At 44.8% G+C, this 72,089-nt stretch overlaps 1 protein-coding gene across 1 annotated transcript; it reads left to right on the top strand.

Moving 5' to 3' along the window:
- Window positions 1–25,171: 25,171 nt before the first annotated feature.
- LOC144782909 (uncharacterized) lies at window positions 25,172–64,676 on the top strand. The gene is made up of 6 exons (XM_078662158.1): window positions 25,172–25,263; window positions 33,600–33,719; window positions 34,745–34,843; window positions 61,653–61,736; window positions 62,406–62,477; window positions 64,151–64,676. Exons 1-5 carry the CDS (start codon window positions 25,210–25,212, stop codon window positions 62,469–62,471), a joined length of 423 nt encoding a protein of 140 aa, XP_078518284.1. The 5' UTR covers window positions 25,172–25,209; the 3' UTR covers window positions 62,472–62,477; window positions 64,151–64,676.
- The last annotated feature ends 7,413 nt before the right edge of the window (window positions 64,677–72,089 follow it).

Genomic DNA, 72,089 nt, shown 5'->3' with positions numbered 1-72,089 from the left:
TTGGTTTGCTGAAATTTGGTTAGTGACAAAGCTTCTGCAATGAAGTGCTTCAGCTGTCAGACGCAAGCTTGATCACATAAAGAAGCGGTATCTTGAATCCATGTTTTAAAGTGCACATTTGCTCAAAGATTCCATGAACATAGAAAAAATACTTCTTCAATATATCCAAGGCCATCATTATTATTACACTTCTCAGATCTGCAACAGGTCTTATATTTCAATTGTGACTTATTTTAACAATGTAATATCACCACTTCTTCGAAATTTTTGAGCTTGAAAAAAGATCACAGGTGGCTTCAATACAAAACACATTTATTAACACCATACGTTGTCTCTACTTTTATATTAGAAGCAGGTATTAGACAGGGTACATGGGAGGGTAGATTAGCCTACTTGAGCATAACATTGTTTGTATGAAGAGTAAGGCTGAACAGGGTATTTCACTGCAAGTAATATGTAGGAAAATGTTATTTATTATTTTTATTTATTTATTGCATTTCTAGAACGCACTATCACCTGTCAGGCATCCTGGTGCTAAATGTGAATTGACCTGGCCTACCTCCTTCAGAAACCTACTGAGATCCTAGATCTTAGGAAATAACCATGTTTTCAACTTCCTTCTAAATGGCAAGAGCTCATTAATTTGTCTCAGCTCAAAAGGAAGGATGTTCCAGAGCTTAGCAGCTGCTACCTCAAAGGATATACCACCAGCTCTAACTTTTTTAAATCTAGGGATTTTTATCAGTTTTGCCCCAGAGGAGTGTAATGTTCTAGCAGGAACATACCACTCAAATTTGCGTTGCAAGGAGATAGAACCCATTCCATGCAAGGCCTTAAATACCAGGCAGAGTGATTTAAACTGGATTCTTTGTTTCACTGGCAGCCAGTGCAACTCTGCCAAGGCCAAAGAGGCAGAGGACCGTCGAGACCAGCCTAGTGCTAGTATAGCTGCAGTTGACTGTAACCTCTGCATCCTAGCAAGTAAACACTTTGGTGACTCAAGGAGGAGGGCATTGCAGTAATCAACTCTGTTAAGTACCGTGCTCCGAACTATCAAAGAGCGCGCCAGAGGTGGCAGCAGAGGTAGGATCTTCCAAAGAGAGCGGATAATAGCCAGACAGCAACCTACTACTTTCGTCACATGCGCCTCCAGGGTGAGATTACAGTCAAATCTCACCCCTAAGTTGCGGACTGACTTCACAGGCTGAACCAGGAAACTGGTTCAACCATTAGTTGCAGTTAAAATAAATGTTTTAAATGTTGCATAACTGAATTCTACTATGTGAGAATTTCAAAGTGAGGGACATTAAGAAGAGTTGGTGATATTACGTTGGTAGTAATGAATTGATATATATTACTGTTAGGTTGCACACCCTTGTTTTCTGGTAGAAACATCTGCCAGTGGATTCCTCACCTTGTGAATATCCCCCTGCATCAGCAATGTTCGGAAAACTCTGTTGTAGCACGCCGGCGTGGACGACGTCACAGGAGCACGGTATCGCGCGCGACTCCGGCTGACGTCACCGACCCCTTATTAGGCTTACGTCGGCGTGATGACATCAGTTCCCTTTTTTCCACGTCGTCGACGCTAACGGTTTCTTGGGATCTCTTGTGTTGCGGATAGTAACTTTGTTGCTATTTGTGTGTTTCTGTATCTTTGTCGAGCTGTTGTCTTTCGTCGAAGAAGACAGGGTTTAAGCAGTGCGGATCGTGTGCCAGGATGATGTCCATTACCGATCCACATAATGATTGCTTGTGGTGTCTGGGCTCGGACCACGATGTCGGAGGCTGTCGTTCCTGTTCTAAGATGAACCCGAAGGCTCTGCGTGAACGAGAGGCTAAACTCCTTCTAGCCAAGGTAAAAGGGAAGGATGCCAAGTGGTCTTCGAGGTCAAGATCCAGACGCTCGAGGTCGAAGCCGAAATCGAAGTCGAGGTCGAAGACGAGATCAAGGGCGAGGTCGAGATCGAGGTCGAGGTCGAGGTCTCGATCTGAGTCGGCGTCAAAGTCGGCTTCGGGACATGCTTCGAGTTCCTCGAAGAAAAAACATAAGAGGAAGAAGCATAGCTTGAGGCACCATTCCGGCAGGGAGTCGGACTCGAAGAAGAGGTCTTCGTCTCGTAAGCATCATAAAGATGGGGGCCTTAGCACTTTGGGGGCATACCTTGACTGAAATCGTCTGTCATCCACTGCCTTCCCTGATTCCTGCATTTGCCGCAGTTGCTGTCTGTCTCCCTACATGTCTCCCTCCCGCCACCGCAGCCCACATCTAACAGGGGCTGCAGTGCGGAGGGGGGCTCACGGACACACGGACATCCGGACTGCAAGTCCCAGACGCCTCCAGGGCGGAAGCCGCCGACACCCACATTTCTCGCGCCAGGAGGCGCATAAAAAGGAGCACATCCCCGCGTCGCGGGACCGCGCGCGGGTCTGCGCCGGGTTAAGCCTGGGCAAAGGGTGGGCCGTCTGTGGCCGTCCGAGGATGTAAGAGGACGGGCCGGGCCACACCACCAGCATTTCCATCCTTCTACTAAACCATTTGGTGATTCCAAGCTTTTGGGTGAGACTGAGACCGCAGGGGAACACAGGGGTTTTGAAGAAGTTCACTTCCATTCCTCGTAATTGAATGGGGAGGGTAGTGGTCTTGTCCATCTAGACCATGCTTAAATCCTGATGAATATAACATTACGGACGTACTTGCTTTTTATACTAAACTAAATTCTGTTAATATCAATCTTTCAATTCAGTTTCAGTGAAATCTAAGTGTTTTTAAAAGTTGGTTGAGACATGGGTAAGCGGAAATCAACGGAAGGAGGGAAGGGGGTGAATATATTGGCGAAGTCATCAAAACTGAGCAAAAGAAAGAAATTGAAGGGGGGACCAAAACATGCAGCCATGAATTGTGTTATTGACAGGATCGATTCTGTCGTTGACGAATGCCACGCAATTTTGACCAATGAAATGGGGGCCTCTGGGATGACGGGCTCTGCCCCTGTGGTGGGAGGGGTGAAGGCTGTAGTGCAAGAGCCAGCAGGTCCATCTATTATGATCCCCGACATGTTTCGAGCAAAGAATAAATCTGTTGTGGTAAACCTATCGGGTCAAAGAGAGAAAGGGCTTCCCGGGCCGGGAAGGATGGAGGGTCACCCCATTGATGAAAGCCATGGTCAAGATAGAGAAGCCCCTGCCCAAATTGTAATTAATAACGACCTAATACCATGTTCCAACAGATTTACCGTATTGGCGGATATACAGCATGAGGAGTCTAATGCTATCCCTAGTCGCGTAGCCATCCCGCCCCAAAGTATAGAAGTAGGAAAGGATTTCGACCTTACAAACTCCAAAGATAGTTTAGGAACTGTCAGTGACTTTGTTAAACTAGTATTATTACTGAGAGATGAGATTGAGGTCATGAAAACATTAATCATTAACTTTACTTCAACTATAAAACCTATTCCTGGAGATTCATGGTGTCAATCTGGGGTCGCACAAAAGAAACCTATGGTGTATCCAACCAAACCTATCGAAAGAAACCATTCATCTTTGGGGAAAAGCGACCCTATAGGTAATAAACTATCTTCGACTCGTCCTGTTGAAGGAGGGGCGAAAAGTTTGTCAAGTATAACTAGGGCTACCACAAGCAGGGTACAATGTTCGGCGAAGGAAAATAGAATAGAAAATCAGATTACGGCTAGAGAACAGAGGACCCTAAGGAGCCATAGTGGGGGCAGTGGATTAGTGGGGGTGGCTCAACGAAAGGCAATAAGTTCGACCGTAGGGGCATGGCAAAGTAGAACCTCTAACTATCAAAATAAGGGGACGTCAAATTGTAGTGCAGAACCCACTGGGGGGGGGGGGTACATATGGAGGGTAATTTAGCCACAAACAAAATATACATGACTAACCTTCCAAAATTAGATAGGAGGGGCAACTGCCCTAGAGAAGTGGTGGACTCCCTGACTAACAAAGCCATTCATTGGCTGCGTTATGTCAGAGGCTGTCGTTCTGTTATAAGAGACGACATATTAAAAACGACAAGATTGAGTCACCCTCGGGAAAGCCATGATGGTATTGAATTAACACTGTGTTCCGAAGAACTAGCTGAGAATTTATTTCAACTAGAGTTTAGATCTAGCCCGCCAACTTATTCTGACATACAGTTGAGGAAGGTGCCCCCTCCCCTCCATTTTCACGTGTTTCCCCTTCGTTTTTAAATAGAAACAGGCTTAGGAAAAGTAGCTCTGAGCTGGAAGCAATAGATTGACTGTCAAATACTGGGAGGGAAAACTTGTTCAATGAAATACGGGGGATGAGAGAGGGGGATCCTGAGGACGCTCCCACAGTGGGTGAGGGGACTGAAAATGAGGGTCAGGCAAGGGACTACCCCGCAAATGGTGATGAGCCTAGCACTACTGTTGGAGTGGTGTCCTCTCCCCAAAAGTTAGCTCTAAATACAGGAACCGATTTTTTAAGTCTGAAAGATTTAAGTACATCTAATTTAGCCACTTTTCGTCTATTGCACAAATTTAGAGGGGATGGGGGGGAAGATAATCTCCTGGAATATTGCGGGGTTGGGTTCGAGATTGCAATCCCCTGAATGGCTTACTTTTATAAATGGTTTTGATATCTGCCTCTTTCAAGAGACCTGGGCGTGTGAGCCCCAGTTTCTCCAGGGTTTCTTGAATTTTTTTTGTGCCAGCCATCAAGGGCCCCAAAGGTCGGCCAAAAGGGGGGCTAACTGTTTGGTTACGACAAGAACTCTTTGATAGAGTTATAGAGCTCCCTACTAAGAATAGAGATATCCAGTTGGTTAGGCTAACAATGGGTTCTTTGGGTACTTTGGACATCTATAACCTTTACGTTAGAGGGTCAGGGGAAGGGAAATCTCAGATTTTGGTAGCCCTGGACTCCCTGATTGGACTACAGCCGAGCGAGAATAACATGATAATCGCCGGCGACCTAAACATGACCTTTGAGCCTCTTACAATAGGTGACTGGTACACAGGAGAAGAAGAGGACTCCCAGTGGGGGATTCCTACACTGGAATTAAAACCGATAGATAGATGGACAGATAGTATAATCCAGATTAATGCGATATGCTGTGAAAGAGGGCTCAGAGCACTGAACGGCAGAACTACGAGTGACGGACAAGGTGAAAACACTATTGACAATGGCTGCTCAAAAAGCAGGATTGACTATGTTATTTGCAATATGGCAATTTGGCACTTTATGAAGGATATGAAGGTAGTTTCTAGGCAAGAGAGTGATCATAAGCCCCTATGTATAAGCCATTATTTGTGGGGGGGTGGAGGAAGGGGGGCCGAACAGGGTCGAGCAGGCTTTATCCGAGATTGTTCCAACTAAAGACATGAGGCGGGTGAGGTGGGCGCAAGTCATGATGAATAAAAGGGTGTTGCACCTTATTAATGAGGAGCTGGACAAAACCATTTCCGCTATGGACACCATAGCTGGGGCAGAGAATGTTTGCGGGAAATTACCAAACTCCATTACAGTCTTTTTGAAAACATAAGAGGTCATTTCATTAAGGTAGTAACGAAGCCAACGGGCAGGAAAACATGCCAGAAAAGAGTCGGTGGTATAACGAAGCTTGTAGATCTGCAAGAACATCCCTAGGAAGTGCCATTAAAAGAAGAGACCCTAATGCTGTCAGAATAGCCAGGCAGGATTATAAGAAAAGTTTGTATATGGCAAAGAAACTTTGGGACGAATAACATTGGCAGGACCTCAAAAAAGCCAGCACCGCAAAGGATTCAAAACTCTTTTGGAGTATTGTTAAATGGGGGAAAGGAGCCCACCCAGAACCACCTACAAATTATGTAACCCAGAGAAATTGGATAGATCACTTTGGCCCCCAATATGCATGCTGCCCTGAGGATAGGTCTAGAGAATCCGTAAATAATATTTTATATTCAGACCCACCCTTTAATATTAATGATGTAGTAGTGGCGCTTAAATCGGTTTCGAAGGGAAAAGCACCAGGGCCAGACGGGGTCCCAGCGGACGTCTTTCTCCATGATAAAATGCACCGGGGCCTGTATATTATGAAGCTGGCCAATGCCGTGGCTCTGGGGGCACCAGTACCAAAGTCATGGCAAGGGGCCGTAATAATCCCGGTATACAAGAAAGGCGATAAAACACAGCCTGGGAACTATAGGCCTATTAGCGTTATTGACACAGTACAAAAGGTGATTGGGAAAATGACCCTAGACAAAATATTAGATTGGGTAGAAGGAGAAAACATTTTGTCCCCTTCCAGGCTGGCTTACGCAAATGAACCAGTACTACTGATCAGATTTTTCGCTTCACCTTACTTCATTGGAAAACTGTACTATTAGGAAAAGGCAGCATTTATGCTGCTTTTATTGACTTATGTGCAGCTTTTGACTTGGTGCCACGATTTCAGCTATGGAACGTGTTAAATAAGTTGGGTATGCCGACGGAAATTTTAACGATAGTTATGAGGCTGCACGAATCGAATTATGCAAAAATCCAATGGGGAGGACATGGGCAAGTTACACCTGAATTCCCGGTAGAACGTGGGGTGCGCCAAGGCTGTGCCATGGCCCCCACGCTCTTTTCATTATATATCAATGGGGTAGTTGAACGTATGCTCTTAGAGGTGTAGACGCCCCTACTTTGGCTGGAGTGAAAACCCCTATCTTATTATTTGCGGATGATACCCTTATTATATCTAAAACTCCTGGTGGCCTTCAGCGAGCCTTGAAGATTTTTGAGGACTTCTGTGCTGACCAAGGACTGGAAGTCAATGTAGCAAAAACAAAGCTCATGGCGTTCAACCCACACCGTATTTTTAAAGGGAATTTTTTTATGAACGGGCAAAAGGTGGAAATAGTTTCGGATTTTATCTATCTGGGCATTCATGTGGCAAAAGGTATTAAGTGGGGGAAACATGTAGAAATGGCGGCTTTAAAACTCCGCCAAAATGCGGTAGCGATAATTACAGAGCACAAAAAATCCCAGACCAAGCCGATACAGCCAGCTCTCAAAGTGTATGAGGCGAAAGCCCTAAGCTCGGCACTTTACGGTGCTGAGATATGGGGCTATGAAAAGCTAACTTCATTAACACTTGCTGAGAACAATCTTGTCGGTCTTCCCAAGAGTACACTGATGAAACCTCTGCGATATGACTTAGGCAGGAAGGCCCTAGTAGATATGGCTAGATTGCGTCCTATATTATATTGGCAACGGATCTGGGTAACTCCTGAACTTGCCCATTACGCCCAGGGATTTTTGGATGTAATCAGAAATTATGATTTTCATAAGATAACCTGGCTGAAGAAACTTTGCAAAACTCTGGTGGGAATGGGCATGCAGGGGTTGTGGGAGAAGCCAGAGTTAGCTCCATTTCCATCTAAAGATACCCTAAAAGAAATGTACTGGGAAATGGTTGCGTACCGGAATTGGAATGGTGCTGATCCCTCTTCTATGGAGGGTCGCTTCCTGGAATTCAAATCTTCTCCCAGCCTAGAGCCCTATTGGGATGGCATTACAAAACCCAGAGATAGGAAGCTCTATTTTCAGCTCATAGCAGGGTCACTTCCTATAAGATCATTAACTGGTAGATGGGCTGAAGGCACTACCAATATGTGTCCGGCTTGCCAAACTGACAAAGAGACTATTGCCCATCTCTTTTTTGCCTGTATGGCCTACTATACCCCTAGACGAGTTTGGTTAAAAGCAATGTGCAAGCTGTTAGGCACAAGGGATAGCGCGGTGGCATTAAGATTAATTTGCACTACCACTTTACCGGTTATCTCAGTTGCAGTTGCTAAATACCTGGGGTGGGTGTGGGCCATCAGAATTTTTTTTTGGGTGTGAGTAAGTTGAGCTCCCTCAGTGTGTATATGTATATGATTTTAGAAATGTTAAGTGTACTAAATTTGTGGTTGAAGCAAACTGATAAAGATTATAGGCCTCCCACCAGCATCATCCCGTAAATATATGAATTTTGTGATTGTTTTTTATTGGGTTTTCTTTTTAAATTAGTGCTGTCAAAATGCTTTTTTATTATTATGGATAAATTACCTCTTTTAATTGTATTGTTAAATGTGTTTAAACATTGTTAATTGTAAAGATCTTGTTTTAACAAATGAATTTTTTTTTAATCATGCTTTTATGAGTTTTTATCTCGAATAAAGCAAACTTGACTGACTGACTGGCATCATAAAGACTTAATGTCTCCCTCGCCATCTCGTGAGCCTGAAGGTGAAGCTTCGCCTTTTCAGTCCCGAGCGCCATCTCCGGATCCTGGACCGGATCCGTGTCTATCTTCTGCGCATGAGGAAGAAGACGTGGAAGAACTTTAGGCTCCGGCGACTCCGGTGCATCATCGAGAGGAACAGGAGGGTCAAGAAGAACCGATTCCAGTGCAGCCTCCTACGGAGCAGCCAGTGGGTTTGTACCCTCCGTTTCCTGGTCCCGGGCAGGACCCCTCGCATTTCCTTAATGCTATGTATGGCGTGTATGCAAGAGCACTGTACCCCACTGGTGCACCGGCTGGTCCAATGGGTCCATTGTCGTACAACTTGGGTGTCCCTCAAGCTTACGCTCCGGCGCCTTTTATGCCGTTTTTGCCGACGCCATATCCACCTTGGCTTGGTTCTGCGCCGCCGAGGTCATCGACTCCGCACACGGCTTCGCCGGCTCCGGAGCGACCTCGGGATCTGATTCGAGACTCGACGCCGGTTCCAGCTTCCCATTCTCCAGCTGTTTCAGCTCCTCACTCGACGCCGGCCCCGACTCCTTCGGAGTCGCTACCGAATCCGACGACTTCGGTTTGGTTGGAGTGGTCAAGGCGTAGGGCTCAGCGTCTCTTGGAAGAGAAGGAATATGAGGATCCTGAAGTGGAGGAAGGTGAACTTCAGGATCAGGAAGATTATTTTGAGGAGCTGCATAGTGCAAGTGGTTTGGAATTTTCGCCTGAATGGGGGTTGCCTGCAGTTTCTGATGCACCCTCTAAGGATGTGGCTCCATACCATGTTGTGATTAAAAAGGCTGCAGAATTGCTGAACTTGACTTTGCCTTCTGTGGAGTTTAAATCGAACATCCTTACTGAGGTTCTGCATTCACCTTCTTCTGTTGTTGAGCCGACTCTCCCGTTCACTGAGGCTCTCACTGAACCGATATTGGAAGTCTGGAAAAAGCCTTTGACTGCTCCTGCAGTGTCTAGAACAGTGGCAAGATGCTATAGGGTGGCACCTGGTGACCCTGAGTTCTTAACTTCTCATCCTTCGCCGGAAAGTCTGGTTGTTCAGCCGGATTGCTCAAAGAGGACGGCAGTTGCTTTTCCCCAGGTTCCAGGGGATAAAGACTCTAAAAAGTTGGATCAGAATGCTATGAAGGTATTCTTGTCAAGTAGCATGGCCCTGAAATCGACAAATGCTACTTGTCTGCTGGGCAGATATGTACATGCTTTAATGGACACAGTTAAGCAGTTATCATCTAAGCTTCCGGAGGAGGATAGGAAGAACTTCAATGAGGTAGTGTCTGACACGCAGGCTGCGGCTCGCCAGGTGATTCAGAGTGGCATGGACACGGCGGACTCTGTGGCTAGAATAATGGGATCTTCAGTCGCCACTAGAAGGGCCGCTTGGTTAAAATCATCCGAATTTTCGACTGATGTCCAAGCTCCTCTGTTGCATTTGCCTTTTGATGGCACTGGCCTTTTTGGAAAGAAGGCTGAAGCTGCCTTAGAAAGATTTGAAGATAGCAGGGCGACTGCAAGGTCTTTGGGCTTACAGACTAGAGGCTCTACCACCAGGAAATTCAGGGGTTTTGGAAGGTCTACTTTTCGTACCTATAAGTAGAGCCAACAGCAGCAGCAACGGCAGAATCCTTTGTACAAGTCCTATAGAGGTGGACAAAGGGGTCGTGCCCGTGGTCGTCAACCCTCCTCCTCCTCAACTTCCTCCTCTAATACCCACCCCCCACCTACATCAGCAAAGCAGCCCTAGATCCACCATTCTGGATCATGCGGGTCCTGTAGGGGGTCGGCTTACCTATTTTCTAATAGATTGGGAATCGGTTACATCAGATCTTTGGGTTCTCAATCTCGTAGAGAATGAGTAAGCTCTTCCCTTTCGGGAATTTCCCCCCAATTACCTTCCTTGCCAAGGTTATTGTTCGGAGGACCACCTGCTTCTTTTGCAGGAAAAATTCCTGGCACTTTTCAGAAAGGGTGCGATAGAGGTGGTTCCGGAGCAGGAAAGGGGTCAGGGATGCTACTCCCAATATTTCCTGATCCCCAAGAAGTATGGCAGGCTTCGTCCAATCCTGGACCTCAGGGTTTTGAACCTCTTTCTCAAACAGGAGAAGTTCAAGATGCTCACTCTTGTGCAGGTTTTTCAGGCGCTGTTGGAAGAAGACTGGATGGTGTCGATCGACTTGCAGGATGCCCATTTTCATATTCCGATCCTGAAGTCGCACAGGAAGTATCTCCGTTTTACGGTGGGTTCGCAACACTACCAGTTTGCGGTCCTTCCGTTTGTACTTACTACTGCGCCTCGAGTCTTCACCAAGGTGATGGCAGTGGTGGCTGCACATCTCAGAAGGTCGGGGATTCCAGTGTTCCCCTATCTGGATGACTGGCTGATCAAAGCAGAGTAGCCAGAGAAGGTGCTCCACCATCTGCAAGAGACAACTCAGTTGTTGCACAGGTTGGGTTTTTCGATAAATGTACCTAAGTCTCACCTGGTGCCCTCCCAGCGCAACCTGTTCATAGGTGCGGTACTGGACACAACTGTGTGTCGTGCATTCCCTCCTCCTCAAAGGATTCGCGACATACAGGAAAAGATACCTTTGTTTCACAATGGAGCGGTCGTTCCAGTCCTGAAGGTCCTTCGTCTGCTCGGTCTTATGCTTCTTGCATTCTGTTGGTCAACCATGCACGCTGGCACATGAGGGCACTCCAGTGTGCCTCCGCAGGCAGTGGTATCAGCACAACGGAGATATCAGGGAGTCAGTGAGGATCTCCAGAGAAACTGCGGGGATCTGTCTTGGTGGGGCATGGAAGGCAATCTGTCTCAAGGAAAGCCTTTTCAACTGCCTCCATCGGTGGCCACAGTGATCACGGATGCATCCACTCTAGGGTGGGGTGCTCATCTGGGGGATCTGGAGATCAAGGGTCTTTGGTCTCCAGAGTAAAGGTTGCTTCACATCAACCTTCTGGAATTGCGGGCCAAACGTTTGGCACTCAAGGCCTTCCTCCCTTCCCTTCGCGGTCGGTCGGTTCAAGTCCTGATGGACAACACCACCGCGATGTGGTATGTCAACAAGCAGGGAGGAGTAGGATCGCGGTGTCTCTGCAAAGAGGCTCTGCGTCTCTGGTCCTGGGTTCAGGATCATCAGATTTGTCTGATGGCAAATCATCTGGCCGGGGTTCTGAACGTACGTGCAGACAATCTCAGTCGGCAGTTCTCGGCCGACCACGAGTGGAGGCTTCACCCAGAGGTGGTTCGTCACGTCTTCCAGACGTGGGGAACTCCTCGGGTGGACCTGTTTGCCACTCACGAGAATGCTCACTGCCCATCATTCTGCAGTCTCCAGTTTCGGATGCAGGGAGCCTTGGGGGAAGCGTTTCAGTTGAGTTGGGACTCACAGCTCCTTTACGCATTTCCTCCCATACCCTTGATTCCTCGGGTTCTGAGGAAGATTCGCCAAGACCGGGCCCAAGTTATATTGATCGCCTCGGATTGGCCAAGAAGGGTGTGGTATACAGATCTTCTCCACCTCTCCTCGTGCCCGCCGCTCCGTCTCCCTCACAGGGCAGATCTCCTCTCCCAGATGGAGGGGCAGGTTCTACACCCCCACCTCCAGACCTTACACCTTGATCCCTGGAGATTGAACGTGGCAACCTGAGTTCCTTTTCTCTCTCGCACGATGTGGTGGATGTCATCTTGTCAGCCAGGCGTGACTCCACCAAGTCCATTTATTCTTATAGATGGTCGAAATTTGTTGCTTGGTGCAGGGAGAAGTCCGTTGACCCTTTAAGGGCTCGTTTGTCCAATATACTACAATTTGCACTTTCCTTGGCCCAGCAAGGTTTTGCGGTGGCAACTATCAAAGGTTATTTGTCGGCCTTATCGGCTTTCCTTTGTTTGCCAGACCAGCCCTCTTTATTTAAATCACCTATTGTTTTGCGTTTCATTAAGGGTCTTACCAATAAATTTCCTCCTACACCTTTTATTGTACCTCAATGGGACTTGAACCTTGTTCTTACGTTCTTGATGGGTTTGCCTTTTGAACCCTTTCACTCATGTCCCTTGAGACTTTTGTCTTTTAAGACTATTGTTCTGGTTTCAATTACCTAGGCAAGGAGGGTTAGTGAGCTTCAAGATCTTAGCTCAAAGCTCCCATTCTTGACCATTCATGCTGAAAGAATGGTTCTCAGGACCAGGGCTGCTTTTCTGCCTAAGGTGGTTACTCCTTTCCATTTAGGACAGTCCGTTACCCTCCCTACCTTTTATCCTCCACCCAACCCTTCCAAGGAGGAGGAGAGGCTTCATCGCTTGGACCTTAAGAGGGCGGTGAGTTTCTACCTGGACAGGACAAATGAGTTCAGGTTGGATGACCAGCTGTTCATTGGATTTGCTGGCTGCAGGAAAGGTAGATCGGTGCACAAGCGCACTCTTTCAAGATGGATTATATTATGCATCAAGATCTGCTACTCCCTGGCGGGTAAGGACCCTCCTGAGGGTATAAGAGCTCACTCTACTAGAGCAAAGTCTGCTACTTCTGCTTTATCTAGAGGTGTACCTGTTGAGGATATTTGCAGAGCCGAGACTTGGTCCTCCCTCCACACTTTTGCGAAGCATTACTGCTTGGATACCGAAGTGAGGAGAGAGGGCCACTTTGCGCGCGCTGTCCTCCAGGATTTTCTGGTATAGGAGAGTGGACACCCTCCTCCATGAGTGGGGACTGCTGTGGGACTCTATTCAAAAGGTGAGGAATCCACTGGCAGATGTATCTATCAGAAGAACAAGTTACTTACCTTCAGTAATGCTTTTTCTGGTAGATACAGTATCTGCCTGTGGATTCCTCACTGACCCACCCGCCTCCCCGTTGTCCACTCTGCTATACCTGAGTTTATGTATTTTTATGTATATTTATATTTATATTTATATATATATTGGGTTTTTCATGCCTTTGCTATGCACTATGTGTGCAGTTTTGATTTGTATGTACTATGTACACTGTATATTTGTATATCTGCTGTCATCGGTCCGTCCGGGTGCCTCGAAGGCATGGATAAAAGGGCGGGACTAATGTCATCACGCCGACGTAGGCCTAATAAGGGGTCGGTGACGTCAGCGGGAGTCGCGCGCGATGCCGTGCTCCTGTGACGTCGTCCACGCCGGCGTGCTACAAAAGAGTTTTCTGAATGTTGCTGGCGCAGGGGGATATTCACAAGGTGAGGAATCCACAGGCAGATACTGTATCTACCAGAAAAAGCGTTACCGAAGGTAAGTAACTTGTTCTTCTGAAACACAAGACATATTTCAGCCTGTGTATACCAGATATCATGCCGAAATGTTTTAATGTGTTTTTAGGTAGATATTACTTATTATAATTTCATTTAGGTGAATTATGAAGTGTTAAAATCATTTTGGTTTTGGATATAGTAAAAGAGTATTTGTTAACTCTGAACTATGATGGTGATCCTCTTTGTGATCACGGTTGCACCTGACAGCTGAAATGCTTAAGGGCAGAAGCTCTGTAATACACTGATTTAAGGAGTTAAGAGTAACATAAAGTGCACATGAATAAGTGAGGGCCTTGAAATCAATTACTAGATGAGGCTGAACCAACAGACACATTTTTCACACTTTGAATTGTGTGATTGTACTTCTGCCAGTGCTTCGTATGTAAGCCCATGGCCTTTAAAATGTGTCTTGACATTTACCTTTACTTACCTATATATCTTTTTTTCCAACTGCTATTTCAGCTTCAACGGAAAGAACGTTTGACTTGGCACAGTGGAAATGCATCCTTGTTTCAGTAAGGATTATTTGCTAATGAATGTCACACATGACTCTTGACTCATTGTTTTCTTCCATAACCACTCATTCAGAGTGAATATATATAGATATGTAATTCACCCCTTCATAGTGCTGTTCTTCTACGTGGTTGCAATATTTTTACCATATTTCTATTGTTTCTCTGGATTATGATCCTTTCTATGACCTTGATTATGATGCGGCACAGAGGGGGAGAAGCCGTAACATTTTCTGAGGATGTAATATCTACCAGCAGCGTTAATAACCTCTTTGGCCCAAGTTGACACTCAGAAAATTGAAAATTACGTACGTACTGCACCTAGGGCCAGATGTAGGTAATTCTATTTTACCGACTCATAAATACCGAATTTTACCGAATCGGTAAAATAGAAGTTCCGAGATTTAGGTAAATCCAGATGTTGATTTACCGAAACGGTAAAAGTCGGTATTTACCGATTCGGTAAATACCAACCGGTAATGCCCATTCATTCCTATGGGCTTTGAAGCCCATAGGAATGAATGGGCATTACCGATTCGGTAATTACCGATTCGGTAAATACCGATTTTCACAAGGGTGCAGGGGGTGTCACTTTGACACCCTCTAGCACCCCCAAAACAGGTTCGGGTGCCATGTGGCAGGCATACCTGCCCTAAGGGCAGGTCTGCCTGTCATATGGCACAGGTGTGCATGCACACATGTGCATGCACACTGGAATCGGTATTTTACCATCAAATAGAATTTGATGGTAAAATACCGATTTTGTAATGCTTGTGGGACTCAGAAGAGTCCCACCTACATATCAATTTTACCGAATCGGTAAAAATACCGATTCGGTATTTTACAGAATTGGTAAATTTACCGATCGGTAAATTTACCGATTCTGTAAAATACAGGGCCCTACATCTCAAGTTGCATTTACCGGTCGGTAACGGCCGAATTCGGCTGTTACCGACCGGTAAATGCCTACCTACATCTGGCCCCTAGTCCTGTATGTATCAGAGTGTATCCCCATGTTTTACTTAGGTAAATTACAGGCTCTGCTCTGATTAATCCATTACTCATAAATTTGACTGCTGTTGCACAGGGCTAAAAATGTAGCAACACATTGGTAATCGGGTACTCTGTCTATTTTTGTCCCCAGGATAGTCACAGTAGCACAAAGTTCTTTTTTTCCATGGATTGTCACAATATTTCTGTTCCTGCTCTGCCCACTGCTTTTTGAAGTATCAATATGTTCATATTATGCAGTCAGCTTGGCACATGATCAGTGCTCCCTATCTTCGTCTGCATTATCACTCTGTCACTGTTCCAGTTCAACCTTGTGATGGCCATATATTAGCTTTCTCTATTCTTCCATTGGTCAGCCCACTACTACTTGGTTCCTTTTGAATTCCCAGACAGTCACATTAACTGTATTTTGACGAGGTCATCACACTCCACTGTGCTATTATTGTGCTCCTTGTAGGAAGGTGGAATCAGACTACATGGTTGCCCCCACTTTTTTCCTTGTGTTTTGATGGTTTTTGACCTAGTTTGGCTGGGAACCTGCTAACCAGGTTCCCAGCCTGTCTGCTTTCTCTCATAAATTGATTCCATGTACTTTAGATACACTCCAGATTGGATTCTAGGGTACCCTCATAAATCCCTAGTATATGGTATACTATGTACCCAGGGCATAGGTACCCCAGAGGCTTCCCAGGGGCTGCAGCATGTATTATACCACCCCTGGGAAGCCTTCCAAAATGACATAACAGGTCTGCTACACCAGCCTGTGTAAGGTGGTGTATTGTATTGTATTGTATTGTATTGTAATTGCATTTATATAGCGCTTACTACCCCTGACGAGGCGTCGAAGCGCTTTTTCGGCGGGTAGCACGCTACTCCGGGACCCACAGAGGATTAGTTTTGAATTAGTATAGTGAAACATGCAAGTACATTTTAAGTGGTGAATAGGTTAGTCAGTTATTTGGATTTGGAATTATAGCAGAAGGATAGATGAAATATGAGGTAATTTCAGTGGTGTATATTAGTCTGTTACTTGGAGTGAGAAGGATAGAGGATGGATAAAAGGAGAATGAAAGATTTGCATTCATATAGCACTTGTTACCCCTGATGGGTGTTGAAGCGCTTTTTGGCGAGTAGCACGCCACTCCGGAACCCATAAAGGATTAGTGTTGAAAATTAGTATAGTATAAATATGAAGTAATTTGAGTAGTAGATATGTTATTCAGTTATTTGGGCAGTATATTAGTATAGTTGAATATGGAACATGGAATTTGAGAAGTGAACATGTTAGTCTGTTAATTTTTATAGAAAAAAAGGATAGTGGAGGGATAAAAGAGTGAAGGGTTTTTTTTTATGAGAAAAAGGGCAGCATTTCTGTCCCTAGTCCCGATCAGTCTCGAACAGGCCCAAACAGGCAACTACCCTTGTCCTCTCCACCCTTAGCCTCGACGCCCGGGCAGAGACGCCCTAAGCCTGGCCTTTTTTTAGCCCTAGTAATCAGGTGACCCCTTAAGCCAATGGGAACCCTAGCCCTAACATTATCCAAGCACAACATTAGCCCTAACTTCTAGAACCAATAGGAGACCAGGACCTTGCAGCCAATCTTAACCCTAGTCCAAGCACCCAATCAGTTCAAAAACCCTGATCTCTACGTCCAGTAAAGGCCCTAGCCCTACCACTAGTCCCAATCCAAGTCCAAGCAGCCAATGGTACAGGTAGCCCTAGTCCCTACTTCCAATAGCAAGCCTAACCCTACTTTTAGTCCCACACCTGGTCCAACAACCAATCACACCAGAAGCACTAAATAGCTACTTCCAATTGAAGGTCTAACCCTAGCCCTAGTCCCACCCTACTCCCAACAACCAATAACATAGGAAGCCCTAGTCCCTACTTCCTATAGAAATCCGAACCCTAGCCCTAGTCCCAACCCTGCAATGATTGAATCACAGACCGAGAAACCAGTCAGAACCCTCAAATACCCAACCAATGAGGACATTAACCCTAACCCAATAGAAACACCAGATACAACCACCAATCAGTGTACACATGTGCCAACCACCAGCACACCATATAAGGTCCCAGCAACCTCAGACAAGGTTTGCTGGCCAGGGAGTTGGAAGCTGCTTGCTCCTGTTCAGAATCTCCTAGGAGACAGACAGGCTCAATCCACAACTTTGGACTTCAGCAGGTAAAGGCTTCACTAACTCGAAATCTAACAATACTGTTTGAATAAAGCTTTACTCCCCCTGCTGGCCAAAAAACGAAGTGCAGGGGCCCCAGTAAATACAGCTCACAGAAGCACCCTCTGATGTAGAAAATCCCTGTAGCTAGGGGGGGGGGGCAGGGGGGCTGGCCTCACTGGCTTGTGAACACAAAATGGTATGCACCCCTTACTCATATATAGGTTTCCTATATCTACCTTATCACTACACATATGTACCTATCAGTCACCCTTTTGGCAGGCCTTATCAATCCTGAAGGCAGGGTGCTGGGATTTGTGTGAGAGGGTGCCCATGCATGAGCAGAGCCCCTCTGCAGCCTTCAGAATCTATCTTCTGGGGTTGCTAGTGATGCAGCCTAGACCATATACTCTTAAGTGCGGTATAACCTCGTGGCTTCACAGGACCATGTGGTTTTTGGGGTAAAAAACACCTTGGAATCATACTTCCACACAAGTAAATGGTGTGGGAGGTATGAGTTCTCCATGGTAGAACCACTAGTGTGGGGCACCGGGCTACCAGGTTCTAGCTTTCCTTAACCCTCGCATCACAAAATGGATGCTGCAGCCACAGACAGGAGTCTGGCCTCCTGCTGCGGGACAAAACTCTGGCAGAGGAGGCCTGGACTATAGGTTTCCTATCACAGGGAGGTGTAACCACCTCCCAGACAGGCTTTAGTGTATTTGGGGCTGTGCAGGTGCACTCCAAGAGTGCTTTGAAGTCTGCACTGGGGGCACATATGGTGTCCCCGTGCATAGCCCAGTTCATACCAGTTGCAGGGGCTACCAGCCCCTGCTCTTGCGCGAAACTGGACAAAGAAAATGGGTGTAGCCACCCCCCTTCCCACACCCTCCCATAGATGGATCCCCAGAGTTTGTCCCACCCCTTCCTTGGGTATAAAGTAGGAACCCCTGACTACAGGACTTTAGATTTACCTGGACGAAACTCTGATACTGAATCCTGGAACTTCGACGATCTACATGACACTTTATGACTGAAGAATCTCCCTTGGAGTAAAGGAGTTACTCCCCTGCGTGGAAGGCACCAAAGACGCATCTGACCGGTTTGCATCTCCGAAGCTCCCTCCAGACTCCAAAGAATTTGCAACACAGGAGGTGGGTTTCTAGACTTCCCAGAGGCTAACCCGAGCTCTCAGCAAGGCTGAGACCCGTAGCCCTCGTGGGGACAGTGGAACCGGAACCCCTGGACACCATGCACATTTGCAAGTGCATATGATTCTTCGCAATCCTTGAGGTTGTGCTTTGGGTTACTTGTATCCCAGACCCCGAGCAGCATTTCCACCAAAGATTGTTGGCCTACACTCCACGAGTGTTCCGTGAGCCGACCCTTTGTGTTTTCTCTCGAGGTACCTTCGCGATCCCTGGTTCATTGACCTGTGGGTCCCTGAGAAGGCAACTTTAAATTTATTTGGCCTTCCCTGGTTGCTCCAGATGTGCCCTGACTCTAAATCACTTGGTGAGTCCCCTGGACCCCGCTGATCCACACCGAAGCATATTTTCTCCTTCTGCGTGGGTTGCTGTTGCTAAGACTTGTGTTCAATCAGAGCACCGATGCCGCAGCACTCAACATGCTTTGTGGGACAGCTCAAATCCAGATCCTGGTCATCGTCTATGCCTATGGATCCTCGTTGCTGCAGAGTCAAGCTTCAACTCTTCGCACCTGAATCACCCGACATCGGTGGGCCTCATCTATCATGGCCCTGTTCACTGGCAAGAGACCCAGACTCTGTCCCCTCTGCTTTCAGGTTCTTCACATCTTCAATCCAGGCTTGGATCACACTGGACACTTTCCTTCTTCATGGCAGCAGCACTTTGCAGCAGGTCGCCTTTGGAAACAGCATTAATTCTCAACACCATTTGACACCTATGCACCCGGCTTCCCTGCGTGAGGTAACTTGAGTTCTCCAGTGCACCTGTGTGTGTTGGCCCTAGAACCCCTTAAGTCTAAAGGGGTCTGCTCAAAGTCCTCTCCTAAGTGTCCTTCAACTTTAAAATGTCGACGTTACTTTCCCCATAGAAGCTAACGGAGCTCGCAGCTGTGTTCTCTCACTGCACACGTCGCCCATGGGTCCCCTGTGTCACTACCTTGGGTGGTTCCTTGGGGTCCCGGCGATTCTACAGGCTCTAGGCCTTGTGTCTAGTCAAGTCGTGTTCTTATACCACTTTCTTAATATATGGTTTGGTCTCCCCGTGGGGCCCATTGTGTATTGTGCTATTTACTTAAGTTCTATTGTGTTTATGTTGTGTACCTGGCTCTGTAATCTCATAAAGAGATTACTAGAAAGTGTTTAGTAATCAATACATACAATATATATATATATATATATATATATATATATATATATATATATATATATATATATATATATACAACAAGTCGTTTGGAGGAGCAGGCTCGGGAGAGTCACAACCATTCAGCCCCCTGCCTGATCGGGGAAGGCGGAGCACACGACGGGCGCGGTGCAGTCCATCAGAGTCAGCTGACTCATGGAGGACGGAGCGCGACGTCTCGGAAAGTGAGCCCGACGAATTCCGGTATACGAGCAGGTGAGAAGGTGGTAGCGGACAGTACTCATAGGGACCCGTGTACAACAAGGGGTCCACAAGTTTGATTAATTGTGCATATAGAAGCGGGAGTGCCTCGACATGGAGGAAATATTTGCTATCAGGGAAAGAACGGCAGAGGACTTATTCTTAAATCTGCCTTCAGTGGACGAACGCCCGACTCGTGGTGAGTTGTCAACAAATATACAAGGGGACGTAAGGAGCTTAATGAAACAACTAGAAAAACATCATAGAAGCGAAATGATGAAATGGTGGGAAATCAAATCGCTCGACAAATATCGTGAAGCAGGGCGAGTACCGAGAGGTCTGCGCATATTACTGGCGCCAAATTTTGAAAATCCAAATCCGGAACTGTTAAAACAATGGGCAGAGAATAATCTGGATGCATCTATGCGTAATGTCTGCCTACTTATCAAGTTTGCCAAAATAGACCGGGATATAGATTTGCAAGCAATTCAAAAATTAACAGAGGATTTGGAAAAACTCACTACTAGTGACAATAAGGACACGGTGGATAAACTAAGGAAGGAAATGTACGACCGCAAAAACAAACAGGAAGAAACTATAAAAACACGTAAGGTCTGGAAGTTTGCAAGAGACAAAAACGACTATGAGAGAGGTCAAGTCTTCACCTTCTCTCGTGAGTATGACGGTGTTAAAAAACAAAAAGCCCTTATACGATCTTTGGGACAGACAGCAGGAGCTCAGGCAAACACATCAACAGCCACAAATGCTGAAGGAGGTGCCAACTCCAACTTGATGATAGGCACCACAGGCCAGGGCACAGATTGTGATTCGGATGGTAGTTCGGGAGGGTCAACTTCCTCTTTTACTCTGTTGGGGCCGGTCAGCTTTGCAGAGGAGCTGGATTTTATCAGGGAACAACGTCTCCAGACCCTTCGACCGAGAGCTGGACAATCAACAAGCAAACCAAAAACAGACGGCGGAAACAAAGGTGCAAATGCGCAAAACGGCGGAGGAAGGGGGCGCCAGAAAAAGAAAACGTGGCGCAACTAGAAGTGCCTACCAATACACCAACTGTCATCAATCTAACAGATATTGAACTTAACGCTGCAGAGACCCAGCTTTTATCCTTAGGTCTCAGTTTCTGTCCAGAAAGCAACTTTGATTATGTCCAGACACGGGTAGATATATATAAGTTTATTAGAAAACTAAAACTACAAAAGTTTTTCCTGATCAAAAATCACGGACGTACTCCTATACCCACTGTACAATCTGTCCCAATTGCCAGCACCAGTTTACCAGCAGGAACAATGCCGGCCTTGGCAACACTTCTAGCGCTAAGAAATGATCAGGATAATACTATGTGTTCCCAAAATGTGGCGCAGGAAGAAGATATTAACATCTCATTGCCGGGGAAAAGCCCTTTCAGAGCACCGTCATCATTTGTTCCCATTATGCCCCGAGACGCCTTGGATATTTTTCACGAGAGGGTGAACGATGAATTGAAAACTCTTTATAGAAATTCCTGCAGATCCAAAACAAAAGCTAGTGGAACATCAAGGGAGTATTTCCAACTAATGAAAAAACTAAAAGAAAAGAAAAATGTTGTCATCAACCATGCGGACAAAGGGTGCAATATTGTCCTGTGGGACAAAACAAAATATCGAGCAGAGGCTTTTAGACAATTGGAAGACAATATGTGCTATGAGCGCAGCGATGGAATCTCTGTGCGCAGAATCAGCAATGAATATAAAATCTTGCTGTCACAATGGCAAAGAGAAGGGCTAATCACGAAAGAGGAATTTAAATTTCTACACAACGAACATCCGGTTTTGCCCTTATTCTATCTCATCCCAAAAGTCCACAAAGGCCTGGACCCTCTTCATGGCAGACCTATCATCTCGGCCATACATAGTTGTTTTGAGAATACTTCCAAATATGTTGATTATTATTTACAGGAGTTTGTTATGAGTTTGCCTACCTATTTACAGGATTCAAGAGACTTTTTACAAAAGATTAATGCCATCGAATGGACACAGGATATGATTTTTATGACTCTGGATATTACTGCACTTTATACGTGTATAGATCATGATGACGGCATTCATGCAGTGCAGTACTATCTAAACCAAAGAAACATCGGCATGTACCAGCACAACAAGATGTTGATTGAGATGATTGGACGATGTCTGAATAATAATGTGTTTTTATTTGACACTAAAATCTACAGACAAAAACGTGGAGTGGCAATGGGGGCATGCTTCTCCCCCAGCTATGCATGTCTTCATGTAGGCTGGTGGGAGGAGCATGTCCTCAGGAGCCAACATAGGGCCCTATATGAAACTCATGTAGCCCATATGTGGCGTTATATCGATGATATTTTTATCGTGTGGAGAGGGAATAGAGAGCAGGCCTTGAATTTTGTAGATACTATCAATGACAACAAGCTCAATCTAGCCTTTACCAGTGACATCAGTGCACACACGGTAAACTTTCTCGATGTTAAAATCACAGTACAAGAAGGGGTCATCACCACCAATCTATATCAAAAGCCAACAGCTGGTAACACGCTTCTACATGCGACTAGTTTTCACCCGCGTCACACCATTAACAGCCTGCCTTATGGCGAATTTTTAAGAATTAAACGCGCATGTACTACAGATCAAGCTTGGGCAGAGTCACGTGAAATTGCTAGGAATAGACTGTTAGCGAGAGGCTATAGAAAGCACAATCTGGATGTAGCAATGTCAAAAGTAAATTCTATAGATAGAACAAGCTTGCTACAACCAAAAAACCCAGTCGTTAGTGAAGAGACAGCCAGGATTTTAGATACATCCCCGTCTGTGGAAAGCTCCACATCGGTAACCCCATGTAGATTCATCACTACATACAGCAAACAGTCACAAGCAATTAGAAGAATCCTGAATTCCCAGTGGCCTATAGCCCTAACTGATGGTGTTTTAAAAGGGACCTTACCTGTTAAGCCAGACATCACTTATCGCAAAGCATATTCAATGAGGAGTGATTTCGTTCATAATAGTCCAGAGATATTGAACAAAGACTATTGGGTGTCCTCTAAGTATGGTTTTTTTAAATGCAGCAGTTGCAGAGCCTGTAAATTTGGTGTAAATACCAAAACATACCGGTGTGCCTTTGATGATAAGGAAATTAAAATCAAGGGTAATTTTAACTGCAAGACAGAGTTCGCAGTTTATGTTTTATCTTGTACATGCGGACTCCGGTATGTAGGTAGTACAAAATTACCAGTTCAGGCTCGTATTCTCCAACACCTGAGAGCGACTGTCAATTCTGATCATTCGTATCCAGTGGCAAGACATGTAAAGACAATACATGGGGGCAATTTGAATGTCTTGTCTTACTTTGTAATTGACAGTGTGCCAGTAAACAAAAGGGGCGGAGACAGGGACAAGTCCCTTAGGAGGTTGGAGACTAAATACATTTTAGAGTTAGATACCAAGAGTCCAAAGGGCCTTAACATTTGCGAAGATTTGCACCATTATCTCTGAAGTTCATCACCTTGTATAGGAGTTTATCTGATTTAATATGCTTTGCAATGAATGAAATACACGTGTATATACATGAAAAGGATTTTAAAAAGTACATCATGAAAATATCATGGACATTAAGTTTATTTGTTGTTGTTGATGTTTGGGGAGTTTTTGATTTTAGCGTGACTTTATCATGAAGTTATGCTTTTATCGGATCTTACTAGGCATCTAATAACAACTATGATATGTCGTATAATACAGTTATATATTCTCTGTATTTTTTATAATTTTCGTGTACATCGGTTGTATGGATTATTTTGATGCCAGGTAGTGAATAAGCACTAGCCACTTTAGCATGTTGGATTATGCAACTAATTATGTATAAGTTCTGATGGTCATTCTGTCCTCAACAGCTGCTAGTTCTTTCCCGTGTTAGATTCCCCGGCTGGGGAATCTATTGTATTTTGCACATGGAGGTTATGCACTTTACACTTTGCACTTTATGCACACTTTAGCACTTTTTCTGATTTTAACCAGTGATGAAACACATGCGATTTTTTCGATTGTTGAAATGGACTGTTTATCAATAGATATGTACATGGTTTTGAGTACCCGTGATGTCTATGACAATTTATCAAAGTATTTGTACTGGTATAATGTATATTTTCATAATATTATTTAGCTATACAATGGTCAGAATCATGTGGTTTCTCTATGAGAATTGACATTTGGCGTATATAAAATAGTATTTGAACTGTTAGAATTAATTGCCATTAGTTTTAAGCATATAGGTCAAAAACACCATGTTTCGAAATAGTCTGTCTACTATGTTTATCATGTCAGATAACGTAGTCACGAGGTACAGAATTAAGTGCTATGATTGGTGAATTGCCATTTTTTAAACTTGTTTGGTGTGTAATGGCAAATACTCTTTAATTCCGGTGAACAAGGCGACAGGGTCGCCGAAACGCGTCCGGTCTATGGCACTTCCGCTGCACTTATCAAAGAAAAGAAAATAAAGAGACACTGTATACGCTACCTGAGGTTGTTGTCCGTTTTTCTCCGTGAGGGTGCTGCAGTCAGCAGTATCCTTTGGAGCGGTTGTTCATATATATATGTATGTATATATATATACCTTTTGTGTTTCTCCTTTCATTTAGACATTCAAGTGGGTATGATCTGGTAAACCAAGCTGCTTTACACTCCTTCAAGACTTAGCCTAAAGGCTGCTCTCCATAGCTACCACTAGGATAGCTTTCAATAACGTTTGTCTTAACCTGCCATCAATAAGGGTTGCTTGGACTGTTGCAAGGTGCCCACTATAACTAGTGGACAGCATATGTCAGACCAACTTCTCACACTTCTGAGATGCAATTTTCTTTTCCTTGAGTTCAGTCTTCACCCTTGTTAAAATTAAATTTACATTTGGCCCCCATGCTGGTGATCGAAGAGTCTATATGTTTGCATTCTGCTCCTAAGTATGTGATATTGTTGCACAGTCTCCATCTGCTTTCTATCTGGATTGCTGCACTGTTGCTCTTTCCACAGTAATTTGTTGGCAGCAGGCTTTTGTTTCGTGTGTTTCTTTGTAAATCATGGACACTGTAAAGGTCTCCTTGTTACTTCTGACCACTGATTTCACACCATACTAGTTAAGCGTTGCTGTATGTGTTCTCTGGTTCTTCTGCCATCATAATATTTCGTCATTACTGAAGTTGTTGTTAGCCGTAGTTTGTTCACTCATCTTCTCAAAGTCAATGCACCCAGACGTCAGCTGTAGATACTGCATTTAAGTATATATTACTGCGTTAAAGTTTCTTTCTGTTTTCTTTGCAGTTTCTGGGGTCTATCCTGAAGCAAGTCCCATACAGAGAGTGGCACGTCTCATTAATGGAGGAGTTCAGCTTTCAGATTCCTAGTTTCGTCCATCATGAGAATGAGGAGGTTAGTGCTATCAAAGGTCAGCATTGAACCACTGGGGAAGTCAATTTAACACAAAGGCAGAGAAGGATAGAACTGTGTATTCCAATTGCAAAGTGATTGGTAAAGTTAATTTTTTTACTATGGGTACACAGGACTGGAATAGACCAGTCGGAAAAATAAGGTATGGTTCTCCCACTCCCTGTAAAAGCCGACCTACTAAGAATCAGATGGAGATGCACTCCATGAGGTAATTCATCTCCACCTGGCTCATTAGGAGCCACCACATGTCAGGGTTATACTCATTGCCCCAATGGATCTCCGTCAGCTAAAAGGTACTCTTCATGTTAGAGCCACTCTACATTCAATGGGCCTGAGGTCATATTCATGCAAAAAGCAGTTTAGGTATTGTTCCTATCAAAAAGCAAAGAAGAAAGACAGGCAAACAAAGAAGGGGGAATCCTAAGGATTATTTCCATGAGGATGTCATGCATCATAGTGCGCGTTCTGTTGTTAGGGTCAGCGCTGCAATGCCCCGTGGGCCAAACAAAGTGCCTGTGTGTGGGCATTTTGAATGTGAGTTTGGAGTGAATGTGTGCAGTGAAGTGAAGGGAGACTAAAACTGTCTCAGAGATACCAAACTTGACTTTAATGTAATGGTTCCCTTGGAAGGATTAAAAAAACATAATTTGATAGGGGCTACTACAGTGGTGTGATGTACCCAAGTAGCCTAAATCTGTGAGTATGGCCAGGTTGACATCTTTGGCCCCAAACAGCCTAAAAAGATCCACAACACTTCTTCAGGACCCAAATAAATGGGGAAACCCTTCCCTACACCTAAGAAGTGATATGCACTGTAGGTATTCCCTCAGAAGAAAATACCTGTTTTAAAATGTTTAAAATTGATTTTCCAACCTAGACAATAAATTATGAAAATAAAGAAAACACACAGTAAACAAATGTTTTGTATGTATGGTCCAATACACCACCAGAATCGCTTTTCCAGCTCACTGTATCATAGTGTCTTCAAAGGTAGACATGTACATGCTATTGTTGGCGCTGATCAGTCGCCACAACCTGAAAGATGTGAAAAAAACAAGCTAGTGCACACAATATAAAAAAACAAGCAAGTAGACATACGTGTAATGTGTATTTGGAGTGATTGTTCTCAGGTGTGGTGTGTACGGCCCCGGGAAGGAGGGATGACCAAATGGCCAATGAGGAGAGGAGGGGCAAGCCTGAGCAAATAGGAGCGAGTCCCCTCGTATGCTAGTGCAACAAAAGTATCATCCCTCAGTGGCGGCCGTCTCAGAATGTGTAGTGGTCAAATGCTGGCCAGCCCAAAGACACCATGGTTTTATAAATGGGGCATCTAAGCAGTAAAATAGGACAGTTGAATGTTTTCTTAATGGAGAGTGACGGTAAGAGAAAAGCATGGTGCACTGGCATATATAGTGACGGAGAGCAAGTCAGGTGCACATAACAGCTAGCCATCCCTCATGGTGGAATCTAGGCCTATTGGTGTCTGTGTTCATGTTGGAAATATGGTCCTCTTCATGTAAAAAGTAACATGGATGACCAAGTGGTCTATTTCCAATGGATTAGAGTTCTTTGGGAGCGCTATTGGGCAAAAGGCTAATGAGGAGAAGAGATAAGAGAAGGGGTACGCTGGTACGCTAGAGCCAATACGAGCAAGCACCTCGATTGCTGGTGTAACGGAAGTATCATCCCTCAGTGGCAGCCATCCTGGAGTGTGTAGCGGTCAGATGGAGGATGGCCCAAAGTCATCAATGGTATTAGTAAGGGGCAATCTAAAACATCTGACACACAGTAAAATGTTTTCTTATTGGAGGGTACTGCCTCATTGGTATCAACAGAAACATTCATGCTAATGAAGAAGAGACCCATGCCAAGTCGTAAAATACTTATCATAAGCACTGCTTAGTGTGGTGTGAGAGACTCCATAACAGGGCATTTCATATGTGACATGGTGTCAGTGGAGATATGGTAGATCATATTGCATGTATGAAGAGAATGTCAGTATATCCATGGTAAGGGAGTATCTGATTTTGCAGGGGACTGACTGGGGAATTACACCTCGCACCAGCCAAAGGTTTTAATTTTTCAGACATTTGCTGTTGGTGGAGAGGCAGAAAATCCACTGTTGCTCTCTTCTGAAAAGGTTAACCAGGCCCCATGAGTTAGTTGCTTCAAAATTGTCCACCGGCGGTCATCTGGAGAGTAATTAGAGTCGCAAAAGTGATTTGACATTTTTGTAGTGCTGTGTCTGCAGTGGATGTTGCGCCAGTGCTCCATTATTCTTGGTTTGATGGTGCATGGGGTCATTCTCACGTAATGAAGGCCACACGGGCAAGTGATCAGGTAGATGCCGTTTTTTTGTATTGCAGTTAGTGTCATTTTTTTGTATCCAGGTGAACTGGGGACCCAACTTGACCTCTTTGGAATGTTTATAAGAGGGGATAGTAGCTTGTGAAAGGCGGTGAGACCCACAAGGTGTTCTACATGAAAGACTGTTGAATGCGGGGCCTGGTGTGTACCAAGAGGTCCTTCAGGATCTGGGTACACTTAAAAGCAAATTGTGGCCGTGGAATCTCAAGTGACCCAGTGAATAAAATTCCTCAATGTTTCATTATGGTGCGTTTGATCCGATTGGAGTTGGGGGTGAAGATAAGGACACTAGTAAGGACATTTTCAGTGGGTCTTGTGTTGGTCTCTAAAAAAGTAATTGTTTTGTGTACTTTTCTCAGCTCCTTTGATAACTCTGGATGCGTAGTACCAGGAGGACAGACTCCTACTAAGTGTTTTGGCTTGAGCGATATAATCTTTCAAAAAGCTGCAATTTCTCCGGACACAAAGAAACTGCCCATATGGCAAGTTCTCCTATAAGGCTTTTGGATGGTGACTATTAAATAACAGAAGACTGTTGCTATCAGTGATATTTTTATATGTCTTAGTGCATAGTTTCCCCACCTTAATGGAGATTAGTAAATCCAGGAATGGTATCTGCCTTGTTGAGGCAGACTGGGTGAATCTCAGGTATGGGTTAAGAGTACTGATCCAGCATCCAAATTCCTGGCATGTGGTGTTATCACCTTTCTAGAAGACCAGAATAATATCTATGTATCGTCACCATGTTAGAATGTTGGCATTGAAGGGATTCATGTCAGTAAAGATGTGTTGTTCTTCAAAATGGGCCATGTATAGACAGACCAGGCTTGGGGCAAGTGTGCTGCACATTAATGTACCTTGTATCTGATGATAGATCCAGGTATTGAATTTAAAAAAGGTATTATTCTACGCTATCGTGGCACAGTCAATGATAAAGTCGATCAGCACTGCTGTTGTCCAAGTTCGTGCTCTGAGGCAGGCCTCAATGACCACTATGGTGGCATCTTGGGGGATGTTGGTGTACAAGGCCTTTAAGTCTAAGGTCAAAAGGAGGTTGATTTCCTGTTGATCATTGGTGTCAGCAATCAGGTTCAATATGTCCCTTGTCCTAGAGACCAGTGGTATAAGGTAGTGGTCGCAGAACTTACTCAAAGGTTTCAATAGAGATCCAATGCCGTAGACGATTGGCCTTCCTGTAGGGGGGCTGTTTTCCTTGTGTATTGTGGGCAATACGTAAAAGTAGCGGATCCTTGGTAAGGTATTCACCAGGAACACTGCTTCATGTTTAGCGATTCAATCTTGTGCCTCCCCCATCATGACCATGGATTGAATTTGTTTTATCAAGGTCTCAGTTGGATCTGAGCTCATTGAGCGGTAGTATCTCCCATTCGCTAGGTGGTGTAGGCCTTCTTGGTTGTAATCAGTGATGTCAATCACAACAATCGCTCTGCCCTTGTCTGCTGATTTGATCACGATCAAAGAATCTTCAGTCAAGGCTTTAACTGATCTGCGTTTTTCTGGATGACAAATTGTTGAAGAACCTAGGAGCTCTTATTTGTGCAGTCTTCTTCAATATGGCTTTTTCAAAGGTGAGGACCTCACTGGGTGTCATGGCTGAAGGTAGGTGTAGTCCTGAGTCCCAACTGTCAGGGGTTTTTCTGTCCTGAAAACAAATCCTGAAGGCGAACTTGCGGAAGACCTGGTGACTTTTGCTTATGAGACGGAATTGGTCTTCCAAAGAGGTGGGCACGAATACAAGGCCTCTGCGTAGTACTGCAATCTCGTCTTCGGTCAGAGCCATCTTTGAGAGGTTAATGACAAGTATTCCTTGGCCGACTGACTCCTGGTCTGCATCTTGGTTTCTTGCTGTTTCCAGTGCACTTGTGTGTTGCCTCCTCTTCTTCTTCCTCTGCTCCCACCCAAAAAAGGTTGGGGAAAGGGGTATTGGAAGAAGGGCTGCAGTGGTTGGGAGGGGACATCTGGAATCCAGGGTACCACATTTGTCGGTGTGCTGAAAATGGGTGTATTGGATATTCATACATGGATGGTGGGGAACCCTTAACCCATCGGTTCTCATTGCTACCCCAACTGTCATTACTCAAAATGCCGTTTGAAAAATGATGTGTCCTGAGAGACGTGATAGAACCTTCGTCTGAAGAGAGCTTATGCTGTGCTGCAGGAGGTAATCCTTGTGCTCATTCATCTGGGCATTGATCGCTGAGAGCTGTGAATTGAATGCTGAGATACTGAACCCAGCTTTCAGTGCAATCCCTGTAATGTTGATTTTGATGATGAGTGCCTCAGAAAGGAATTTGGCCATGTTGATGATAAGAATGAGCCAGTAATGTGTGCATTTCATGCAATTTGTGACCATTCTCATCTTGAACACCATATCATCAAGAAACAGGTGTGGTGCTGCAGTCACTAAGAACCCGTTGGGTGCTATATTGGCTCTAAGGTACACTGAAGATGTCCTTACTTGTGTGACCACCTTCACCTCCAACTCCGAACAGATCAAATGCACTATTATGTAACTTGGGGTATTTTATGCACAGGGTCCCCATTAAATTCCACAGCCACAATTCACTTTTAAGTTTACCCAGAGCAACCTGAAGGACCCCCTGGTATACATGAGACCCCATGTTCAACAGTCCCACATGCAGAAAACCTTGTGGGCCTTACCACCTGTCACAAGACAATATCCCTGTGGGATCTGCTGGGTATGCCCACTCACTAAACATTCCAAAGAGGTCAAATTGAGCCCCCAATTCACCTGGATACAGGCGATACAAAAAAACTGTTTTTACCTGATCACCTGCGGGTGTGGCCTTCTTTACGTGGGAATGAACATGAGGGCTATCAAAGCAAGAATATTAGAGCACCCGGGCAATATCTGCTGCAGGTGCAGCACTACAAAAATGTGCAATAACTTTTGTGACTCAAACCACTCTCCAGATGACCTCCAGTGGACGATTTTAGAAGCAACAAGCTCATGGAGCTCTGGTAACCTTTTCAGAAAGGAGCTACAGTAGATTTTCTGCCTCTACACCAACAGCAAAGGTGCGAACGATGAAATCCTTTGGTGCCAGGTGTAGTTCCCCAGTCAGTCCCCTGCGACATCAGACACTCCCTTACCATGGAAGCATTAATATTCGCTTCATACATGGCATCTCATTAACATATCACCACTAACACCATGTCACATATGGGACGCCCTGCTATGGAGTCTCACACACCACACTAAGACGTGCTTATGATGAGCATTTTGCGAATGGGCCTCTTCTTCATTAACACAAATTTTTCTGTTGATACCAATGAGGCAGTACCCCCCCATGAAAACGTTAACTGCTTAACCGCGGCGCGAATTCCGCTGCAGTGCGGCGGTTTTAATCAGTGGGCGGGGCTGCTTCAGCCAACGGACATGCACAGCACTATGGAGGTAGTGCTCGCGATGGCCGTTGGCTGGCGGGAGCACTAAAGGGGTTAAAATGTCTCAGTCTACTGTTTATGACACTGCTGTTCTAATAACATTGATGACTTTGGGCATTTGACTGCCACACACTCCAAGATAGCTGCCACTGAGGGATGATAATTTCACTACACCAGCATGTGAGGATTCGCTCCTATTGGCTTGAGCATACCCCTTCTCTTCTCCTCATTAGCCATAGGCCCAATAGTGCTATCCAAGCATCCTAATATATTGGGAATAGACCACTTGGTCGCCCCATGTTACTTTTTAATGAATAGGCCTATATATGCAACATGTACGTACATGTCAATTTACTTAGATTTCGCCATGAGGGATGGCTAGTGGTTATCTGCACCAGGCTTTCTCTCCGTCACTATTTATCTGAGAGCAATTAGGTGCACCATAGTTTTCTACTACTGTCACTGTCCATTAAGAAAACATTCAACTGTCTCATTTTACTGCTAAGCTGCTGCCTTTCAAAAAACCATTGTTGACTTTGGGCTGGCCTGCATTTGACCACTACACATTCCGAGATGGCCACCACTGAGGGATGATACCTATGTTACACCAGCATGTGAGGGGCTTGCTCCTATTGGATCAATATCGCCCCTCCTCTCCTGTCCTCATTGGCCATTTTGTCATCCCTCCTTCCTGTAGCTACACGCACCCCACCTGAGATCAAGCACTTCAATACCCGCACCTTAAAAGGCAGGTCTTCTCCTCTGCTGAGTCTCTATCCAGGAGACCGGAGGAAGGTAGGTCTCTGGCACTCTCTTTCGCAGAAACCACATGAGTATGATTGCTTCTCTAGAAAACTCTCAGCTTTTCCTTTTCTTTTCACCCTAAGGTCATTTGGGTCCCCTTGATTTACTGTTTCTTTATGCTGAGTATCATTGCTCTTACCACAATTAGCAGCTAAGTTCTACCCTCTGCTTCTGACCTACGGGGCATCATAGATTGATCCAAAGGATAAGACACGCCATTCACACCTGAGGACAACTAATCACTTATGATACACTGTGTAACACCAACACAGATTGGCTTTATGTTGTCTGTTAGACCAATGTCTACTTGCCTGTTCTGTTATATTTGATGTATCAGTGTGGAATGTATGTTATTATCCCGCTGTCTTTTTAACGGAAATCACAACGCAGTTGTTACAACAACCGTGTTGTAATTCTGCATACCATTACTCCGCAAGTCGGAACAATGACTTGCGGAGGGGGGGCGCTGGATGTTGGAATAGTATAATTTACTATTAAAACTCCAGTCTGGGCGGACAATAGGGAAGGTATTGGATAATAATCCCCTCCCCCCCCCCGGCAAGTCGTTGTTCCGACTTGCGGAGTAATGGTATGCGGAATCATAACGCGGTCGTTCTAACAACCGCATTGTGATTCCCTGCTGGGAAAAAGATTTGTGATAAATGCGGTTTACCATCAGCGTGTGCTTCACTTCTTTCACGTTGTGGTAACTGATCAGCGCCAACAATAGCATGAGCATATCTACCTTAGGAGACACTATGATACACTGTGCTGGAAAAGGGATCCTGGTCTGGTGACGCGTTGGACCATACTTTCAAAACATTTGTTTACTGTGTTTTCTCTATTTTCTCATTCATTTTCTAGGTTGGATGATCAATTTTAAACTTTTTGAACAAGGTATTTTCTTACAGGGGAATACCTACACTGCATATTACGTCTTAAGTGTGGGGTAGGTTTATTCCCCTTTTCTTTTAGACCCTGAGGAAGTAGCGGAGATCTATTTTGGGCAATCAGTCGTTAAACATGCCAACCTGACCACACTCACAGGATACATCATTGTCCCTGTAGTAGCCTCTACCAAATTATGTTTTTTTAATCCTGCCAGGAGAACCATCACATTAGTTCGGTGTGTCTTAGACAGCTTTAGTGTCCCTTTATTTCAATATACACATTCACTCCACCCCATACATTCAAAACGCCCTCACTCTGGCGCTTCTCATCAGACGGCAAAAAAATAAAAGGTCTCTGCTAAAGCGACCCTTTGTGGAGCCTTACAAGGAGCAAGTCCGATGATGATAGATTACATCCTCATGGTTGTGTGAGGGTACCAAGAAATATTTTTTAGGATTCCTGCTTCTTTGCCTTCTTTTTTTTTCTTCTTCACTTTCTAGAAGAAAAGTACCTCCACTGCTTTTTTGCATTAGCACTTTCTGAGCCTAGGTACAGGACCTTTATTGGCTCCCACCCCCTCCCCCTTTTTGTTGTTTTGAGTCATATTCATGGCCATGTACGAATCTTTACAATGTCCATAAGATATAACATAACATTACATAATAAACATTTCTCTCAACTCATTAAAAGCAATTTCAAAGTGAGAGATGACATGTGTAGAGTTTAATCAAAGATGAATGCTCCTCTATAAGTAAGACTCTCATAGAGTGGGCAGAAGTTGCTGCTTATTCTGAACTCGGACTGTCTTTAATTCACTCCCATATTAGGGTTTTATTTTCCGGTGCATTGGTAAGTGCCTCGCCGCCTGTGATGATAATGCGCTGATCTTACACTTCCTTCGAAGCATGTTCTTATCTGCCCGGTTCATCTTAACTCCTAACCATTCAGTAAGTACCAAGTGTATTTCTTACAATAATCATAGATCTATTCCCCTGAGATAAAATGTCCCCCTGTACGACCAGAACAGACACATGTTGAGAAGGAAGTCATAAAGGACTGAGGAGCATCTGGGTACATTGTTCAGGTTTGTAACTTCATTACCGGAGCTTGATGGTAAATTAATGATGACCATGAAACCTTCCTCACTCAGCACTTCCTCTCATCCTAAAGTGTGATATCTACTCCATGGATAGCCAAATCATATCAGACTGAAAACCCTCCACAGAGTAGATGAGGACTAAGTTAGCAGAAACTGGACAAATAATTCCTTTGATCAGGGGACCACTGATGCATTTCATCAGGGATAGTTAGGCGCCTCTTTAGGTGATATCTCCTGATAGATGCAAGTGATTGAATAAGATTAGCCAAGTTTAATCAATATAGCAGATAAAGCGGAGGAAGGTCTAAAGCTACGTAAAAGCTTTGAAATGATTCTCTCAGAGAGACCTACAAAAAAGACAACAAAGCTGTCTGTTTCTACCTATTGTCAGGGGGGGGGGGTTCTCAAGGATTGAAAGGCAAAACCGAATCTTGTGTAATCCCTGGACAGTAGACTTGAGGAAGAAAGGAGAAGCCCTCCTGCTAAAGAAATCTCACTCCTTCGTCACAAAGAAGGCTTGTGAACTGAACTTTCCTTGCAGTGCCTTTATGTGAACACTAGAGAGAGAACCTAGTGACGGAGCACAGATAATGACTGAACTCTAATCTTCTTATCCAAAGATGCTTCTTCAGTCCCATGGTAAAAACACTCCAGCATATTTGTATAAGAGTATCCTTAAATCATGCTTTCCGGGCACTGAATATATTTGCTTTAGTAGTGGAGAATCATTCGCCAATGCCAGTTGTAAACACTGAAGGTCCAATCAAGAACCCCATCTTTAGCTTTTCTTTCTAATATGGAAACTCTTGTCCTAAATATCTGTGTTTGGTTAATGTCTCCCTGAGGCTGTGAGTTGTCTTTCATTCTTTGCAGGATATAGTAATTGGCTTTCAAACATGTGCCAGAGCTCATGAATTCGAATGCCGTCAAGTACTTGAAGAGTTCAAGGGTTCCCTTTTAGCTACTGAGCGGGTAAGAACCATGCATCTCTTTCTGTGTCATATTTTGAACTTTTCCCAGCAGCAGCGGTTCACATTTGCAAAAGTGTATTTTAAAATTAGATAAAAGTTTACAAGGAAAAAAACAAAAATATGTCTAAAGATTTATGCGGTCTACAATACTGAAAACAAAAATTTATCAGATAGATGGCCAGTGCAGCCTCCCGTGCCTGATGTGTACATAACATTCGTTGAAAAAATATTGAAATTTGTATACATTTTTTATTTTGAAGGCACTTATGATACCAAATGCAACAACCTCTTAAATTCACCATTAATGACAAGTAATTCAACCTTCACATCCTCCTTTGGATTACTCATGACTTCAGAAGTGATAGAGCACAGACGGAAAGGCCGCTCTCCAAGACAACTCATATTTAGGAATGTGGTTGTTCAATACAAGACCGGGTCTAAGACCTGGCCCTGGACTCAAGGGTGGTGGGGTGCTCAGGACCAAACGTCAGGCATGGGTAAAGGCTGGCAGAATACAGAATACAGCTACATTGAGGAATGGGACAGGGATGAGAATGTATTCAATAGCACACAGCTTACTGTGTTCAAAACTGCTGCTGAAATAGTGACTGGTCCTGGGCAGGAGGCAATTGTTACTGACCCTGGTGTGTTTAGTTACAGGATTACCAGTCCTCTCTTTTGGCAAGGTGGCGGGGCCTTCATAAGGTCAACGTGAACAACCCACCCTGACAAATGGCAGTGTATTGCAGTGTGATTGCATTATAGGGGCTGAGAGCAGAGTTCTGATAGCATCCAATGCTATGTTGGCTAAAATACTGCTTCCAAGTTATTAAAATCAAATCGGAGCGCTCAGTCAGATCTCATTGGAAGCAATACTGCCTATAAGACCCGGCATTGAGATCTTAGATGGGACTAAGAGGGGCTGCAAGCAAGACAGGAAAAGTTGGGGAATAAGCTGCAGAGGGCTGCATTCTTCTCTGCAGGTTTGGTCCTCACCCAGCAGAAACACTTGGTTTACTTGTGTACTTTCTTTCTGGTCTCCTCCTTTGACTTTGTACACCTGTTCATGTTTAACAGCGTGAACACTGTAATAATAATGAACTACGTTTTCATTTATAGGTCTTGGAGCTGTATTTTTGTCATTTCATAGCATTGCCACATGTCTCGAAGATACCATTTAAAAAAAATTAATAACCCAGGCACAAATAAATATCACGTAGGCCCAGGGGTTTAAGTGGGCTGGGTCTTGCTGGTGCACCAGCTGTTCTAAAAAGCATGTGCGGGGACGGCTCCTTATCAGGCTCTTTATTTGCCCACACCCTCTGGGCAGAAACCTCAGTTTTGTCTGACTCCTGTTTTCCCTGGAATGTCTGCTCTGACCCCGCTGCTTGAAGAACTAATGTTCATTGCTGCTGGGAAGCGTGGCTCTTCTTCCAGTGCAGCACACTGTGCAGAACAGCAAGGCACTTTCTAATACAATGCAGAGTACATCATTACAGTGTTCACGACAAATGACGTTAACTTTCATTGTCCTCTACTAGAGAAGGTTTCTACCCTTCATACGCTTGTATACTTTTACAGTCAAGGCAACTATGATACTTACATGCTGTTGTTACACAAAAGGACATATTCCCCAGCCAGGGCAATTCAAGGCCACGTTAAGCTGTTCTCTGTTTTTTAATCTGTCAGTTTATATAGAGCGAACTTTGTCCGGGGGCATTAAAGCACTTTACATGTAAACAATACGTTTTGCAGGAAGAAATGCTTTGAGTGTGTAATCACACAGGGAAGCCTCTTGGAGTAGCTGTGCTCCTTACAAATTCAAAATAATAACAATAATAATTGGAACATGCATTTTGTTACACACCAATGTTGCTAAAAAGAAGTTGCCCTGAAAAAATAGTTATGAGGGAAAGGCAAGGAATTTACTTGAATATCCTTCTTTAAAAACAGGAAAAAACAGGAGAGGGCCTATTTAAACTAACCTTTGTAAATCCACCCTTTAAGAGAGAAAAGACTTAAAAGGAAACAAATTATTTGAAAAGGACCAAGCATGTTTACCCTCAGATATAGCCAACAGAAAAACATACCATTGACAAAGCCGACAGCCCTGGCTTGTTGTATATGCAATGTAACTTGCTGTAGTATATATCTGGATGCAATGACAGAAGCACCAAAATATCAGTGGGGCGGCACACTATGCAAAAGCACATATTTTTAGCTTAAGTGTCTTAAACCACGTGCTTATTTATATCTGCCCCACCTATTTGGGAGACCCACCTGTGTTTTCATCCCACATAGGCCCTTCGTTGCAGGCCAGGGTGTATTTCACAAAGCATGCTCCGAACAGTAACTTGCTACATTCCATTTTTTTTCTTTCTGAGCATGATGAACTGGCAACTGTGGTAAATGTTTCTGTATGTGGTAATTCAGAATTATTCAAAGCTGGGAGAAGCATAGTGATATTGTGTTGGATATTTGCATAATGCACCCTGGCAGCTGGGGTTGTTGCAAATTGCTTAGGGGCTTTGTTTCAATTATTTTGTGGCTAATCTTGTGAATTGTTCTCTGATTCTAACTCCTGTGGCCTTGCACCCCCCACACTCCAGTGGAACTGAAAGTGCAAGCGATTAATTGTCCCTGGCCACCGCCCAATCTGCAGGTAGGGCCTTTCAGTGCATAACGTGGCGCACACTGAATCAGCCTCTCACTCCGTGTGCCCCCTGTTCAATAAAATGTGAACATCTGCAATTTTTCTTAGAAAGTAAATGTGGGTGAAAAGGTTGGAATGTGTATGGAAATGAGTGGCAAACCCAACTGTACCACACTATAAAAATTTTGGCAAAAGTGGAAGTCATTTTACAATCATTATCTCATCTGAAGAAACCTTCTACATATGTTTCTTTTCTTAAATGGGATTATACTGTAATTGAATGTACAGGTGATTTTCCTAAGATTACCTTTGTACACGTGTGCTGCTTTCGTGGGCATTGTCCCATGGGCATGATGACATGTTGCACATGTATTAGCACTTATAATTTCTGCATCTACAATTTTGTCCACTGCCCCTATATCGTTGCCAAAGCACACGCAGCCATTTTCTTTAATGGGCATACTGCTACCACCAATTCATAAACCACAATATCTGCTTGGTCGCTCTAGCTTGCTCTCTGCCTCACTCTGAGAACACGGAAGAGAACACATGTGCGCTAGCAAAGGCAAAGCATTGTAGCGCTATTCAAGTATCTCAAATTGAGACGTACTGCATCTAGTATATGGGCTTACGCCTGCCCATAAGGTTCCCATTTGCTGCCACCATCGTCGCTCTTCAATTTTTGTCCACATAAATCTACTGCATACCATGCCACATATCTCCACTACACAACTTCATACCACGCCACACAATTCTGCAACAAAGAATTCCAATCTACCACATCTCTCACTTGTACTATCATCAGCCCTGTCACCTCTCCCCTATACACCCACTGCCCCCACATCTCTCCCTCACACTCATGGTACTCCCTCTCATCTCAATCCCACCGCCCCTTTCATCCCTCCCTCATATTCCCTATCTCCTCTCTATACTGCCTGCTCACACAGGCTACCTTCCTGTACCACCTCACGCTCTGCCCTGGTCCAACTCTCGCCTCCCCATATGGGCCCCTTTTACTCGTACCTCCATCTCTCTCTGTCTCTTACTTTCTCTCACCCTTCTCTCTCGCTCCCTCACACTCTATTCTTGCCTCTCTCATATGGTTCAATTCATGTCTTCCAGCACAGTTTCTTTCCTGGCCTTTTAAAAAATTTCCATCCCTCAAACCCACGCTGTCCTCCTCTTCTTTGGGTGTGTTCTGCGTACACATGTGCTCCCTCTTTATGCATCTGTGGCTTGCTCTCCCCTTCTTTCTCACACTCTCTTTCTGCTCTTAAATCTCAAATTCATCTTCACTTTGTGCACAAACTACCTATTCCTGTGTATCCTCCTTTCTATCTATTCTGTGCAGCTCTCACCCTTCCTATTCACCATGCCACATAATTCCACCATAGAAATACACCATACAATTCCATCCCACACAATTCAACGACTAACAATTTCAATACAACCCACATAATACATCTCAACACCACACACATCCACTACACTCCAAACCAAGACACATAGGTAAAAGATTTTGTCATTTACAATGTCAATAGCTCTAACTCTCGCAAAACGAAGACCTATTGTATTGCAAATGTTTGTTAAATTATCCAAGCCAATAACTGCGCAGGTCTATGCTTATTGACTGAGGGGTATGACAGGGGTGATGAAGATGCTCAGTGGCTAACAAAAGCAAGGCAATGAAATGCTCAGACTATATGCATAGCTTAGAAAAATGCACCAGCACCAAAAAGTAGGTGCCTACCTTAACCAATAGCTGTCGATCCAGAAACATGTAATATGATTCTCTAAGAATACGTCAGCCACAACAGCAGTCCCAGCTCTTTTTTGGTAACCTTTTCAGATTGCATTGGTATTGCATGTATGTATGCAGAGATATTTCTATAATCTGAACATCAGAAATATTGGAGCATTGATGGATGGGCCAGCCCATCAAATAATGTACTCCATTTGGACAGGGCAGTGTAGGCATGTACTCCACTGACCTGGCAGACATACAGCCCACCATATTGAGGGATTTCTGCCAGCCTGAAAATTCCATACTAGTTTGTAGGACTGGAGTCAATAACATCAAAAGTTGTGGTAAAATCCAGCTCGCACAACTGCAGGTCCGGGTTTGACTGTGAAGTGAACAGATTAGTGGCGTTTCATTGCTGCATTTCACCCTGATTCGAGAGCAGCTATTGCACAAGAGACAATTCTTGTTGATTTGTCTTGTAGCTGGATAGTAATTTCTTTCTTTAAAAAAATCTTTTGATTGAATTTTTAACAACGTAACACTGCATTGTCATCCACCCCATGCTCCCCTTGCACAACAACCCTTTTAGTTAAAGAATACCATGGAGTAGACCCCACTTAAGTCAACTGCGACCAGTCCGGTAAACTATGGCGGGATCTGTGCTCCAGACAACTGTGTGCTTTCCCCAAGAACTTCCTATGGGTTGTCTACTCTGGGTATTTTTTGCTACTCTTTCCACAGTCCCCAGAGTCTATCATACTTTTGTGAGCATCCTCTGGACCTATACACTGCTTCCTTAACTAAAGAGCAATAATCTATCCCTCTTAGCCGGTTTGAGATTGGGGAGGCCTCATGGATCCCCAATGGCCCGCTATGTGATGTTTAGCCAAAACACAACCTATCCCAGCCATCATTTTTTGCCCCCTGACCCATCCCATCCGTGGAATACTTCCATGATTCCCAATATGGGGTTGCATTCTATCAGAAATCAACATACCATTTCTAGGTTGGAGAAAAGCAGGTTCAAATACACCTGAATGACCCGGCATTCCTATACCACATGCATAAGAGAACCTCTGGCCTGTGCGCAATTGAGACATTCAGGGCTGCTGTCGCTCCCCATCCTCCACATCATGTCAGGGGTGTAATACATTCTTGGAAAGTATTTAACCTGGTCTAATCTAAAGCAAGGCAATATTTCTAATTCTCCAGTTGCCATTGTTTGCCTCAATCCATTTGTTATAATCCAAGGGCCGCAGGTCTGATTCCTGCAATTTGTTTAGCAGGTCTGGATGTTTATCACCAGAGTTCTGTATAAGCAAGATCTGTCCTTCCTACCAATAGCTGACATCATGAGTCAGATTTCTTATGGGCTGTACTCTGTGAGAGCTGATATGTGTGCATTGTGCCTGACCGCCAATTGGTAATTTTGATTATGCATCATTAATTAAAACTGTTACATACACATAGCATAAGGGATTAAATAGGATTGACTGTGTTAAATAGCAAGTTTAAAATGAAGGTTAAAAGGGCCTTATTTGGCCAATTATGTCCATTTAGTGATTCTTTGGGTTAAAATCGAATGAAAGGTGCTCTGTCCTCCATTTGTACTTTCCCGTGCCGATGTTGTTTTGCCTGAAAGGGAATCTTGCATAGATTTGCATATAAATAAGTCTTGTGCGGAGTGCCGCTATGCAGACTAGGCTTATGAAATTCGTGGGACCAAGTGTCTCCTATGATGGTCTTTCCGCTAAGCAGTCCTTTGTTGCGTGTTGGCTGTATTGTAATGCTTACTGGGGTTGTGCAATGTGCCGGGCTAGAATGGTTCTAACTTCAGTATCTTCTTTGAAATATTGAGAAATTTTGTAAATCAACAGGTCAATTGTATGTTGACAGATATGAAACAAATCAGCACTGCCTGTCTGCAGGAACAGATACCGTATAGATTAAAAAGAGGTAGCTAGAGTAGATGTTATTCTTGTACTAGGCTTTTGCAGTTGCAAATTATATGCACAAGATCTTCCTTTCCGAGGCTACATAGTTGACATTTGTTGTCTCTGGGTTTCCTCTTCCTTGGTGGAAGGTGTGGTAAGATCGGCATTATACCCATCCTCTATTGTAAACATTTCTCTTTCAGATGGATAGTGAATTCATAACTAAAATATTTTGGTAGTTTGGCTTCTACATATTTGTTTAGTACGTATCAGGCATGTACTCTCTTCGCAAGTGCAGGCTTAGCTTCTTCCATTGACAGTGCTTTGATGGTCTTGTTAACCACTTCCTTGAAGCTGGTGTGGGACACTGATGTTGCCCATAGGTTTTCCAGCCCAAGGGAATCTCTAAGATACATTCCCACGGGTAAGTTCTTTCTTAGTGATAGTTCAACCCAAAGTTGCCAGTTCAGTGTATCTTGCTCTGCCCCTGTGATCTTGTGCCAGCATTTTATAAATGCACCCCTTCTGGCCAGTAAATGCTTCTGTAACCCAAACTCTATCCTTATTTGGGCAGGGGAGGTGTATTTCGGGAGGCTGAAGATTGTTCTAAATGAGCTGGTGATTATTTTTCCACAGTAGTGGTATCTCTTCCTCTCATGGCCTCGCTCCTGTATATTATAGTTGGCAGGAGTTTGACTTGGATAATCTCTAATAGAGTGATCAGAGAGGGCCCGGCAATCACTTTTTTTAAAGTTTTCTTGGTGAAGGATATTGTATTACCTTTTTGTTTCAGTGTTTCCATATTAGGGTTGAAGGAGCCTTTGTTATCTAGTAGAACAACCAAGTATTTGTATTCCTTTGCTGATTCTAGTTGGTGTGTGTCTAGAAGCCTAACTGGCGCATGTCAGCGCTGTAAGAAAGAACTGGGATATGTGTAAATCGTATTAAGCTTTGAGTGGATCATAGAACTTCATATGGTGTGTCTGCCAGACATCTCCAAATTTAGGGATCCCCAACTTATCTCAGGGCCCTGGACCCATACCGTTTTCTATAGCCATGTACTAATCCACAGTGGCTTATTCCTAGTGGGCACCCTCCACTATCCGACCTACTGCAGTGCCTCTTGCCAGCTAATCACAGGAATGGCTGAAATAGCCGGGTGAGTGGGCAGGGGGGACTCCCATTCAGCAAAAACCCTGGGTCCTGCCCGGTTAAGAGAGTCCGCTCGAATCTCGTAGCTGGGTCCCTCCGATCCCCAAAGATCCACTCATTAATCGCAAGCAGGTGGACCGACTAATAATACAGTCTGATGTCTACTGCCCCTAGTGTGCCATCATAAGGGGATTGTATGCACTTCTTATGGGAGATTCACAGTGTGATCCTCCCTACTTGTAGCTATTGATGTTGGCCAGTAGGGTTGTAAAGAATGGGTACAGATTTTGTGGGGCTAGTGTTGCAAAACTTGTAACAGCTATGGCAAGGCCACTATTTTTAAGAGGGCTATACGCCCCATAATGATCGGGTGAGGGAGCTCCATCTTGCCATATATCCCTTAAATTTGCAAGTCAAAGGGGTGATTATCCTGTCCCAGCGTTCCTGTGTGTCTCTTGATATGCGCATGCTCTATTGTTAGACAATTGGTTTCTGATTGGCAAAAGTATGCACCCTGTCCAAGCAGAAGCCATAATCTTGGTCAGGGTAAGCTAGAGCCACACTTAAAGATAACTTGTGCTTACCCTCTGGTGAGGCTTATCTAAAGAGGCAATGTGTAAAGTATTTGTGCAACACACACACAGTAACACAATGAATACACCATAAAAAGACTCCAAACAGGTTGAGAAAAAGCAGGTTATCATATTATAAAGAAAATAAGACCAAAAAGACAAAAATCCAATGTACAGACTTTGAGATATTGAATTTTAAAGGCATAAATGCAGTAAAGTGCTTAGAAGCAAGTACTGCTAAAAAGGTTACTTTAAGTCGTGCTGGACCAGGTCGAAGTCAAATATCAGGCTGACCACATGGAAGAGCAGGCCAGCTAAAGAATCCACGCAGGACCTAGTGAACAAAGCACCTTTCCTGATCGCATACAGTGAGATGTGTCGATCCTCGCCATATAGTGAAGGCGATGTGTCAGCTCCGAAGACAGGTGCTGGAGTCATGAGGTGTCGAACAATTTGTCGCATCGGATTCTACCACGCAGTCGAGGGGATGCATCAATCTCACCAAGCAGCAGTGGCGGTGTACTCTGTCTGATGCATCGATCTCTGAAGGCAAAGTGCTGGTTCCAATGTGATGTGCTCATTTTACTTGCGCAACCGGATCGATGCACCCGTTCTGATATACACAGACAGAAGATGCATCAAATTCCGTGCAGCAAGTATCTGGGCCACATCCAGTGAGTTCAGGCGCAGGAGTAGGGGTAGAAACTTTGATATCCCTGAGTCTCAAGCAAGCGGAGGCTCGCCTTGGAGTTCACTTGTAGGGAAGGTAGAGTCAGGCTCTCCTTCTGCAGAGTCAAAGAGCAGCAGACAGCAGGGAAACACAAGAGAAAAGCAAACCTTCCAAGCCTGCAGTCCAAAGATGAGTTATTTAAACAGCACAACAGTCCTTGTAACAAAGATTCAAGTTCAAGATCCATAAGTGCCTAATTTTTTTTAGGGGGGGGGGTCAGAAACCCAGTACTTATACCCAAAAGTGCCTTTGTTGTGGCTTGAGATGACTTCAAGGCAGCTCTCTTAAATGCACATGTTCCCCTTACAAGCCAGACCTGTCTGCCAGGCTATCTGTGGGGGGTAATCAGTCCTTTGTGTGGGGACAGGATACTACCTATTCAAGTGAAGTCTTAACCTCTCCATTCCATCCAGCCCAGGCAAGGCCATCAGAATGCAGATGTATGTAGATGGGTACTCAAACCCACCTATCCTCCCTGTGTTGTGGCTGTCTGGAGGGAATGCACAAAGTATAGCTGTCCGCCACCCCAGACATGCATTAGAGACGGGCTGTCAGGCACACAAAGCAGTAAGTGCAGAGAAATGTCCACTTTCTAAAAGTGGAATTTCTAAAATAGTAATGGTAAATTAAACCTCACCAGTAAGAAAGGTTTATCACTACCATTCCAAACATATGAAACAGGAAACAGCTACTCCTCTCTGATCAGGAATTATAGCTTAAAAAGTGTATTAAGGAATTCCTGAAGCTAATCTATGAGAGGAGTAGGCCTCACAGTAGAGAAAAATGAAATATGCTTTTTGTCACTACCAGGATATGCAAACTATAAAGTAAATGTCCTACCTTTCGCTTACATACCACCCTGCCCTAAGCCTACCTAAGGCCTACCTTAGGAGTGACTTATATGCAATAAAATGGAAGTTTAAGGCTTGGAAAGTAGTTTTAAATGCCAAGTTGAAGTGGCAGTAAACTGCCCACAAAGGCACTGCAGTGGCAGGCCGAGATTGGTTAGACAGGCTTCTTCTGTTGGTGGGACAATCATGGCTGCAGCACACTAGCGGCAGTAAATTTACAGAGGCTGGGTATGTGGTATACCACCTTACAAGGGACTTACAAGTAAATTTAATAGGTCAATTAAGTATACACTAATTGCATACATGTTTAGGGAAGAAGCACATGCCCTTTAGCACTGATTAGCAGTGGTAAAGTGCTCAAAGTCCTATGGCCAACAAAAGATTCAGCAAAATGTGCAGCCAAAACGATTGAGGTAAGACCACCATAAGACTGACAAATCTAACACCAAGTATTTAAAAACTCCAGCTTGCCGGGGAGTCTGGAAGTAAATCTGGAGGAGAACCCACCATAGGGTTTATGGCTGATTCCCCCAGTTCACCCTCAGGCCTGACACTTCTTTGCAGATTTTTAGAATATAAATTAGCTTCTGATAGATTCATCTGCCGTGTGGATTCCTCACCTTGTGAATATCCCCTTGCGTCAGCAACATTCGGAAATTCTTTTTGTAGCCTCGCGCCGACGTGGACTAGGACGTCATAGAGACACGACCTCGCTCGCGACTCCGCTGACGTCACCGACGCCTACAATAGGCCCACGCCGGCGTGATGACATCAGTTTCCTTTTTTCCGCGTCGTCGACGCTAACGGTTTCGGGATACTCTGTAGCTTATAGTATATTGTTACTTTATTTCCTCGATTCTCCATTCTCTGAACTTTTTGCTCGATTGTCATGTCGACAAAGAAAACAGGGTTTAAACCTTGTAGAGAGTGTGGGAAGATGATGTCCGTTACGGACCCTCTCCAAGACTGCATCTGGTGCTTGAGTTCGGATCACGACGTTGACGAGTGTTCATCATGTCAGAAGATGAATCTGAAGGCTCTTCGAGAAAGAGAATCGAAACTTCTTGTGGCTAAGCTAAAGGCGAGTAAAGTTAAAAGATCCTCGAAGCACTCTAAGAGATCGAAGTCGAGATCCAGGTCGAGATCTCGAGAGGTGTCGGCCTCGAAGTCTTCGTCTGATCACGCTTCCGGTTCTCGTAAGAAGCATAAGAAAAGGAGGCATGAATCCCGTCATAATTCAGGTGATAAGTCTGGTTCTAGATCGAAATCTCCCAAGAGGATGAAATCGAAGGTAATTCCTCCGCAAGTGTCGGATCAAGAAGGTGAGGCTTCGCCTTCGGAGTCGATGGTCCATTCTCCGACTCCAGTTCCGGATCCGACTCCGGCTCCGTCTCCGACTCCGTCTCCGGCTCCAGGTGACACCGATGGAGTTCCTATTGAGGAGGGAACTTCGAATCCTGTTGTGGAAACAGATTCTAACCTACCTCGAGATCAGCCTGAACATCCACCATTCCCGACTCCAAGTCAGGACCCCTCTGCGTTTTTGAACGCAATGTATCGTGTGTTCTCAAGATCGTGGTACCCCTCTGGAGCACCTTCGGGTCCCATGGGTCCTATGGCTTTTAATTTGGGTGTTCCTCACTCATATGCTCCGGCACCTTTCATGCCGTATATGCCAGCCCTGACCCCGCTGTGGCAGTACCAAGCTCCACCGAGGTCGACGCCGGTATCGACGCCGGCTCGGCCGAAGTCGACGACTCCGGCTCCGACGTCGCCAGCTCCTAACAAATCTATGGAACAATCTTCCAAGCCCTCGGATTCGATTCCGAAGTCGGCTCCGACGCCGTCGGATTCGGTGCGGGATTCGACGGCACTTCGAGTTAAAATGAGGTCTCGAAGAGAAGCTCAACGTCTTCTTGATGAACAGAGAATTGGTGATTCTTCTTCTGAAGTGGAGGAAGGTGAGCTGGAGGGGAGTTATTTTGAGGACCTAGCGGAAGCAAGTGGTCTCGAATTTTCCCCAGAGTGGTCTTTACCTTCAGGACCTGATGCACCCTCCAGAGATGTTCAACCTTATCATGTTGTCATGAAGAAGGCAGCAGGACTTTTGGGTTTGACTTTGCCTACTGTCGAATTTAAGTCAAACTTACTGACTGAGGTCCTTCATTCTCCGAATTCGGCAGTGGAACCTTTACTGCCATTTAATGATGCTTTAAAGGATCCCATTATGGAGGTATGGAAGAAACCTTTTTCTGCTCCTGCAGTGTCAAAAAATGTGGCTAGGAGATATAGAGTGGCTCCTGAGGATCCTGCTTTCTTGTCTTCTCATCCTTCTCCTGAGAGTTTGGTAATTCAGGCCGCTTGTTCTAAAAAGTCAGTTGGTGCTTTTCCGCAGGTGCCTGGCGACAAAGAGGCCAAGAAACAGGATCAAGTTGCAAAAAAGACTTTTTCTTCAGCTAGTATGGCATTGAAGTCTTCTAATGCCACTTGCCTTATGGGTAGATATATTCATGCTCTTATGGACTCTATGCATTCATTAATCCCTAAGGTTCCTGAGGATAACAGAAAAGACTTTGAGGAAGCTTTGTCTGATTCTCAAGCGGCAGCCCGTCAGGTCATTCAAAGTGGGCTTGATACTACGGATTCTGTGGCAAGGATCATGGGCACGGCGGTGGCCACGAGGCGTTCAGCCTGGTTGAAGTCGTCTGATTTTTCAGCTGATGTACAGTCTGCTCTATTGGATTTACCTTTCGATGGTGAGGGGCTCTTTGGAAGGAAAGCAGACACTGCCTTGGAGAGATTCAAGGACAGCAGAGCAACTGCTAGATCTCTTGGCCTTCAGGTCAGAGGTTCTACGACCAGGAAATTTAGAGGGTTTGGCCGTTCTTCCTTTCATTCATATAGACAAGGTCAGCAGCAGCAACAACAACAGCAGCAGCAGAATACCTTGTATAGATCATACAGGGGAAAACAGAGGGCACGTCCTCGAGGACGTCAAGCCTCCTCCTCCTCCACCTCTTCCAACCCCCCAGCCACAGAAAAGCAGCCCTAGATCCGCCATTCAGGATCATGTGGGTCCGGTGGGGGGTCGGCTTACCCACTTTCTACGAGATTGGGAATCGGTTACATCAGATCTTTGGGTTCTCAATCTCGTAGAAAATGGGTATGCTCTTCCCTTTCGGGAATTCCCTCCCAATTACCCTCCTTGCCAGGGGTATTGCTCAGAGGAACATCTGTTACTCCTTCAGGAGGAAGTCCAAACTCTATTGAGAAAAGGTGCGATAGAGGTGGTCCCAGAGCAGGAAAGGGGTCAGGGATGCTACTCCAGGTATTTCCTGATTCCCAAGAAGGATGGCAGACTTCGTCCAATCCTGGATCTCAGGATCTTGAATTTTTATCTGAAACAGGAAAAATTCAAGATGCTCACCCTTGCTCAGGTTCTTCAGGCGCTGCTGGAAGAAGACTGGATGGTGTCACTCGACTTGCAGGATGCGTATTTTCATATTCCTATCCTGAAGTCGCACAGGAGGTATCTCCGTTTTACGGTGGGATCGCAGCACTACCAGTTTGCGGTCCTTCCGTTTGGACTTACTACTGCGCCTCGGGTCTTCACCAAGGTGATGGCAGTGGTGGCGGCGCATCTCAGAAGATCAGGGATTCCTGTATTCCCGTATCTGGACGACTGGCTGATCAAAGCGCGGTCGTCGGAGACTGTGCTTCATCATCTGCGAGAGACAACTCAGTTGTTGTACAGGTTGGGTTTTTCGATAAACGTACCCAAATCGAACCTGGTGCCCTCCCAGCGCAACCTGTTCATAGGTGCTGTACTGGACACAACTGTATGTCGTGCATTCCCTCCCCCTCAAAGGATTCGCGACATACAGGAAATGGTTCCTCTATTTTACAATGGAGCGGTTGTTCCAGTCCTGAAGGTCCTTCGCCTGCTCGGTCTGATGGCTTCTTGCATTCTGTTGGTCAACCATGCATGCTGGCACATGAGGGCACTCCAGTGGTGCCTCCGCAGGCAGTGGTATCAGCACAACGGAGATCTCAGGGAGTCTGTGAGGATCTCCAGAGAAGCTGCGGCGGATCTGTCTTGGTGGAGCGTGGAAGGCAATCTGTCTCAAGGAAAGCCTTTTCAGCTGCCTCCATCGGTGGCCACAGTGATTACGGATGCATCCACTCTAGGGTGGGGTCCTCATCTGGGGGATCTGGAGGTCAAGGGCCTTTGGTCTCCAGAGGAAAGGTTGCTTCACATCAACCTTCTAGAATTGCAGGCGATTCGTTTAGCGCTCAAGGCCTTCCTCCCTTCCCTTCGCGGTCGTTCGGTCCAAGTCCTGACGGACAACACGACCGCGATGTGGTACATCAACAAGCAGGGAGGAGTGGGGTCGCAGTGTCTCTGCAGAGAGGCTCTGCGTCTCTGGTCCTGGGTTCAGGACCATCAGATTTGTCTGATGGCAAATCATCTGGCCGGGGTTCTGAACGTTCGTGCAGACAGTCTCAGTCGGCAGTTCTCTGCCGACCACGAGTGGAGGCTTCACCCAGAGGTAGTTCACGACATCTTTCGGATGTGGGGGACTCCTCGGGTGAACCTGTTCGCCACTCGCGAGAATGCGCACTGCCTGTCGTTCTGCAGTCTCCAGTTTCCAATGCAAGGAGCCTTGGGGGATGCGTTTCAGTTGAGTTGGGGAAATCAACTCCTTTACGCGTTTCCTCCCATACCTTTGATTCCTCGGGTTCTGAGGAAGATTCGCCAAGACCGGGCCCAAGTCATATTGGTCGCTCCGGATTGGCCAAGAAGGGTGTGGTATACAGATCTTCTCCACCTCTCCTCTCACCCGCCGCTCCGTCTCCCTCTCAGGGCAGACCTCCTCTCTCAGAAGGAGGGGCAGGTTCTACACCCCCACCTCCAGACATTACACCTTCATGCCTGGAGATTGAACGGGGCAACCTGATTTCCTTTTCCCTCCCGCCTGACGTTGTGGATGTCATCTTGTCAGCCAGGCGTGACTCCACTAAGTCCATTTATTCTTATAGATGGTCGAAATTTGTCACGTGGTGTGTTGAAAAGTCTGTTGACCCTTTGAGAGCCCATTTGTCTGATGTTGTCCAGTTTGCCCTTTCTCTGGCTCAGCATGGCCTTGCTGTTGCCACTGTGAAGGGTTATCTTTCTGCGCTGTCGGCTTTTATCTGTTTGCCTGACCAGCCTTCTCTTTTTAAATCTCCTATAGTTTTAAGGTTTTTGAAGGGTCTTACTAATAAGTTCCCTCCTACCCCTTTTATTGTGCCTCAGTGGGATTTGAATTTAGTTTTGACATTTTTAATGGGTGCTCCTTTTGAGCCTCTTCACAAGTGTCCCATGAGGCTTCTTACCCTTAAAACGGTCTTCCTCGTTGCAATAACCTCGGCAAGGAGGGTAAGTGAGCTTCAAGCTCTTAGTTACAAGCCCCCTTTCTTGACCATTCATGCTGATCGAATGGTTCTCAGGACCAGGGCTGCTTTTCTGCCTAAGGTGGTATCTCCTTTCCATCTAGGACAGTCTATTACCCTACCTGCCTTCTATCCTCCCCCTCACCCTTCTAAGGAGGAAGAGAGACTGCACCGTCTGGACCCTAAGAGGGCGGTGTCCTTTTACTTGGACAGATCCAAGGACTTTCGTTTGGAAGACCAGCTTTTCATTGGGTTTGCTGGCTGCAAGAAAGAAAGAGCGGTCCATAAAAGAACCTTGTCGAGATGGATCGTCCTCTGCATAAAGATCTGCTACTCTTTGGCCGGTAAGGAACCACCAGAGGGTATAAGGGCCCATTCTACAAGGGCTAAGTCATCGACCTCTGCGTTGGCTAGAGGTGTGCCTGTTGAGGATATTTGTAGAGCGGCAACTTGGTCTTCCCTCCACACTTTCGCGAAGCATTACTGCTTGGATTCCGAGGTGAGGAGGGACGGTCATTTTGCGCGTTCTGTCCTTCAGGATTTCCTGGTTTAGAAGAGTGGACACCCTCCTCCGGGAGTGGGGACTGCTGTGGGACTCTATTCACAAGGTGAGGAATCCACACGGCAGATGTATCTATCAGAAGAACAAGTTACTTACCTTCGGTAACGCTTTTTCTGGTAGATACAATATCTGCCTGTGGATTCCTCACTGACCCACCCGCCTCCCCGTTGTCCACTCTTCTATACCAGTGTTACTGTAATGTAATGTATTTATAGTTTGTTATCAGGGAATGTTTCAATAGCTTTCCTGCTTTTGCTTCACACTGTGTGTTTTACCTTTACTATTGTGTACTGTGTATACTGTATGCATTTTTACTGTCATTGGTCCGTCCGTGTGCCTCGATGGCACGGAAAAAATGGCGGAACTGATGTCTTCACGCCGGCGTGGGCCTATTGTAGGCATCGGTGACGTCAGCGGAGTCGCGAGCGAGGTCGTGTCTCTATGACGTCCTAGTCCACGTCTGCGCGAGGCTACAAAAAGAATTTCCGAATGTTGCTGACGCAAGGGGATATTCACAAGGTGAGGAATCCACAGGCAGATATTGTGTCTACCAGAAAAAGCGTTACCGAAGGTAAGTAACTTGTTCTTCAGGATGGATTGGTTTAGGCACTGGATATAAAGGAGGACATTGTCTGCATACAAAGAGATGCAGCCCTCTAATTTTCCGCCATACCTCAAGCTCTACACCTGCACGTCCCGCCAATCTATTTGGCATGTGGTTCAGTTGCAAGAGTGAGCAGGAGAGGAGACAGCAGGCCTCTGCCTATCTGGAACTGCTTTGAGTAAATCCTGTTCACTCTGACCCTAGCCCATTGCATCATGTATAACAGCCTCACATACTAAAGGAATCTAGGACCAAAATTAATATTTTTTAAGATATTGTGGACGAAAGACCATTCAAATGGGCCAAAGGCCTTCTCAAAGTCAAGTTGCATCACGGTTGTGTGGTCAGATACAGAATGTATGTGGTCCAAGTACATATTTAGCCTCCTAAGACAAGGCCTTGTGCTTCTGACTGGCATAAAGCCATTTTGATCGCAATGCACTAGGGGTCTCACCCTTTTCAGTAGCCTGGTTGCTGAGGCCTTTGCAACTATTTCGACTTAAATATTTATTAGGGAGATCAGTCTGTAAGACGCGCAGTCTGTAGGTGGCTCTATGGTTTGGGGACGGCTACCACTGAGGCACTCCAGATATCATAAGGAAGTAGCAAAGCTGTCTCTGCAGCTTCAACCTTCGTGAGGAAGTGAGAGTAGTGTTGATGCAAACCTTTCCAAGAATTGAACCAGGTACCTTCTCAGATTGCATCTCCTACAAGGCTGCATATAACTCCTCCTTTGACAGGTGAGCATCTAAATTCACCCTCTCACTGCTGGAGAGCCTCGGCATGACGAGGTTTGCAGCTAAGAGGTGTTGTAGCTCCAACCCACCCGGCGGCTTTGATTGGTAAAGTGCCTGATAGTAATGTGTGATTTGTAATGGGTCACCCCACTGTCAGGCCCCATGTCTATGGGATAAACCTGTCTTCCAGAGTTGGCTGCAAGCCTGTTTAGCAATTATCCTGTCTTGCCTCAAATTCCTACTCTCGGTTTTTAAAAATCAGACACTGGTGCCCTGGCATGAGTCATCAGTTTCTGTTTAAGGGCCTCCTTAGTAGCCTCTAGACTACAAAATGTGTCATAATCTCTCATTTGGTTCAGGTGATATTCTAATTCCCCAATGTGCCTTTCCAGTGCTGTACTTTTCTTTCTCCTCCCACAGGGTATGGAATTGGAATTGGAAGTGAATTTGTAAAGCGCGTAGCTACCCGGGGGCGTCTCCCTGTACTGGACTCGAGGAATTAGCTCGGGAACAGAAGAGACCTGAGAGAACAGCCAGGTTTTCAGGAGTTTACGGAATTTTAGTAGGTTGGTTTCCCTGCGAATGTTGAGGGGAAGGGAATTTCAGAGCTTGGAGGCATTGTATGAGAATAGGCGTCCTCCTGACCGCGCTTTCTTGATTCTGGAAATGTTTGCCAGAAAGAGGTGGTCGGATCTTAGCTTCGTGTTGGCTTTGTATGGTTTGATTAGGGATCTCAAGATTGGGGGGCCCTTGTCCTGTGGAATTTTATGTGTAATACAGAGGGATTTGAAATTGATTCTCTCATGGATTGGGAGCCAGTGTAGGGAGCTTAGGGCAGGCTTAGCAGAGCATCGTTTTTTTGTGCCTGTTAGCAGCCTAGCTGCAGAGTTCTGGACAAGTTGAAGTTTGTTTATGACCGATTTCGGGGCGCCAAGATATAGGGCGTTTCCGAAATCCAGTCTGGAAGGATGAGACCCTGAATTAGGAGTTTTCTGGAGTGGGGGGGTAAAAGGGGAAGGATTTTATGTGTGTTGCGTAGGAGACCAAAGCAGGTTCCCGCGGGTTTCCTAGCTTGTGTTTGAAAATTGAGGTCCTGATCGAGCCAGACACCCAGGCTTTTTATTTCTTTTTTGGGAGCGGGACCTGGTCCCATGCACGATGGCCACAAAAGTTTTGTGGTGAGTTTAGATTGATTGCCTAGCACTAGGATCTCTGATTTGTCTCCGTTTAGTTTGAGGAGAGATTTGCTCATCCATCTGGAGATTTCTTTGAGATAGGAGCATAGCTTTTCCTGGCAGTGGTCCATCTGATTTAGAGAGACCATGAGTTGAGTGTCGTCGGCATACATGGCCAGGTTGATGCCGAAAGGGGTACAATTTCCTCCAGAGGGGACATATACACGTTGAAAAGTGTAGGGCTTAGGGATGAGCCCCGAGGCACCCCGTATTGGAGTGGCACAGCTCTGGATCTAATGTTGCCTTCGGCGACCTGAAAGGTTCTATGTTCTAGAAAAGATTTGAGCCAGGATATTGCTGAACCTGTGACTCCTATTCTGCTTAGATTATGGACAAGTATAGAGCGGTCCACCGTGTCGAAGGCAGCGCTTAGGTCTAGGAGGATCGCTGCTGTAGATCCACCTGCGTCCAGGACCATTCGTGCCGCTTCCTCCACTCCCATCAGTGAGGTGTCTGTGCCATGGCCAGGCCGGAAGCCTGTCTGTGAGCAGTGTAGGAGTCTGTTGGATTCGAGGAAGGCGGAGAGCTGTAGGTTAACGAATTTCTCCGCCACCTTGCTGATTTCAGGCAGTAAGGATATGGGCCGGTAGTTGCCCAGCTCTAGGGAGTCCAGATGGGATTTCTTTTACAGTGCTTTAACTGGAGCCCTTTTCCAATTGGGTGGGACGGTGCCCAGTTCTAGGGAGGCGTAAAGTTAGTGATGGGGGGTGATGGTTGGTGTCATGAGCTTCAGGATGTTGAAAGGTGCGGGGTCGAGTGGGGAGCTACTTTTGATTGAGTTTAAGATATGGGGGAGCATCTCCCTTATCAGGAGAGAGGAGTCAAAGCGGGGGGCGTTAATTGCGGGGGCTGGGGGGAGGTAATCTGGTGAGTAGTCGGGGCGGGGAGTGTTTTTAGGATATTTAGAATTTTAGTGGAGAAAAACTCTGCCAGTTCGTTGCATCTGCGACCCGAGGGGTCGGTGAAGGGGGGTGGATCTGAAACTTTCAGCAATTTTTTGACGATATGAAATGTTTTCCTAGAGGAGTTGGCGGAGGCTTGGATTTGTTCTTTATAGAAGGTCGCCTGGGTTGTTTTTAGGTTAGCTTTGTAGGACCTGATGGCTACTTTGTATTCTATTTTTTTGTTATTGGCCCAGTCCTTCCTGAATATGCGTTCAAGTTTTTTGCATTGTTTTTTCAAGTCGCGGAGTTCTGGGGTGAGCCAAGGGGATTTGAAGGTTCCATTTTTTTTAGGTAAGATTTTTCTTGGCAGTACTTTATCTAATGAGTTTTCTATCCAAGTGTAGAATTGCTTGTCTGCTAAGACTGGGTCTGGTTCGAATGAGGGGGTGGTGATTTCGAATTTGCGTCTCCAGTCCTCAGGGACTAATTTTGACCATGGGCGTTCTGGGAAGCGAGGTGGAGGCCCGTGAGCGGGTTCGGTGTTGGTTTGCCAGTGGAATGATACTAGGAAGTGGTTTGACCACGGGATGGGGAGGAGCTTACTCGTTTTTAATTCGGTGATGTTTGAGAAAATGGGGTCTAGTAAATGGCCTTTTACATGTGTGGCTTGGTGGCTTTTCAAGAGAAGGTGGTAGGAAACCAGGTCAAGTGTTAGGTCCCCTGCCACTTCGTCCGAAGGGTCATCAAAGTGGAGGTTTAGATCTCCCAGTAATGTAAAGTTGGAAGAGGAGCAGGCACGTGAGATGATGGCTTCCATCAGGGAGCTACATGTGCTCCTGGTGGGCGGTACAGGAGAATGCCCGAAAGTGATTTTAAAGGGGAGAGTTGTATGATAAAAAGAACGTTTTCACAATCAAGAATCGGGCTGTTTAGTATGAGGCAGGAGAGGTGACTTTTGTGAATGATTGCGATTCCACCGCCTTTCCCAGTGATTATGTCGAGGCGTTGGGTGAGGTATCCTGGGGGGAGGGCTTGAACGGTGTCTGGCTCTGAGCTTGGGGATAGCCAAGTTTCTGTCAGAAACAGAACATCTAGCTCTGTGTCTTGGAGAAGCATATTGATTTCCAAGGAGCGTTTGGGTAGGGACCTGCAGTTCAGCAGAGCCATGCTGATTGAGTGCTCGATGGGGGGGGTGAGATTATCTTTGGAGATAGTGATAGAGTGTAGGAGCAGTGAGTGTAGTTGCTTTGTCGTTCCTCCAGGGAAAATGAGTGGAGGCATGGTGTATTTGTGACCTGTCTGAGTTGTAGTAGTGTCTCCCGAGTGTAAATTCTAGGGGCTGATGGAGGGGGGCAGCGATTCCTGGCCCTGGGCCAGTTCTGGCACGGACGGGCACAGACGGGCTTGCCTTCAGCGCGCCCGCTGCGCACGTCTGCTGCGCGAACAGAATGGCATCGTTCTTTTATGGTAAAACAGGGTAGACCAACTAGCCTGCTAACCTGCGCCGCAAGCGAGGGGAGTTGTAATCACTTCCGGTCCCGCCTTGACTCCACAACAATCTGACTACGTCAGTGGTGGCCCGGGGAAGGGGGTGTTTGACAAGGTGAGCGCTGTGTGACTAAAAGACAAATTTAGATGATTAAAAAGTGAAAGAGCGCAAGGTCTGCTGAGCAGAAGTGGTTTAAAATCAATGGGAGCCCTTTGCCACTCGCTCCAGCGATGTGGCGATTCGGTCTCTGTTACCTAAATGACGAGTCTGCCGGCGCGTGTGAATGCTCAGTTCTTGTACTAAGGGTGGGCAGAACAACTAGTCTGCTAACCTGCGCCGCAAGCGAGGGGAAGTTGTAATCACTTCCGGTCCCGTCTTCCCTCCACAACAATCTGACTACGTCAGTGGTGGACCGGGGAAGGGGGTGATTGACAAGGTGAGCACTGTGTGACTAAAAGGAGAATTTAGCTGATTAAAAAGTAAAAGAGCGCAAGGTCTCCTAAGCAGAAGTGGTTTAAGATCAATGGGAGCCCTTTGCCACTCGCTCCAGCGATGTGGCAATTCGGTCTCTGTTACCTGAATGGCGAGTCTGCCATTATTAACCCCCAAAGAACTGCTTTCATTGCCTCCCGCAATGTGATTAGGGAGACTTCTGTTGTGGAGCTTGCTCTTAAGTAGAGTTCTATCTTTTTCTTCATGTGTTCTTAAAACCTAACATCCTTCAGCCACCCAACCTAAAGGCTCCAGTGCATGTTAGACCTACACCTCCCCAGCCCCATAGTTAATTAAATCGGTGATTGGCCCAACAGTACCCCTGCATGAATTGTAGCTCCTGACGACTATCAGAGTCCAGCAGCTGGGAGGAAGAAGTAGTCTAGTCTTGAATGTGACCTATGGGAGTGGGAATAATATGTGAACTCACATGCCGACTTGTTCTTTGCTCTCCAAGGATTACAAAGCCGCAGGGACTCCACCTATGGTGCAATGGTTTAGCCCCTCTTTTGAAATCAAGTTGTAGGTACATGACATCATTGAAATCGCCCGAACGATAAGCTCCTCATCCAGGCCCAGGCCCAAGGTGATAACTGTCATCAGATTTTTCATCGTGGTCGCCTGCAGGGTCGGTGGAATATACATAGACACTACTGCCAATGGAATGCCAAACAGGAAGCCCGTAACCATCAGATAGTGTCCATGACCATCAGGGGAAAAGTAATTCCTCTGGAACCCCTAGTGAACCCTGCATGATTAAAGACATAGTGTCCAAAAAGGCACCCCTATTCCCAAGAAAATGTGTCTCTTGCAACAATGGAACCACTAGGACCAGATTGTGGGCCTGTCGAAGGATAGTTGTGCATTTTATTTTATCCAGCAACCCACTGAAATTCCAAGACAATTGCTTGTAGCAGATGGTGCTGTTGCCAGAGGTCATGGCAGGTCATTGCGCGCTTTTGACTGGGGTCCGCAATCTGTCTTGCATGAGGCGTAGTATTGTGACCAAATCAACCCTAAAGTACCTAACTCTCCCCCCAACAACTCTCTACTCAACACCTCTAAGTGGAAGCATTTTTCACCTCTAAAAAAGCAACCCCAATAGAAACAACATACAATGCAATGTATTACTAAATCAAAATAAAGTAACCACAATAATCTTGTGTTGTGGGGAGTGGTTTGCCTCGGGCCAGCCCCACTCCCCAGAGGCAATGTGTCTCTTATTCCTCCGTGAATGAGAAAACACTTGTAGCTCTACATGAAGGAAAGAAAGGAAGGGGACTAAACCCCTCCTCTATGCCGCTGAATAATATCTCATCATCCACTAGTAGGGTCCCCTCCCTGGTACTCGCCAGAGCTCTATGAGGAGGATGCCCTATGTTTATCCTCCTGTTATAACCAGATTTGGCCTCCTATCAGTCTGCTGCATTTCAGCCTAGAGTGGGATGGTTGACCCCCTTCAGTCTCCAGAGATGTCATTGGCTCCTTTGTTGATGTGGGCAGTTATTTCATCTCCGACGCTCAGATCCAGGTCTCTTCCGGGCTTTAAAATAAAAATGGTTCCCTACTGATACATAACTTTTAGTTTGGCAGGGTACATCAGCACATTCAATGTACATAGCCCTGACTTTCCACTTAACCTCTAAGAAACATTTACCGTAAAAGCGCTCTACCTTAACCCCTCGGCCTGTGTCTCTATAAATGGTCAATTAACCGAGCAACTGGAGATATCCCGAGGCACCAGACAGGGTTGCCCCTATTCCCCTCTGCTGTTTGCCCTGTACCTGGACCCCTTTATTAAACAGATTGAAAGCAACCATAACATCCCACCGATAAGTTTCCAAGGCTCCAATACAAAAATTTTAGCATACGCAGATGACTTGGCCATTACATCACCAGATCCCCTAAAAGCCATAACTGGATTAGAACATGAGGCAAAAAAGTTTGGAAAGATTCCTGGTTACACTCTTAATAAAAATAAGACACAGATAATAAATAACAACAAAATCTCCTGGACCGATCACAGGGTGGTAGCTAAAGCTAAATATTTAGGAGTATTTATTTCTTCTAATCTGGACGAAGTTGTTTCCAATAATCTACACCCACTCGCCACACAAACCAGGAAAGCACTGAAATAAATAAATCACCTTCACCTCACTTTAGTTGGCAGATGCAACGTCGTAAAAATGACCTATTTTCCCAAACTTTTATATTTTTTCCGGACAATACCTTTAGAATTTAGTAAAGCTAACCTTATGAAATTCCAACAAATCTACACACAATTTATTTGGGCATATTCACAACCCAGGAGGGCACTCAGACTATTATGCCTGTCTAAAGACCGAGGCGGCTGGTCCTTTCCCAACATCACTTTGTATTACTGGGCCGCGGTCATGCAATACAGTAATGAGCTAACTAAAGAATGTCCTGACATGTACCCTACAGTGTTGCCCTCTCCATTTCAACTACTGGTGGTGGATCACCACTGGGGGTGTCTGTTATGAGAAACTACCTTTGGATACTTTAAACGGGTCAGATTCAAGACCCTGCTCAACTCGTTTAAAGTATTTTAAAGCATCCGCAGATACCTCGGTATAGGCAGATACAACCATTATTCTCCTATTCTAAATAATAGTAACCTCCCTGATATTTTTGGAAGGGCCTACTTCTCTGACTGGTATAGGGCAGGTATTAGAAAATTAGGTGACTTAATTACCAGTGAGGGAGTTATCCCCTTCCCTGTCATTGTAGATAAATTCAGGCTCAAGAAAGAGGACGCTTTTAAATATCTGTCTATCTACGACTTTCTCTCTAGGAAGGTAGGGGGTACCTCTGGTTTTATGGAGGTAGAATTCCTTAATGTCCTAAGAAAACCTCTGACCCCCCTAATTGGCCTACTATACAGCATCCTAAATAGACAGACTCCTGACGATTTACAAACTATTGCAGGCAAATGGTCTATCAAACTTGACTCTCCTAGGAATGTTTTCTTTAATTCACTTACCCTCTCACAAAATATTTTACTGTCTGCTAAACTACAAGCTCAGCACTTTAAAACATTTTTTTTCTTATATATCACTCCTAGCAAAATAGCAAAATGGGGGACCGGCCAAGGTACTCTCTGTCCTAGATGCGCTGAATTCGGGGCCAACTCCATACACATATTTGCTTCCTGCACAAAGCTCTCATTTACTTTGAACCGAATACAGGGGTTTCTAAGAGAAGTCACCTCTCAGTCAATAACTCTGAACCATACTACCATTATGCTTGGACACAAACAGAAGCTCCACACCTGAAGAGCGAGGGCCTAACATTTATAGCAATGGCCGTCTGGAGGATCTGTGTTGCTACAGCCTGGCTAGACCCAGAGCCACCATCTTTCTCTCAATGGCTTGCCGGATTTATGGCAACTTATCACCTGGAAATAGCTGTATATGCAAAAAAAGGACGTAAGGGCCGGAGAAAGGGAACTGAGGTGTGGGAAAATCTAACTAATTGGTTGACTCTGTCCGACTAGCTTGGATACTTCTGTTTTTTTTTTTCTGTATTATTCGGTGCCCGCCCTCTCGGTCAATATTCTCTGCATCTTCCTATGTCTGCTTCTTTCTTTCCCTTCTTTTTTTTCTCTTTTTATTTTTCCTCTAGTTTTAATTTTTTTCTTTCTTTTCTGTGTGCCCTTTATTCCAATTCCCGCTGTAATCTTTTTTTTTTCCCAATGTTACAGGTGAGTGGGGGGGGGGGAGCGGGTGACAGACCTTCAATGTAAATTTGTATGTTTACCTACTTTGCAATTTGAAAATTAAAAAACAAAAAAAAAAGAAACATTTACGAAGGAGCTGCACTTAACTGTGTAATTGGGGAAGAGCATAAACTTGGAGTCAGTGCAAAGGACATCTGGATGTTGGCGTGCCTGCCGTGGGATAGAGTCTCTACCTAAAAACCAGTACCCTAATGATAATGGCTCTAGGCTGTGTCACCGGCAGAGGGCATGGGGCCAGCGCTCTGTGTGCCCTTTCCAGAACGAAGTAGGGGGATAGCTCACAATCCGGGACCCTGGTTCTGAACTATTCTGTGAGGAATTTCTCTGGGTGCTGGTCCCCCACGCCATCTGGCAGGTCTACCAGCTGGGAGGGTCCTCCTTACACACAATGCAAGGGACATCTGCCCTCGCTTGTTTCTGTGAGGCCATGTCTTAAAGGCCCAGTGCTGGGGCACTCTCTCTCCCCTCCTCTCTCCAGATGTCCTCCTGAGACTCCACGGTGATCAGGCGTGGAGTAAGGCTGGGCTTGTGTGACCGTCACTGCCCCCCCCATTGGCTATAGCAGTCTCCCTGGACTTCTGGGCTTCCAGAGGGGGATCACCTCCTGAGGTTGAAGCCATGTACCCAGTCTCCTACCTTTGGGGCGAGACATCTTGTGTGGGTCCCGGCCCACCTGGGCTGTAATCTTAGTCCTGGATGCTCATGCTGCCTATCCAATCTCCTCTACTCTGGCCCACCAATTTGGCTGTCACAATCCGATGTGGCTGCCTAAACATGTAAAGTGGTCCCTACCACTCCCCTCCCATGCGGCTGTTTCCTTTGTGCCCCAAGAGTCAATATGGAGGTAAAGATGGATCGCCGCTGTGGGATTGCAGCTCCAGGATGGGTACGTTGGCAGCAGTCCAGTCTTCCGACATGTCGTTGTTTGCCTATTGCTTTTCTCTTATCCCTGGCTACCTGCATGGGCTTGGGTAGGACAAAGGGTACAAGAGTAGGGGCCACAACATGGATGTTTGCATCAGAGAAAAGGTTGCTTCATAGTCGGCTCGCCCAGTCTGCAGTTGCAGCCCTGGCCACGTGTGGCGCCCAGTCCGGCTCCTCCACTCTAAGGTACCTGTTCTGCTGTTTCCAGCCACCTCTTGGAAGTGAAAGCGGCTTTGTGCCACACCCCAGCCACTTGGCTGTCTTCTCTCCCTTGCACGACCCAGGAGTCAATGCAGAGGGAGGTTCACCATTGTGATTTCACAGCTTCAGGTGATGTTTGTCACCAGCAGACACGTCTCAAGGCTGGTCGTACGAACACCCAGGCTGTCGATTGCCAAAATGGCTTTCATCCCGGGCTCCCTGGACGGGCTCCGGTGGACCAAAGGTGGTTAGTATATGGGCCACCGCACCGGTACTTACGGCTGAAAAAGGTAGCCTAAGGGTTGGATTCAGCAGGATTCTCGGAACTGGCATGGAGCTCGCGTAAAATGTAGCCTCCATCTTACACTACTTGGCAACTCCTCCCAGTAATTTCTTTCTTGATGCTCTTTACAATGTAGTCGAGGTGAGTGATTTGTCAATAGTAGGCGAGAACTTTGGGAGCCAAGATGGTATTCATCAGATAACATAGATACTGTATTGTTTAGAAAGAGACATACACAATTTCTTGGGTCAAGAGCAGAGTGACCACTTCTGGTAGCAGCACACTTGTATACTGTCAGCTTACCATTATTCACTGTTTCTGCATCTTTGATCCATTACTCGCAAAAGTAATAGTTCTGCTTTTAAAGGGGGTGAACACAAGGTGCTAAGGCTGAGAAATGCCCAATAGGAATCGAACATAGTATGCTATCTCTTGTACAAATGTTTTTCTTAGTTTTTTAGTTTCTTGAGGTGTGCAGCCTTTTGTGACTTCTGTCTCTGTGAGACTCATGAGAGTCTAGATGTGTTGACAACGGTCTTGGTAATGCTGATATTTTAATTATATTTTCAGGATCCATCTATTCTGCTTGAAGAAGTAACACCACCGGAACACAGGGATGCCTTCGACATGCCCACCATTGCAGCAGAGAAATATGTGAGTCTTCTTTAAAGTTCTATACCAGCAAGTTCATGTGCCCTCTCTCTGAAACTTTGTCGCTTCCATTCTGTCTACACAAAACAAAGTAAATACACAAGATACCAGAGTAATAACTGCCCATGGAAACTGTACTCCATTCTCAGAAACAAAAGGAATTCATTACAATATTACCATTGAGTGAATGGTGTAGTAACTCACTCAGTCTCTCATCCAGTGGTACCCTTAGAGAGCTAGAACCGATTTCGGAACTTCAACGCTGGTTTCAGTGCACAGTGTAAATGGATAGAGGTGGAAGCTATCTCTTGCTGGAAACAGGAATTAATTAAAACAATCACCCTTCTGACTACAAGACTAACCTCTCCTGTGAGAGAAGAGAACAGAGCACACAGGGGTTGATCGTATTTGTGGACGAGCAAGGAACTATGGGATCAAAAATTCCCTTTCACCGTAGGAGCAAATTTAGCTTTTTCTATCCTCACTTCTAAACCAGGCAAAGGATTCAGCTGCATTGGCAATGAGCAACAGAGAACACAATCTCCTATTCCCTGGGATAAACTAGTTACTGGCAATGCCCACAGTTTACCATTTGTTAGAAAAATAAGTCATCTGTTATGCATGTTGTCACATCTAAATAGCCTCCTCGTTTCCATTCTCTCTATCTACCAGCTCGAGGACATGATCAAAAGTATGAAAAACACTCTCAAGTTGTGCGACTACATACTTTCTAAGTAGGGTGAGGTAAGATTTTGATGCTTTTGTTTTTTCTGTCAATGTCAGTGAGAGTGTGAGTACTATCTGATTGAAAGGATCACACAACAAACCATCACTAATCGATGGGGTCACTGGAATATAATATAAATGCAAGGTGGATTTGTACAGTGCTGCTTGTCACACATGAGGGTAGCCAGGCGCTTCTTCCATACAATTTTGGGTTTGCTGTACTTACCAAAGAATCCACTCTATGCTACATAGATTACAGATTTCCACAAATAAATGTATTGATAGTTTAGAATAATCAAAAATAACACATGGTGCTGCGCCACGGTAAACATTAACTACTCACCAGATTACCTCACCCACGTGCTATACTGGGATACGAGAGGCAAAGCTTTTTGGGAGAACATCATTAATGTGTGATAAAATAGCAGAATAGTATTCTCACAGAATGTAATAAATTATGCTGCATAGCTTTCACTGTGTCCCATTATATAGCCTTCCAAATGTGCCTCCTGAACATTGATATTGTCGGACACTAATAGAACTGACAAATAGCGAGCCAAAATATTAAAAGGTGAATATGAACAGATTTTCTGTACCTAATTCCACATATGTGTACCAAAAATATATATACATATGTCTTCATTTATGTGGAGTTAAGAATGGTAAATGAATCTGCCCCTCTTTGCATTTACCATTCAATATTTTGTCCCTCGATATTTTGTCCATGGCATTAGTGTGCCACAATATTCTTGTACCGGACGTTCAAGAGTACAATTGGCCCTTCACAGTCTCATATTTCCAGAAGCACTTCTGACAGAAGGCCTTTGATTAATGTTTTAAATTACATTACAATTGGGTGTGTTGAAAAGGAACGAAAAACATAGGTTTTCAAGTCTAGAGAAATATGTAGAGAAATATGTAACCAACAATGGACATGGAGAGACTGAGGGATCACATCCCATTGGTGCTGGAGAAGGAGTGATTCTGGGGTAGGGTTGTCCAAAGCAGTTGTCATCAAAGAAATACGTCTATGTTGGGAAAGATTGGGTGCAAAACCTTTTAGAAGAGAAAGACAGTGGACCTTTACTTTTGTGAACCAGGCCCTTTTTGTTTTTATAATTCATAGATGTATCATCTGAAAATACAGCCACCAAGAGCTTGGCTGTAATCCCAGTATGGATGCTTTGTGATTTCAAAAGAAGAGCATAAAAATTCTGAAAATCTAGTTCAGATGCAAGAGGGGGCCATGAGTAAGCATGGGTATCTGCCCCCTTGAGTCTAAGACTGGCATTTATCAGGTCGGGATCACATTGTTAAAAATAATCCATCTGATTACAAAACACCTACTGCCTGTTTAGGGACTTCACAGAGTCTTGAATTCTGTAGAGTAGCTCATGTGTAGCAGAGGGTGTGACACTAAATAGAGCAAGAAGCAGCTGCGGGAGTACAATATTTGAAGGCAGCACATTTTTACGAACTAACTTACCTCTTGTCATATTTGAAGAGGCACAATCTTTTCAGTGCTGAATCCCCTTCACCTTAGTTAAATGTATTCAAATTCTTTGCAAGCCAAAGTTGGAAACAAGCCAAAATATATCTTAAGAGCTCATGGTGCCTCAATTGCTTGCTGCACTGTAAGGATGGACAATTGCCTACTTGACCTATCTGACCATGTACCTTTCGACTTCCAGGTACCAGCCTAAGTGCCATCTCTTTGGCCTTTGATTCGGACCACTGTGGCTGATATCACCGATAGCATTTATTGAGGATCCCTCACCATCTCCCTGTCTGATAAGCACTCAGAGCTGAAACACCATATCCCACCAGAGGACATGCAGAGAACCATTAGAAATCATTGAACAGTAAAGCTTCACCAGCCATAGAGAAACACGAAGATTCGACTTTTGTGATTTGGTGAAGGATGATGACCCTATCTCAGGAATACGGTTGAGGATCACCCTGAATGACAACAAAGTTTTGCTTCCTCTGGTCTCGGGCTCCTACATCAAATAATTAACTGATATCAGTCTTGACACGTTGATTCATCACAACCTGAGCAATATTAAGCAGTTGTAAATAGTTATTGTACAGCCATGATGAATTTTAAAATGCCTACTATTTGTAATGTGGATCGGACTCTTTAAAATATTTGTATTGCGAATGTTGTTTCCCAGACCCACTGAATATAAACATTGTACATTTTTTGTATGTAATCTATTTTTAGGGCCCTTTGCAGTAAATCATTTTTTTTAAAATAAATCACTCTTGCCTTTAATGAGAACTCTCATATATTGTTGGCTACACAGTAATCCTTCAAGATCGAGTTTCAAAACTAAGTAGGTGTGGGGCCCATTGCATCACCATGCGTCACTCATGAAAAATCACTCTCAGCAAGGTTTTTCTATGCAGAATTTAAGATTTGGATTAAACATGTTTCTTCAATCATATTCAAAAGTTTGAAACACAGGGACCCACTGATCTTTGTCTATTAATTCGCTTGGGTCAGTCCTGTGCAGGGGAAGCAATATGAAATAAAGAATTCCTTTAATTAGCCTGGGGGGTAAACTGCTCCACTCGCGGAGTTTGCTGAGTTTTACCCACTCTGCTCTCCGCACAGAGTGTAGAGTTTCGAAAAACTCTGTGTAGTAGCATGGAACTGAGATTTTCCTCTCGGATGGGTTGCCACTCTAATTTGGCAAGAGCAAGCTAGGAAAATCCACTGCTAGACTATCTCTCGGGGAGATTTCTCAACACGGGCGGTCACAGCAGGTGATTACCGCTCACATTGAGAAGCCTGCCACTTGCGTTGAGAAAGCTGCCACTCAAGTAGAACATCAGCTCAAGGGGCAGAAGGAAGCTGTACCCTCTTGTGCTGCAGGTGGTGCCATGTGTGCTGTAATAATCCCAGTACGAAAGATCTGTAGCGTGACTTAACTCACTCCACCGCATGCGGAGCTCAGCGGAGCACAGTGGAGTTTTTTTATGACTTCGTGAACTCCGCCCAGGCCTACTAATTTGTCCCTTGTTTATGTAAACGCTTATGCCAGCAATTAAAAAGCCATGAAGAACCTAGGAGATTACATTTACACAAATTACCATAAAAACAATCAATGTTGATTACATTTATTAATGGTCTTCAACTATTTTCAACCCTCATTACAATTAGGGGTGTTTCAAGGGACAACAATAATCTCACTCTTTGAATTGTTATGTAGTATCCTTGAGCAGGGTAATGGGCACATACATCTTTCTTGGGACAATTGTTTTAAAAATTGACCTCAAATGACTTTTTATACTCTTGACTCATTCTAAGAAGAAGGCAGAGATGTAACTGAGGGTCATATGGCTTCTCTGGCATTGGTCAGCGACAAGGTAATTAGTAAACAACCCCCAGTTGCTGTCTGTCTCAAAATGTCCTTTGGGAGAGAGAATTTGCTTGTTGTTTTGTAAAAGTGGGAGGGATGGAATCAAATAAGCAGGATGAGGGTTTGGTGCTTTTTATGGCAGGCTTAATTCTGCACTCTCTAGAACGGATTTCTTTCCTTGTGTTGCACCGTGTTACTTCATCTTTACTTGAGGTATGAAAACTCATATTATTGGGGATAGTGCCTCACTAAAGTCCTATACCAACTGCCTTTTGGAGTACAAGTCTTTAAGGCCTAAGGAGGATAGCTTGATTCTAGTGGCTGGAAGTCCGAAAGCGGTCCTAGGATGCTTGTTTCCAGTCCAGGGAGTACCTGGCTTGGCAGTTTGAGCTGGACTGTTCCCATGGGGCACAGGGTCAAGACTGATTTGCATATGGCTGGGTTCAAACTGGAATGGCATGGTGAAAAAAAAACGATGGATTTAGACCCTGATCTCTGTACTGGGGTGAATGTATGACATTGTTCTGCATTCTGTCCATCAACTGTTGTTTTTGCATTTGTCACCCCCCGAGTGAAATGGGTATGCTCAGACGTGAGTCCCGTGCTCTCCATGCCACTGGAATCAAGCTATCCTGGCTGATGAGGGCTGAAAGCCTGAAACCGGTCCTAGGATGCTTCTTTCCAGTCCAGGGAGGACCTGGCTTGGCAGTTTGGGCTGGACTGTTCCCATGGGGCACAGAGTCAAGACTGATTTGCATATGGCCATGTCTGAACTGGAATGGCATGGAGAGCAAAACAACGATGGATTTAGGCCCAGGTCTCTGTACTGGGATGAATGTATGACATTGTTCTGCATTCTCTCCATCAACTGTTGTTTTTGCATTTGTCACACTTATCCATCAGGGCTTGTTAAGTGTAACAGATACAAAAGAAACCTCAATGTTACTAAATCGTGACTGATGAAGTAAATATTCCCCAGAAAGTGCATCCTGTGGTTACAGCCTACTTGGCAGGGAATAGAGTTTCTACTGACAGAAGAAGAAGTCACATTCATTCCAGGGACATGTTCACTCGTTAAATCTATTATAAATGGGTAGCTGTAGCTGCAGCCGATGATAACACATGATGAAAAAAAAATACTTGCTATTATACCTGCCCCAAATCATCATTACCAATGCAAAGAGCTTCTCTTAACATATTCAGAGCATATTAAGTGTTATCAAGGAGGGTTACCACATGTCATGGAGCCAGGGTGGGCGAGTCCATTAATGTTACCTGTCAGCAATGCCCAGCATTAGTAGAATACACCTCTCACCTACCAAGAGACCAACAGTAATTAGTGGTCGGCAAAAACATTCTACAAGAGATTATACAAGTTTATATATATATATATATTTATATATATATATGATAGAGCGCGCGAGGCCACCCGACCAACAGTTTTCGCCGTTTCCGGCTTCAGGGCCCATATACTTTCAAACCACCATATACATCGATCAGGTGACTTCACGAGCTCTATCAAGTTGGTGTGTGTGTGTTCCCTGCTACCAATTTTCAGTGCACCCGACTTACCATCCACCGATGCGGGTGCCTAATGACCACAATGAATCAGGGAGCTAGCTGTAAAGGAAAAGCAGCAAAATACCAACCCCACCAATACCATTCAAATACTGTTTAAATGACCACGGACAACTGGAAGTTTTAAAATGTTTATCTAAAGTTCAATATTTTCTTGCATGAGGTACAATAAAACAAGGCAATCAATAACCAAGATAACGTAAATCACATAGGCAGAAAGAAATAATGACAGAGTAATCATCAAAGTATTAATAAAATGTAACGAGAAAAGATACTATGCAAGTCAGTATTATCTAAACAGGGATAGACTAAGTGTGTGTTACTGTAGAAGAGCTTATAATGAATAACACGCTTCACTTAAGGTGAAGGGGCCTTTGAACAATCTAGGCAACGAAGTTCTAGACCATATCAGAAAATGACACACTGCTATGCAAAATATAATTTCTAACAATTGAGAAGACATAGGAATAACTTTGCAAAATTATAAATGACTGTTCAATAGTTGCGGAAAGGCATGGAAATATAACATATGCAATGTTGAACTTTATTTAAGCAAAAGTTAGAAATTCAGAAGGTGCAAGAATTTCAAGAGGTTCAGAGTAATATTTACCTAGAAAAAGGTGTGGAAACCAAACCCTGGCCACGGGTCAGTTAAGGACAGGAAACCCTCAAGGAAGGATACCCCTCAAAGGACAGCAGGTGCAGAATGGACACCCAGGACAGGACAGGATACCCTCGGAAAAAGGAATCAGGACAGGACCCTCAGGACAGGACGGCAAACCCTCAGGACAGGACCCTCTTCAGGACAGGACCCTCTTCAGGACAGGACCGGAACCCACAGTTCGGAAGCAACGCCTGCGCTCCACCCGCTCTGCAGCTATCGATCAAGACCCCGATTGGGTCAGCGAACTCCCAGTTAAGTGCCTTGCCAGCACTTTAAGGTTCAGTAGAACCTTAGTCTATGGTCAAATTCGGACAGAGTGCTCCGCAGCGCTCTGTATCTTCAGTCACCTATTGAGTGCGTTGGGTCAGTGACAGGTCAGCTAAACCAGACAAGTCGGACGGTTCACTAGGTGAACCCAGGGTAGATATACAGTTTGGGGACAGTGTACCACCCCCCAATGTTGCAAAGTGTCAGAATCCCTCAATTTCGATTGGTCCTAAGGTAGGGTTTGGGTAACACACCAATCACAATACGCGAATTGAAGCCTTCATTAACATATTTGGGTACCGCCTAGCAGATTTGGGGTTCCCATGAGCTAACTGTAGCGCAATATAACAATGTATCACATAAGGAGCCACATTCGCTGTTCTCGCAGGGCAGAGGTGACTTTCTCAGGAGCATCTCGCCCATCACTGCCAGCTGGCTATGTTCCATCAGCCAAGGTCCCTCGTGCTGCCGAATGTCGCACAGGCGCAGAAGGGACCTCCAATATGGCTCTCCTTTCACTCAGACCCCCATTTCCCGCGGTACATGAAAAGTAAGCGAAAACAAATTAATACATAATAATGTCATTAGGAAAACACATCACAGGGTTTGTACTTTTAACTCATCATCAAGAAATAAACTTATGCATTTAGATGTTAGCTACATTGAGACGGACACAAGAGCAGTGGCACGAGCTGTACCACATGATAAGCACAGCTATGAATTACGCATGCGCATAACTTTCCCTCCACTTCTGCAGACGCGTCAGGACACATGAGTGTGGCTGACGCATGCGCAGTAACTAAAATACAAGCGGCGGCCATTTTAGAGGACACAGATTAAATTCATTAGAAATACACATAGGCAAGCGTCTTAAACTTTTACTCAAACTTAATATAAATGTTAGTAAGACGTACATTTATTACCTTGTTATACATAAACGAGGTTCTTGATTTCGGCAAGCCGCAAAATATGCGAAGCTTTGCTTCATCAATCCCCTCTTTGATGATATCTACTATCATCACAAATTATAATGGAACCAGATGCCAACTTTCTTTCACACTTTATAAAGTTCTATTTCTTCCAGCAACCGCTCTAACTTTTCTCTTTCAGTTTTAGCAGGGTGAGAAGTTTTCACCTTTTTGTATATCTGATCATTCACTTCCTCTAATTCAATCTCATCCACACTTCGTTTCACTCCTCTTGCATTTACCTCGTGCTTTTTGGTGCGCTTGCGGTATTTACAGCATAAGAAAATGGAAAGTATAATAAGACCTATAATACCAATTGGCATCAGAATTTTGAATAATAAGCTTTTACCTATGCTAGCAAGCCAATGACCTACATTTGAGAGACCATCTACCAGTCTCTTCCAGGCACTATCAACCTCGAGTGGTTTGAGTTCCTTTGCCAAATTAGTAATGTTTTTCACATATCTTTTGATCTGTACACTTTTATCCGGAATATAAGTGCAACAATGTTGCGCCTTCAACATCCGGCAGACTCCGCCCTCTTTCGCTAATAAGGTGTCAAGAGCAAGTCGATTTTGTAAAACCATTGATCTGATCGCAACCATTTCGGTATTGACCAGCAGAAATCCATGAGCTGTTTCAGTAGACAGCACATCTACTATAGTAGACAATTTGCAAATTCTGTGAGTGTTCAGAACCACTCCCACTCCAGGTATCAGTGCACTGAAAATACTACCCATAATTTCACCTATACTTTCTCTTTTACTACGCACTAAGCCATTAGTATCTTCATTGCTTCCAGCTTTTCCATTCACATGGTATATTTTCGGGAAGACAATGCCAAAGTAGCAGCTTCCATACCAGTGATCCGGCAATTTGAAATAAGCCTTGTCCCCACAAATATAATAAATTCCAGGAAACACAGGCTCTGACCCATTTTTGAAACCCCATCCTCCAATTACCTTGTAATTATGTTCGCATTCACTGGAACCAATGAAAACATTATTATAATAGCTAGTCTTCTCGCGGTGAAGACATAGCTTGCCTTTCTTTTCAAAATCCAGCAACAGAGCAGGACCCGCTCCACCAGATGAGGTGCCTTCCATGTTCTCTGCCCACTTTGGCTTTTTCTGACTTTCGTCATTAGCCTTCTTTTGAATTTTAATTCTCCTTTTCTCTGCCATGTTCAGGAACATTTTTTCCTGCTCACGCAAAGAACAAGTCAAGTTATCTCTGTGTGCGTCTGCTATGTCAATGTTACCTATAGTCAGAAAGTAGTCTCCCATATATCTTATGGTGTCAGTTTTGGTATGTACAGGATTCAAGTTCCCACGTATAGGAAGTTCAGAAAAGATCACGTCATTGTTAGAATAATAATACTGTAACGGTCCCCTTTTGTAAAATAAACTAGCTAAAATGCTACAGGAAATTCCATATGTTAATGGCAGATGATGGTATGTCACGCCTTCAGCCACCGAAGTAGGTAGCTTCATGCAGACATAGCAATCTTCAATTTCCATAGTCTCTACATAATGTATTAACAAGTTTGCGAAAACATTCAAATGTGTCCTGTTTTTCATTCCATGATAATGTAGTCCTTTCTCATCTGATGCTTCTAAGTCTCGTTTAGTTTGTCTCAATGCTCTCTCATGTCTTTCTACACTCTGTGTTGTCAGCTCCTCATTGTCAGTATTTACAACTTCAGTAGGGACAATGTTAGTATCTTTACTTACAGCAAAGGGAATGAAAATTGTTAATCCTATCCAGATAACTATCAGCACTACTACACTACATATACACACCTTGCAAAACGTCTTAAAACGGCTGCAACTAGGTCTACCATTCACTGTTGAATCAGACATTTTAGCTCAGAAGGAGTGTTCTCACCCCTCTTTTTGGCTTTTTACACAACTAGCTTACTTTGTGCAAATTCACGGTGGTTCGTCTTCCTCTTCAGCTGAGTACTCTGGGACAGGTTCTCCGTCGCTCACGTCAGTTATATCAAGATCTTCAAGTTCTTCCAAAACCAGTGTCCATTCAGGAGATTTGTACTTTTTGTTTTGCCTTTTTATTCGCTCACTCTTTCTTTTGGAAGAGTCTTCTTCTTGTTCTGCTATTCGAGCACTTCTTCTTGCTTCTGCACGTTTTTCTTCCACTGTCTTTATCCTTAGTCTCAGTCTTTTTACAAACCTAGGCTCAAGGTTGTTTCTTTTCTTTAGTCTCTTAGTCGGTACTTTGACTTCACTTTCTTTTCTTATTCTCTTGTTCTCTTTATCTTGTGGTAATTCTTCTCCACTTTCTTCTTCTACTTCCCTTATCTGACTAGTTCCAGGGCTAGCATCAAATTCTTCTGCCTGGTTGCTAATCTGGCCTTGTTCAGGAATATTTTGTTTTTGGCTTTCGATTGTCTCTGTTTCTGTTTCTGTTTCCTGAACCCGTTCTTTTAACCCTATCTGATCCTGTTCAAGCACTTCGATCTCTTGATTTTCTTCTGCTCGAACTATTACTCTATGTCTAGTCTGTCCCTTATCCACATCAGGAGTTAGTGGAGGCGTATCAAACACTTGTTCTGTATCCTGCACGTGTTCAGTATCGGGCACTTGTTCAGTCTTATTCACTTGTTCTGTATCAATCACGTGCTCTGTCCCTGTCTGACCTTCTCCTTCCTCAGTTTTGATTTGAATCTCAATCGGCTGAGGATCTTCGCCTGTGCCTTGCTTTTCCTGACTAATCCACTCTCTACCTTCACTAAGTCGTTCTCTTGTTCTGATAGGATCTTCGGTCAGAT

This window comes from Lissotriton helveticus, chromosome 9 (genome assembly GCF_964261635.1).
Source record: "Lissotriton helveticus chromosome 9, aLisHel1.1, whole genome shotgun sequence".
NCBI classification, from domain to species: Eukaryota; Metazoa; Chordata; class Amphibia; order Caudata; family Salamandridae; genus Lissotriton; species Lissotriton helveticus.
The sequence above is the reverse complement of the archived record's forward strand: the minus strand, read 5'-3'. Positions and strand labels throughout refer to the sequence as shown.

Bases quoted from the DNA above. Each gene is read 5' to 3' on its own strand.
- LOC144782909 (XM_078662158.1), top strand. From the start codon at position 25,210: ATGGAGGAGTTCAGCTTTCAGATTCCTAGTTTCGTCCATCATGAGAAT. The intron at 25,264-33,599 runs GTTAGTGCTATC...CTCCCATATTAG, and splicing joins TCCATCATGAGAATGAGGAG to GGTTTTATTTTCCGGTGCAT. The intron at 33,720-34,744 runs GTAAGTACCAAG...CATTCTTTGCAG, and splicing joins TCTTAACTCCTAACCATTCA to GATATAGTAATTGGCTTTCA.